The 72,089-nt window shown below is 31.8% G+C and overlaps 1 protein-coding gene and 10 non-coding genes across 11 annotated transcripts; 5 read left to right on the forward strand and 6 right to left on the reverse strand.

Moving 5' to 3' along the window:
* Positions 1 to 17,027: 17,027 nt before the first annotated feature.
* On the reverse strand, positions 17,028 to 18,353 carry LOC149899786 (uncharacterized). The gene is made up of 3 exons (XM_090114051.1): positions 18,094 to 18,353; positions 17,910 to 17,971; positions 17,028 to 17,835 (listed from the first exon to the last, which is right to left on the reverse strand). The coding sequence occupies exons 1-3, from the start codon at positions 18,351 to 18,353 to the stop codon at positions 17,795 to 17,797; spliced, it is 363 nt and encodes a 120-aa protein (XP_089970177.1). The 3' UTR covers positions 17,028 to 17,794.
* A 2,422-nt stretch (positions 18,354 to 20,775) lies between these two features.
* LOC149899787 (5S ribosomal RNA) lies at positions 20,776 to 20,894 on the reverse strand. The gene has a single exon (XR_016457940.1). It is a non-coding gene; the product is annotated as a 5S ribosomal RNA (ribosomal RNA).
* A 350-nt stretch (positions 20,895 to 21,244) lies between these two features.
* On the reverse strand, positions 21,245 to 21,316 carry TRNAH-GUG (transfer RNA histidin (anticodon GUG)). The gene has a single exon. It is a non-coding gene; the product is annotated as a tRNA-His (tRNA).
* Positions 21,317 to 22,826: 1,510 nt separating this feature from the next.
* Positions 22,827 to 22,945, reverse strand: LOC149899789 (5S ribosomal RNA). Its single transcript, XR_016457931.1, has one exon. It is a non-coding gene; the product is annotated as a 5S ribosomal RNA (ribosomal RNA).
* A 4,976-nt stretch (positions 22,946 to 27,921) lies between these two features.
* LOC149899790 (5S ribosomal RNA) lies at positions 27,922 to 28,040 on the forward strand. Its single transcript, XR_016457941.1, has one exon. It is a non-coding gene; the product is annotated as a 5S ribosomal RNA (ribosomal RNA).
* A 2,352-nt stretch (positions 28,041 to 30,392) lies between these two features.
* On the forward strand, positions 30,393 to 30,511 carry LOC149899791 (5S ribosomal RNA). Its single transcript, XR_016457926.1, has one exon. It is a non-coding gene; the product is annotated as a 5S ribosomal RNA (ribosomal RNA).
* A 1,108-nt stretch (positions 30,512 to 31,619) lies between these two features.
* TRNAY-GUA (transfer RNA tyrosine (anticodon GUA)) lies at positions 31,620 to 31,707 on the reverse strand. The gene is given in 2 exon segments: positions 31,620 to 31,655; positions 31,671 to 31,707. It is a non-coding gene; the product is annotated as a tRNA-Tyr (tRNA).
* Positions 31,708 to 34,912: 3,205 nt separating this feature from the next.
* LOC149899793 (5S ribosomal RNA) lies at positions 34,913 to 35,031 on the forward strand. Its single transcript, XR_016457927.1, has one exon. It is a non-coding gene; the product is annotated as a 5S ribosomal RNA (ribosomal RNA).
* A 2,285-nt stretch (positions 35,032 to 37,316) lies between these two features.
* LOC149899794 (5S ribosomal RNA) lies at positions 37,317 to 37,435 on the forward strand. The gene has a single exon (XR_016457932.1). It is a non-coding gene; the product is annotated as a 5S ribosomal RNA (ribosomal RNA).
* A 521-nt stretch (positions 37,436 to 37,956) lies between these two features.
* On the forward strand, positions 37,957 to 38,075 carry LOC149899795 (5S ribosomal RNA). The gene has a single exon (XR_016457928.1). It is a non-coding gene; the product is annotated as a 5S ribosomal RNA (ribosomal RNA).
* Positions 38,076 to 54,524: 16,449 nt separating this feature from the next.
* Positions 54,525 to 54,643, reverse strand: LOC149899796 (5S ribosomal RNA). Its single transcript, XR_016457929.1, has one exon. It is a non-coding gene; the product is annotated as a 5S ribosomal RNA (ribosomal RNA).
* Positions 54,644 to 72,089: the final 17,446 nt, after the last annotated feature.

Here is a 72,089-nt window from a genome sequence, read left to right on the forward strand (position 1 = left end):
ACTTTCTAATGCTTTAGGAGGAAAGATGAGTAAAGGCCATCGTGGAATTTTAGCGATTGCAGTTGAAAATGTAACCTAAATACTTGCGCTTATATATACTATGCAGTACTAATATTGTAAAGTTTTAAGAACTATCAAAGGAATAGCCGCATAAAAAAATCGTTAAATGTTATAACATTTCAATAAAAAAGGAGTCTAGGTCTTAATAAGCAACAATAGAAGTCTCCGCATTATTGAATCATCTCATTCATACGATTGAAAATGCAAGAACACGTAAAGAAATCTCTGAATGGCCATTACTCTCGTAAATCGTCATGATATAAAACGCTTCGTCCGTTCCCTATTCCACAAAACGCTTGTCCATCCTGATGGATGCCCGCACGTTCAAAAACGCTCAAAAGATTCCACATTCCACATTCCACAGCGTAAATTTAAACCTTAGCACTACAATCTTAAGGTTTAAACTCGTGTGCATCATATGAACAGTGAAACAGCAATCTTCGTGGTGAAAAATCAGATAAAGTTGTTAAAAAACGACAGCAATTACTTCAGAGCTATCTATTGGATTTTCGAGATAAAACAAGGATTTTATTTGTAATTCGAAAGCGTCAGATGTCAGGGTAATCCGCCAATTAAAATGGAATTCTATACGTCATTAAAATGCGGAAAAATTTAACAAAATTTGAGCCTAATTATGGGGTGTTTACCACAAATGATGTATGGATTACAGAGTTGTTTTGTTAGAATTTGAAATGTACTTTAATGTATTAAATTCAGATTTATGTGAATATCCTTATGGTATTCCTTCGGGACAAACTATCTGAGCAAGTTACGTTTTATGAGCGTAGAGATGTGACTAGCAATAACAATTTTTAAATATATTATACCCATATTGGTATAATATCAATAACAACTGTAGAGTGCGAATAAGTAAATGCAAATATGTACATAATATTTAATATTGAAAATATCAGTCTTTTTATTATACGAGTAAGCTGTTATTTTTATTTAACGTTCTATTTTGACACTATACTCTAACCTTTAAACAAATAATAATTATAAAAGATTTAATAGAGATTTTTAATGCTCTATCGAGTAACTTAGGTGATGGTTAATATTGAATTATGTATTTATCGAATCAAAAGTGATTCTAAACGAAGTCTTATTGAACGTTGAAATATATTTTGAATATAAGTTTGAATTTCTACAACTTTCGCACCAAGATAGGTCCCTATATACGTGTACATATACGTACACGCATATCAAATAATGTCAAATATCTCACGCTACATATATTCGTATGAATTATGTACGTTAGCACTTTGAGAGCAATTACCAGGTTTCCATTACATAACTCAACGATCATTTCACTGAAGGTATGGTTACTAAACATGGATTGAGTTAGGTATAATTTAATTTATTTAAAATTCAATTGTCAAATAAAGAGCAACTTGCTCTATGATATTTAGCAGACCAGAAATATTATGTAAAAGCATGTTTACATGTTCAATATGCTTTTGATATTCATTACATTCAAATGTTTGTTCAATGATGTGATTTACGAATCCACTTTTAGTGTATTTAATTGTCTGCTATCGGTATCGATATAATTAATAAATTTTATTAATCTCTGGTTTGTATGAAAGAAACAAGTACATTTAGCTCAATGTTTCAACTTTCACCCTAAACATAAATTATACAACAAAATTAAATTGTAATTCGATATAATAAACTTCAATGTATTTAATGAATGTCTCTATATGAATGAAAAATGAACACCTATAGGCTATAATTATATCCCTAGATCATGGCGTCACGTATGAATGGCTGGACCGATTTCGATAATTCTTATTTTATAACATTCCTTGAAGTAAGAGGATGGTTTTTATGAGAGAGATCGTAAACGTGTACCACGGGCGAAGCCGGGATGGACCGCTAGTGATAAAAGATATTATACAAAAGATAAATTGATAAAGCCCCTTCCACACAAACTTACCCGAATCTCTGTCCACTAACAACGGTCTACTGAATAATAATCAAAATCACATAAAATTTCAATAATGGCCGCGTTAACTGCGCTTACATGCAAATGAAACACGGTTACTTAGTGAAGTAAGTTTTAATTGTACTTGGGGTAAGAATGTATTAGGTTTTCATTGTGAGTTTAATGGGCTTTTGAGTGAGGAAAATTCGTGTTATTTTAAAGTTGTTCGTGAATTTTTTCCTTTCAAACTTCAGTACGTTTCGTTAGATTTTAATTAAAAAGAAAAATCAGTTGTAGTTAAATGTTGTTTTTAGTGGTATTTATTGTAAATTCATTATAATTATCGTAAAATGTTTTTTTTTTTTAATATTACATGTTTTCTTCGAACAGGCTTTAAAATTCTAAGTAGTGACAGAAGATACCACTAGTAAACTTTAGAATAGTTATATTATATTGTAGGATTTATCCATGTAAATTGTAAACGCTTTATGGTAAAATAATATAATACAATGTAGTCAGATTTTACGGTTCACGATAGTGAACTTAATCTAAGACAAACCACACAATCATAAAACTGAAATTATGTTCAGTTGCTGGAAACCAACTGAAATTAACTTACGTATTTTATAAAAATATTTTAAAAATGTTATTAGTTTCTAGCAATTTCGTATACGACTATTTAATCATGTCAATAATAAGCTTGAAATTTTCTCAAAATTACAATTCTTCCTTTTGTTAATTGTCTACGAGACAAGTAAAACCACAGACAAGACCGCTATACAAGAATATTAATTCCACAACCGACGGTCCAATCTCAAAAACAGCATGTCCTATAATTATGGCCGTATTTAATCAAAGCTCTCAGCATACAAAGAGACATTCCTTAAGCTCATTCCAACTGTCATAGCGAAGTAATCCATTCATATATCCATAGCAAATCTGCTTTGCCGTCTGAAACAAAGCGAGCCTTCAGAATTCAGCCTAACTATTGTCCACTTAGCCGGAGGCAACAATAACTTGACCACCTATATCTGACCCCTGTCATTCAATTTATTACCTTCAGTAGTGTTACGTTCGCTCCGTAAAGTCCGGACCGGCTCATACCAGATTAGACTGGTTATATCCGCTCCGTACCAGATGTAAGGGGAATGTACCTACCGGTTATATTATAGGGAATAGGAACAGAATGTGGTTTCCGTGGATGAGACATTTGATACGTTTCTGTATGGATGCTTGCTAATTGAAGTTATAATGCGGGTAACGCAGGGATTTTATTTGCCTATATTTAACATAGATATGTGTAATTGTGTAGGTATATGATAGTTCAATACATTTGATGATTACTTAGTCGATATAAGCAAATATATTATTTTGTTATTGATACATTTAGTAGCTTAATATTATACCTTCTTGATTTCGTTTTCAATTAAACCTTGTTTACTTTGTATTAAGTTAAATTATATATTTATCTGCTTTTGTATTTAATGATTTACATTACCTTATTAATTTCCATAAAATGTAATTAATTAACTAGAATACTGTACCTTAATATTTGTAACAGTTTAATCACGTATATTTACTACAATACTGTACCTAAATATTTGTAATAGTTTAATCACGTATTTTGTACCAAATCCCGTTTCTACGCATCGCGTTGTCACCGTAGAGCCTTCAGGCATAGGCTTAGCTCTCATTAGATATTAGTTAGGTGGAACAAATCTAGACAGGACAATACTGCAATAGGTAGAGACATTTAATTAACGTCACGCCCGGGGTTACATTCAGTGTATCGATTTGTGGTAATGTGGGTGAAATAGGGATGGTAAATATTGGAGATTTTGTATTGTGATAGGTTTTATTGTAATTTATGAGAAAAGTGCCATAAACTGGCCAACTTACTATTTATGCTTCATATTATTTGAACTATAAATTCGACTATATTAATCATGAAACGGTAGTTGTGACTAGAAGTGAAATTACCGGATGATATAAAAACACGGTCTAAGTTCAATTGTTTTAATAAAAGAAAGGGGTAAGAATATCCCTATGTATATTATTCTATTTCGAACTTGTTAACAGTAAAACTATGTACCATAATTAAAAGAAATCACATATATGAGGCATAGATATACAAATTATACTTTTCAAGTACATGTAAAATAAACACAAATACGAATACTATTCCATACATCAAGTAGTGTCAATACTACTTACTTACTTCAGCGGCGCAACGACCCAAAGTGGATCTTGGCCTCCGACACCAAAAGTCTCCAGGTTTCGCGCCTTAGCGCCCTGGTGTTGAGGTCTTCTACTTGAAGGATGTCCAGATCTTTTTGGACTTCGTCTCTCCAACGGTGACGAGGTCGGCCGACGGGGCGTCTACCGATCGGCTTGCTCATGTACACCCTCTTCGCAGCGCGATCGTTTGGCATCCTTTCTAGGTGACCGATCCATCGAAGGCGGGCAGCTTTTGTCTCACCAATAATGTTGGGTTCACGGATGAGATCTTCGATGTCTTGATTTTTCCTCATTCTCCAAGTTCCCTCATCAGTTTTTGTAGGTCCTAAGATACAGAATCGGCATAGCAGCACTTCAAGTAGTGTCAATAAGTGTATAAAACTACCGTTCTTGCCCACAAACCGTACAATCCCGTAATCCTACCTAAATCACTATAGCCCATGTATCTTGCGATGACACTTTTATGACCGTTCCCCGATGCTTGACGGTGTGAACACATAAAATATTAATACACAATTTGTCCGAGTGGCCGTCTGTTAATCTACTTTTATTGTGGGATTAATTATGAGGAATTTGGCGCTTGGGGATTTCTTCTTATGTTTAAGAAGATGTTTGAATTGTACTAGAAACATTTATTCTAGAAATCGCGAGTAAGCAGCAGCAGAAGAAGCCTTTACGTAATTTAATATGCACATTACATTACATTATGTAATTTATGCTAATGTAGGTATGTATTCGTTTTAAATTATTATTTTATTGTGGGCGCGTTTATGACGTGTGGCTTCGCAAGACTCGCTCTGTATGGATCCGCCTAATGAAAATTTCATTTTTTATGGTCATTTTTAGTATAATACTTTCATTTTTTATTTCAAAATTTATATACAATCGTAGCTCAAGAGTCTAGTAGTCAATTTTATGTAGAACTAGCTTACCGCCCACGGCTTTGCCCGCCTTATCTGAAACCTAATAAATTATATACTAAAACCTTCCTCTTGAATCACTCTATCTATTAAAAAAAACCGCATCAAAATCCGTTGCGTAGTTTTAAAGATTTAAGCATACAAAGGGACATATAGGGACAGAGAAAGCGACTTTGTTTTATACTATGTAGTGATATAGAGCTAATGCAAGGATTTCGTTACAACTTAGGTTATGGCGACTGAAAATAATTTACAGGTTATTTTTAACCTGTAATGTATATTAACCCGTATAAATAAGAAGGAAATAGATCATCAATACCTCCAAAGGTATTTGCACACTTGTATCATTAAACCCCTACTTTATTCTAACACCATTACGCACAATAATATACATCTATCATACGCTCATTAATAACAAAATCCTAAACACAAGTAAAACATACATATCTCTATTGATCTCATTAGTGATAACGTGACTCATTACCGCGGCAAGTATGTACTAATTCATGCTATGTGCAGTGTGATTGCATTTGATACATTATTGAATAGATGGGTAATGTAGGCTTGTAAGCTTGTAGTTAGGTTAAGTGAAATCACATTAGGATTTTCAGTGGAATTTTACATGTAATCGATGCTATAAAAATATTAATGCAAACATTCTTCTCATACGTGATGCTTCTTCACATATTATCACGATCATAATGCATATTTTATTTTACCCACGGAAGAAACCGCGAGAAAATTATGTATATGTGTTACTCTATTAATAGGATTATAACACTATTTACGTATTAAATCTTTTATCAGATGTGTTGAATGATAGTCATAGCGATAAGTGCACTTCTTAATTTTGCAGTGGACCGCCCGCGCCGGTAAGAGTTATTAATGTTAAAAATAAAATTTCTGTTATAAATTCAATAAACAGAATGCATTGTATTATGAAATAACAAATAAATAAATCCTAAGTATCTCTTCTGTTGTTCTTAACAGTTCGTAATTCGTATCTTCAGACAAAACAATATTTCATGAAAGGATGTAGGTATATATGAAAAGGTATTGATTATTTTATCAGACCATAAAAAATGCTATATCCATTGATAGCCTCAACAATCCTGAGCTTTTGTGTTAAAATGAGATTCAATCAAACACACGTGTAAACAGCAAACACCACTAATGAAATAGATTAGTTTCACCGATCGCATAGCAATTTGACGCGAATGCCGGCGGTGCAATTAGCATCGACATCTGCACGCATCGGTGACACAAGTAAAATTGTAACGCGGCTTTTGTTCTCATCTATACAATATTATAAAGGTGAAGAGTTTGTTTGTTTGAACGCGCTAATCTCGGGAACTACTGGTCCGATTTGAAAAATTATTTCGGTGTTGGATAGCCCATTTATCGAGGAATGCTATATATCATCACGCTAATACTAACAGGAGCGAAGCACTGCGGGTAAAACCAATGAGCACAGCTAGTCCAAAATAAAGTAAAAAATACAAGAGCCGTTCCTAACACAAATATGATAATATCTACGTTTATTCCATCAAGATCTTTCCAAAGGATTCATCTGCCAGATAAAATTTTGCTACAAAACATTTACTTGGACTATAAATTCAAAAATTTTGTAGATGCATTAATAGCATGCTAATCGTTTTATCAAGTTTTACATCTGCCATCAAAACACTGAGCGTACAATTTCCATAATTATTTGGAATGACACTGGATTTGATGCGATGATTTAGATGTTAATCATTCGTTTTGTAATTCCATACAATTATAAAAGATAGGTCATATTATGTATTTTGAATTACCTAGTAATGATAAAAATTTTACTATCTCTCACATGCTTTGCATAATTTGCACAGTTGTAGTAAAAAAAGTCTTAAATTCATGAAAATCTGGTCAATCCAAACAGTAATTATGCTAATTAATATAATTTTCAAACACAAACTTTTGATTTGTATGAGGAAAAATATTATTTTAGAGCAAAGAGTATGAATTAATTATATTATGTAATTAATTGTATCTATTTTCATATTCTCGGATAGGAAAACTCTTATTTCACCGCCCAATAATTTCAACATTCTAAAGTGTATTAAAACGATTTAACCCTTAAATTGATTTCGTCCGTTTTAAAGGACATAGTATTTACACACATGCTGGCGCTGTTATAGCAGACCTAAGCTTCGTTAATCGGTATATTGGGAAGGTACTAGCTATGTCCTTCGCGTACATGCAGGTTTTTTTACCAAAGCGAAGTACAGTCGCGAATGGTGACCATTTGAAAATTGCAAAAAACAGATCTCTTGACTCTCCTGATAAAATTGATAATAACTGTAAGTATTTTGGCTATTTTGCTTATAATGTTATATCATTAGTTAGAATACGATTGTAAGTATAGTATTTTGACATAATTTTTACATATTTTACAATATTTGGAATACAAATCTTAGTTTATATACGATGTACCATAAAACGGACGTTGACAACTTGGAGTATATACTAGGGTATTCTTCACATGTCCTATGTAACGGACGTTGCCAATAAGGCCATCCATTTTCAACGTCATCATTTTGATATATTTTTCTCTATTTTTAATATGTTTTAGAGGAGCATGACTTGGCAATCAATAAAAAATTCCCTACCGCTCTCTGGCGGAAGCTGAAGAGTCTGGCGTTGAGTTAAGATGACGATTTTGAAGGAAATGTAGACCTACGGGAGTGATTTCACTATGATAACAGTGTCAATCATTTACCCCCAGCACCATACCTTCGGAATTATACGACATATTGATTTGAGACACAATGAAGACCCAAAAAGTCAGAATTTTTACCATCAACAAAATATTATTGCTGCAGAATTACAGCCATTACATGCGGTGCGAGATGAATCTTCCCTACTTCTCAGTAGTTCTTCAGCCACAGCATGATGTTACTTACCAGAAATACCACCCAATGTTGAAAAATTAAAATAATAATACCTTACAAATTAAAAAACTGGCAGAAAATGGATATATATGCCAAAGAATCCAAAAAAAAAGCGATTTAAATTTCCTGTTTGTTTTGGTACTTCAGGCATGGTATACGACTTCTTTGCATACGATGAAGCAAACACATTTCAATCTGTACAATATAAGGAATGGGAAAAGGACTTTCTTGGTGTATTAGATAAGTTCTCAGGCTATGTAATACTATTTATATTCCAATTCTTAGCATATTCTTAGGCTGTGATTTTTGGTAGTGTCGTTTTTTAAAATCCATTATTTTTAACGATATCGTTAAAGTTTTAACCAACATTTTAAGACAGATGTTTGAAAAGCTTATTCTAGATCGTCCATAATTATAATTTGATAATAATTTTGAATTACAGAGTTGAAAATGTGCATTGTATTCATGTACCACGGTTGCAGGAATAATGTGCAATGTCCGTTATTTGTGACGGTTCAAACATGTACATATAATTGGCAGTGTCCTTTTTATGTGACATAGTGAAAACAATAGAAAAAATTAAAATTTTTAATTTTTTTTTTCATTTTCCTCTTTTCTATCCCAATTCCAACACATCCTCCAAATTTGGACATTATAAACACAAGTTATCTAGGGGTGACAATTTAAGGGTTAAAGATTCAAAAATGCCACATCAGGGAGTCGTAGATCTCCAGCGGAACGAGTGGTGTGCGATGTTTGCAGCAAATTTACAATGCTTTTAGTCACGGTACACTTGTTTAAGTCACACATTTGTAGATAATATTATGTAGATATGGTGTATTACATTTTGTAGATATGTATTAATAAATAAGTATGGTTAACTTATATGAGTATGGTTATATGAGGCAACTGCAGCCTTTTGCACGCCTCATAAGCGAAGCGTTGAGGTGGGTACTACTGTCACTTCGCGCAAAACATCTGATTTTTCAAACTTAAAATGTCTTTATGTATCATACATTGCACTTGTAAGATAATACATACACACACATATAAAGAAAAAACACTATTTTTAACGTTCATGATATTTTTGATGTCATTTTTGTTATTTAAACTAGTTAAAAAACAGTTTAAAAAAGTTCTGTCTTGGACGTCCGTGTGTCTGTATGTGCGGATCCTTTTTCTTGTTAACACGATAGTGACCGAAATACTTTACTAATCGAGTCTTTTTTTTTCTCTTACGCTTGAGTATGCTCAGGAATAGAACCCTTTCATTTTTCAGGGTCTGATTCGATGTGGTTTAATTGTTATTAAATAAACAAAAATAATAATTAATAAATATTTATTAAAAAAAAATTATGAGGCGTGCACTTTTGGATTTTCCAAATTATTTTTATTTTTTCCAGGCGTTATATTGACGGAAATCAGATGAAAAGTTGTATATAGTAGATATTATTATACGTATAAGAAGAAAAAGTTTTGTATTTTATCAGAAATTGTTATAAATTTGAAACCAATTGTAGAGCTAGATTTAGACATACGATTATGAATTAACTAGCATTCCGTCCTCGACTTCGCCCGCATTTTTAAAGAAAAACCCACATAGTTCCCGTTCCCGTCAGATTTACGGGAAAAAACCTATCCTATGTGTTAATCCAAGTTTCTCTCTATATGTGTGCTAAATTTCATTGTAATCGGTTCAGTAGTATTTGCGTAAAAGAGTTACAAACATACACATACACATCCATCCTCACAAACTTTCGTATTTATAATATTAGTAGGATAGGATAGGATAGGATGCTCAGATTTTTTAACAAAGGCAACACAATTTTTATTTTTACAATTCAAACATACTTCTTAAAGATGTTTAACTTTACTCAGAGATGTTAAAGCATTGAGAATTCAAATAAAATGCCGTTTATTCGTAACACATTAACTGCCGTATCCAAAAAGCGTATTTCTCTTCAATTGAACGTAAGGAAAGGGGAAGTCTTAGATTTTCTTCTGCCATTAACATGTATATTGTCCTTAATTTATGGGACAAACCTATTTGATAACTTGGAGAGCGTTTATTTGACATTTGTTTAGAAATATCTCGTAACACTTTCAATAAAGTGCGTTAAATTGTTTGCTAAATTTAAGTCAGGCGTTCGCACTTTCAATGTAACTTTAGAGGGTCTTATCAACATAATTTAAATAAAAATAGTCAATACTACAGTGTGACAATGTTTTTGTTTCGATTAACTACACCAGTAAAAAACTGGACTGAGTGGTAATAGCGCAGATTGCCGAAAATATTTAAGGTTTGTAATTGCGATTCATTAATAATTATTAATACATAATATAATTGGGAAAATATACTGATTTCAATTCTAATACTGTGCATGACTTAAAAAATCGTTTTATTATATTCAGGAGCATGATTATCGCATGACTAACCACGAATAATAGACCGGGAGATACTGACACAAAATTTCGAGTCATTTGTAACAGGATGGCGGTTCTACAGGGTTCTTAGTACGCAATGACAAAAAGAAAAATGATGGTGTGAACGCTGGTACCGGCGGCTTAGTCACGTGGGCGTTAGTGGAACTCATCTGAAAATAGCGAAAGTCAAACGATTTGTAACAGTATGGCACTTATTTTTCCTGTAAGTTTGAGGATCAACGAATATAAATACAAAATTTCAAAGATCTAGGTGTTGGAAATCTTCACTTATATAAATTAATAATAAATTTATTTTTCAAGTATGACAGCACTTTTTCCCCCTACTAGAAGTATGGCAAATATAATAATGGTCACATTTTATCAAATACTCTCCAAAAAGCCAAATGCAATACTGGTACAAAAAGATAGGCGAAATAAAAAAATTTTGCAGATTTTCGGCGGTATGGCGACCATTTGGAATCGTCCGAAAAGTATGGCATGGCGATTTTCGTAAATGGCTGCACGACGATGGTTACCTGTGCAAAAGTTAGCTTGGTACAAATGGTTGAATAATTGTTTTTTTTTTAATCAACACATTCGCGTCGGTATGGCGGGCTGTAAGTCATACCGGAAAAGTATGGCATGACACTACCGCCTACTTCTTTTTTATGGGCTATCGGTAAATTCTAAAATTTTTGTGTTACAAATCGTTTGACTTTCGCTATTTTTCCGACGAGTTCGACTAACGCCCACGCGACTAACCCACCGGTACCAGCGTTCACACCATCATTTTTCTTTTTGTCATTGCGTACTAAGACCCCTGTAGAACCGCCATCCTGTTACAAATGACTCGAAATTTTGTGTCAGTATCTCCCGGTCTATAAGTAATTTGGCGTATTGAAAAAAATCACAAGAATTTTCCAAATATTTTGACATAGCATAAGGGACAAACAGGAAAAAGCTCGCGGCATCGCATTACCATCGCCAGCGAACCGTGCCGCACCCCCAAGCGCCCGCATGTAAATGGTATCGCGAATTTATTGTTATAACTCCAAGCTAAGTGATATCCAAGATTTCCTACCGAATATGCTTCAAGCGTTTTCCTTATAAAACTTCACCAGTGACAAAGGCCCGTGATAAACGGTAAATTTATACGATTCACGTAAGAAAGCAAGTGTCGAGAGCTCAAGTCAAACTGGTCGTTATTATTACTTCTCAGACGTATTTTCCTCTGATTGCTTTTCATTTGGAAATTGAAGGTAATGTATTACTAAATGAAAACTGATTGCAAATGAAAGGAAATGAGCTGTGCTGAAGTTGATTTGGACTCTAGCTTTGTTAGTTTTAAGTAGCGAATTCAACATTTGAACTTGGTGAGAAAGAATATATTTATAGTAAGAGAGATGGAGAAAAATTTATTTATACATCGGTTATCCCTAACAGTTTGAAGTTTATAAATTAATAAGACATTTAAGTGGATGAAAATTGTATTTTAAATAGCTTTAAAATCAAGAAAATTTTTCTTCTTAAAATATTACTCCACTCATAAAAGAGCTTGTACAGATCGTACTGAGTTTGATACAATTAAAACAGTTATTAATTTGTAGCATTGATACATTATTTGTTGTTTAATAATTAAAATTCGAGCCAGAAAAAAAACGGTAAACGCTACGATCATAATACTCTATGGAAAAATAAAACAACTTACTTTTAGTTACTATTTCAGTAGTTACCTCTCGGACTATAAAGTAAATTGACAAAATGCAACGCAAGACTGGCGCATAAGAAACAAAGGCTAATGATGATTTATGAAAGGGTCTGGCTGTTTCATATTGTTTTCTTATGATGAAGTGGCTTGAAATGCATTATTCTTTAAACAATGAAGACAAATAATAAAATATCATATTTCCTTGGAGACTTGCGTATTCACTTAGAATGGAAAGTTAGTTTATTTTTCATAAGTTGTTGTAAATAATTAAACAATGTTAGTTTAATGTTTAAAAGACAAAGTGTTGTCTCAAAAGCTTCTTATCACCGTAATTTAGACGTTTTTTGCTTATGAAGAGGAAATTTACCGTAAATACTCAGACTCGATTAGCTAAGAAATAATTATGTTCTGGTTGTAGGAATCACTGAAGGCAGATCAACAAAATAAAATAATGTGATAACAACGCGAGCGTAAGCTAGAGCAAAACACAATAGAACACAATCAGTCCACAGTCGAAGTAATTTAATTTACACCCCTAATATAAAACATCTTCTCGATGACTTATCACTCGCACAAAACTCGAACGCGAATGAATATAAATGATATGAACATCCGAACCGCAGCCGGAAATGACCAAGGATTTGTCACTGTCAAATTTGAATACAGCGGATGGGAGAAAAACGAACGTCATCTGTTCTTGTGTGCAGATTTGTTGTGAATTGTGTTGAATTCGAGAAATGAGGGTAGATGCAATTGGAACTAGATGTAAGGCGTGATTAACTTTACAGTATTCAATGGAGTTGACAGCATTTACTTGATGAGCAAAGTTCAACTGGAAAAATCCAGTAAGGTCTAAATCTAACTTTAAGAATGTATGAGGGACTTGTTTTCTGTAGATAAGAAAATAATTCAAAAGTGCTTCTGATATATAAATAATAAAAATTAATAAAAATCAAATTAAAAATAATCTAGTTTTACTAAACTAGTTTTACTAATCTTACTAGATTAAAGATAGAGTTTCAGTGTAATTTAATCTATAATACAGGATGGCATTATGTAGAAAAATCTTCGTGTGTTTGCTGGTTTTTGTCTCCAACACAGCTTATAAATCCCAAATTTACATAAACAAATATATCTTATCACGGCAAACAATACATTACCCGATTTTCCTTCATTTCAATACATTACCAAAAACACTATTTCATATCGATTTGAATTATTGCGCGTCTGAATAATTCGTACGATGTTAAAACGCATCTATTATTTAGCGAGCGAAGGCTTAGCGATAGATTTATGGTTTCCGTTCGTAGACATGTCGAATTCGAGTTTTTGAGTCTTTTTCGCATTCACGTGGTTAAGGCACCTGTGTTACTTTTTCGTGTTTATTTTATGATTCATTTTTCTATGATGTAACAATCGTCAAAAATGTAGGCACAATAATTCATTAATGTAAGTGTGCAATAAGCGTGTGAGCTTTATGTAGAGTAAGCTTCAAGTAAGTAATACATAATAGTTTTAGCTTAAGATTCAGAAAACCGATTCGGAAACCCATTATAATTCTAAGCCTTGTGTTTAACTTAATGTTTTCTAGTCGTTGTCATAATTTTTATAGTACAAAAAGGATTGTTTGTAACTTTGTTAAATTGGGCGACAATAATTCAATAATAACATTGAGTGTTGGAAATTCATTTAATAATACAATGTTATATTATTCCTAATGGACATAATATAATATTAATTCTTATATCAGTCAACCCGGTTAACGGTTCTACAAAATATAATGAACACGCTCAGCTTGATCACCTATCAGGGCGCTATCTCTGTCCTATTTCGCGGTATAATTAATCAACTATACATTAAATAAACAGAATAATCCACGGACACTACCGTATCACGTACACGCATTAATCATGCGTCGGATTTTATGTAAATTCGCTTAAGTGCTGCTGATAAATGGATGGTCAAGTTACTATGCGGGTTGGATACGAAAAGTTTGAACTTGACTGATTTTTTGGTAAAAGAATCATTTCATATTATGAATAATTTAATAAAGCAAATCTAAAAAAGCCAAATATGAGTCATGTCTGTATGCGTAGATAAAAGGCTTATAAAATATTATGAGGATGCATGTTTTTGTCGATTTGCTCGTGGACGTATATTATCAAACAATTAATTGAGTTTTCCACAACTAAACTTATAATAATTACTTATTACCTTGAATTCTTTTGTCGCAAGCAAGTTAATGGAGTGGTTTTAAAACCGCCACATAAGTTTACGACAATATTTAAGTGTGCTTATCATTAAATATCATAATATCCAAACAAACACCAACCTACATCTGAATATAATAACGCACCTAACAAAAATTGTCCAAGTCCATACTTTACCCAGCACCATACGCAATGTCCACTTGATTTCATTTTTCACTCTTAAAGTGTTTTGTTTCGCTGACAGGGGTCCGTGGTATTGAAAGAGAGTTTGTTTTTGTGCTGGACCCTCTTCAATGGATGCTGGATCCCGTTTGTTACATCATTAACTTGAATTATAAGGATTTACATGGGCATTAGTGTATTACGCAGGATAACAGAATGCAAAACGAATGCTGTGTATTCGACGTTTTCACAGGAAAAGTAATACACATATTATATACAGTATGTACAGACGTACTGTATAAATTATATGTGTATAATTTTTTGAATAAATTGTCTAGCATGGAATAAGTTTTTTATTAACTAGATTCATTATAATTTTCTAGTTATTAAAAAGTAAGTTCACAGTTTTTGCTTATAAATTATATACACATAAAACAATGCCTTTTTACTTTCTTCCAGGCGATCTCCAATAAAAAAATCATCCGTTCTTTCCTTCCAGATAAAGTTAATATTAAACTCCTAGATAAACTCAAGCTACAGATAATAATCAAAACAGCGTAACACAGAATATATCTGTACAATTAGTGCAAGTAATTCCAAAGCGTCATAACTCCCTTGAATTAATGAAGGCACAACTTGGTAAATGTTCGTCTATTTTGCTGACCAGTACTAATGTGGCTAGTGCAGAATCTAATGGCTGTATTTGTCTTGTCTCAATCGTGATTTTGTGGGAATTATTTAGGAATGAGATGGAAGTGTTAAAGAGACTATCAAGTTTCTTCAAAATATTATGTTAAGTGACTATTAAAAGCTTTATGTAAACTTTATGTAAAATACCTAAGTATAAAATAACGTTTATTATTTATTTTCATATTTTTATGAATCTGAAATGTATCGAGCAATCTCTATCTTTATTATTTCTGTATCATAAGAGATAGCTGTATTATTTAATTACTTTATCAGACAGAATAAATACTAGATCGCTTTGTTTTAAATTAAAGAGTAAGTTTTACCTGCATCTTCCACCTAAACCTATTGCGAAAAGAGATATGATACAACATTCACAAATATTTTTACATAAAAAGTAACAAACTAATTAATCATATCCATTGATTAAAGTAATAAACTACGAAACCTTTCTAATTTACTATTCCACCCCTCCCCTAAATATTATGACATATTTTAATTACGTACCGCGAACGCCATTTTAATTTTAAAAGTAATCCGCTTTTAACGCCGCGAATAGCGCAGTCGAATTATAGAATAGTGATGTGCTGAAATTTTATTTCCATCGACGTTATAAGTGAGATATGAGTACTTTGATAGAACTAGGCTTTAATATATTTTGCTAATAAGTAGAGTAGGCGCATCAAATTTGTTCCACATTGATTTAAAAATTTGATCAGACATAAATATCAAGTCTAGTATATCTATGCTTTGTCTTTTCGTAATCAAAATCATCCACTTATTTTATCGATATTCCTAGTATTAATAACACGTACTAAATCGCTTTAGAAGTAAATTGAGAAGCGAGAAAGCGAATAAGTAGAGCTCAAATTTTATAATAAACAAAAAACGCACCTCAACTCTATCGATATCGATAATTCGAGCACATCACTAGCAACCGCGTTGACAACCACAATTAAAGCTGACTAATCTCGCGACAGGTTTCTTATTAAGACGATACACAAAAAAAAATCCACTGCTTGGCGGGCGGAGTCTAATAGCTCGCTATCGCGAACGCGGGTGTGCGCGAAGTCATTCTTGCATACTCGCCGCGCTGCCGCTGGCCGACTCGGGACAAACATGTATGGAGTCGTCATACAGTTATAATATTGTTATACATATATTTAATTGTTGATTTATTGGTTTTATTTTCTTGCTTATAAACACAAAATTATCTTCTTTTTAACAAATACTTAGACATTATTAATTATTATTATTTCGTAATGTTTACTTTATTACAAAATAATACAGGTTATAAATAATCTTTAAAATAACAAAAAATATTGTTACTCTGAAAAAATGAAATGGTACCTAATTACGCGGACTACTGAATTGATTTAGATAGAATTTGATGCTGACGTAGATATTACATCATGCCCAGAAATGAAAGGTACTATTTCTGAAAGAAGTTATAATCCCCAATTCTTCTCAGTCAAAGTCAAGAGTGGAAGATATCGCTAATACAGTAAAACTGATGCGAAACTTTGGATGTTAATTTGTATATTTTTTTGTTAGTTGTTACTTAATCACGTCAAGACTACATTACCAATTTTGATAAAATATAGCTAATTGCCTGGATTTACACATAGGATACTTTTTATCCGAACTGAACACTTCTGTGGGATAAAACAGGATTCACGATATAACCTAATTCCACGCGGGCAAAGCCGCGGTCAGAATGATATTTTTTTAAATAAAAAAATTGTTTAAAAAAAACACAAAATATATTGACGCATGTATTTATTTTTTGCACTCTATTATAATTGTAATTATTCATTACAAATAATCAAAATAAAATAGCCAGAACAAAGTTAGGCCCTGGTAGGATAGGTAGGCAGGTACAGCAATGTGAGACGAACACTGGCTTATTTATACCAATAATAATGTATTATAAACATTAAATTAAGTTTACTTTCTAACAACAAAAATACATAATATTAGCTAATGTGAAAACGAATCAACCAATCATCCCACAACAATGAAATGTGCACACAAATATTCATCCAAATCGGTTCATGTGATTAGGAGGAGTGACTGCAGCGCCATCCTCCGGGCCCAATTGTGTTTCCAGATCACCCAGGAACTCAATTTAATATACTTACACAAAATTTTTCGAAATGAAAACTCACATTACTATGTAAATATGAATATAAACCGGTTTTAGTACTAAGCAATTTCCCGCACAGGTGTAGTAAGTATAAATGAAATAAATATCAACATCAAATTCTTTATACAACATACTTATCTACCACCTACTAAGAAATTCTTCAAATTTTTTCGTATTTTAAAGTGAAACTTTTATTACATCGTCTCGGCAGCCGACCGTCACGCGACATGCGCTACACAAAGCAGTGTTCGGAACCATTCGAACAGTTTCACTTTTACCGTGGTTTCATAAAACCACACAATATTTTTTTTTTTTAAATATAATACTACTCCAACGAGCTCCTGTTCCATAATTCCATATTACGTCCACCATACTTCCACTAAGTTCACCATGATTTTTTATTTCTTTGCACTTTGTTGCTTTTTGCTAAAAATGGAATCATGCGATAAAACCAGTAGAGCGTTGATAACATACATTTTTGACTGAATAAAGGTACTTACGAAGGAGTGGGTTCACATTGTGAACAATCAGTGGGTTTATTTTCCTTCTGGATTCCGGATTTCTGAAAAGATTATTTATGCTATAAATTAAAAAATCTTACACATTCGTTATGTACTTAAAACAGGGGTACATAACATCGTCTATAATACAATTATCATCAAATTTAAAATAAAACGAACTTACTTCATTAATTTGTTCCAATTGTAAGCATTCTTTTTCCTCCAACCTTTATGTTTCTTCTTCTTATTTTCTTTATTGTCCCCATTTGTCTCATTTTGTCTTATCGTGTTGTCACCCTTTTTTACGATTGCGCAAGCGACACAAGTTCCCCGTGTGACGGCCGTAGCGGGAATGACTCGTGCAGCGATCGGGGTAGGAAGGTACAGGGCGGCTCTCACTATATTGGCTGGTCGCGCGCTAATTTCAAGTATTTCTTGTTTCATTCAAAACCATCGCATATTTCAAAATTCTAACACGGTAGACGTATAGGTTGTATATTTTATAGTTAATGTCCAAAAAGTCGTAACTTTACGTTTGTTATTTTGAAGATGCCAGAGATTAAAAAAAAATAACAATGAGAACTTTGTATTTTTTTTCTATCGAGAAAATATCATGGAATCATGTTTCTAAAACGGTAGACGTATTGTGTTACTATTGAACTTTCTTGTCAAGAATTTTCATCACGACAACTTTAATAATATAAAAATTACGAAGGTTTAAAAAGGGCCGTAAATGTTAGAAAAATTAATTCATCCCCTTAACACCATTTGTTATATGGATTACGTAAGTTATCAGCGCATCTCAATTTGTGCCCTCGCCTTTATAATCTCTGCTAAGCCTAGTAAGGATTAAAATGTAAAAGAAAATGTATTTTGGGCTGTTAAATAAAATAATGAAATAGGTCTTGTTAAATATGTTCAAAGACAAATTATTATGCCATAGACATGATAATTATGTCTGATGTAACGAAATCAACGAAGTTATTAAACAGTCAACATAATATTGTTTTAATTTGACATATTTTTATATTTTAAGGAAAAAATATCCAAGAATAATTTAATCTTTGGCCAAAAGCATAGGTTCTACCAAAAATTGTACCCCATTTAGATTCTATTTCCACATTATTGGACACACAAAAAGTAAAAACGCACAATATCGATCCACTCAACAGATAACATGAAATAAGCAAAAGCGACCTCATAATACCAATAAAATATGTACTCGATTTATCAATTGTAAAGAAACTAGTTACCTTGATTATTAACTTCTGCACAGTATCTCATAACACAAAGGATTAATATTTTCAACCCTAAGTACTTAGATATACCATTGAATATGCAATTAACATACTGATGACAGGAACGTCCTAACAATGGTTTATAAATTGACATCATTTATATCTGCTTTACAGGCTTTTGTTGGTCTCCAATGTTTGCATGTTAATGGGGAATGAGATATTCATATAAGTACTTGGTATCATCTATCTTTGATAAACAAGAATTTGGTATGGTTTACAACTGTATATTTAAAGTTTTAGATGTAGGTACATTCATTATGTTTAAAGGTCATTTTATTATTTATTAAAAAAATGTGTATCAAGGACAGGATTAGGTATAGAATCAACACAATATGTTGATCTCATTAAAAGAATCGTTTCATTTAAAATAATTAAACGTATTATAACGTAAACATTGCCTATCAAAATAAAATAATGTTAAAACAACGTATAAGCGACGCGACGTTTAGGAATACCAAAGTGTAATTTCGAAATATTAAATGCTTATTTTACTTTTAAATATATTTATTTACCAAAACATAAGCGTATCTAATCTAATAGCGTACATACATATAATAATTTATATTCAAACGTTACTCGAAACAAAGGAAGCGAAATAAATAAAAGCAAAATTTAATCTCATGCATTAAACAGAGCCGGAGGCAATACATTTACATATATTGCAAGATGGTTTCATTAACTCAATCACACCCGTATCTCTAAGTTGACCCCTGTTAATGGAGCTGATATTAAGATAGAGCTAATCCTAACATAACTTAGGATCAAGGCAGTTACAACCCACTGACCATTGTCCTGTTTAAATTAAGGGAACGCTTCGAACGAATTGAATCTCGCACCCTGCCGTGTAAATCCGACGCGATAAATTTGCTCGTTGCGTAAGTATTGCTCGTTGTTTATTGTGAGGCGCAAAATTTTACGAAGCAAAGCCGCAATGTAAAAGCAAATTCAAGTATTGCTTTGTACCAAAATGTTGTTTCGTATATTCGTAGAGATGCTATAATAATTGTGCATAAATTTCGCAAATTTCATAATGCGCTCGTAATAAGATTTTAACAACCTTAAATCCACGGGATAGAGTTTAAAATTCTGCAAATTCGATGTGATTGTTACCCTATTTAATTGTTTTATGTCATCGTAAGATTTTATGTTCGTCTCTCTTTATGCAAACCGCTCCTTGGGGTGATGTTTTTGGTTTTTGGGCACTATTGAAACTTGGACAGTAATTTCGTTATTTCCCTAATAATACATTAAGGATATTATGCGTTAGGATTTACGTCCGTTTTAATGATCTAGCTGTTAAATTGTTGTTACAGTTGGTGTACCTATTTAAATTGTATCGTAATTCGTATACGGGTAACAATGACCAGGATAATAATAATTAATAAATAAAACAACAGTGTTTACAAAAATATTTATTGTGTAATAGCACGTACATAATAGTAATTATTAACACTATTCTGTGGTAATAGTAAACATTAAATTATTAAAAGTTAAAACAAATAAAAATAATTCAGTTAATTTTATTCAGCGTTAAAATAAAATCAGAACAAATGGTAAAAAATGCAAAAAGCCAACATCACGCGGTGTTCCCAGGCGGTCACCCATCCAAGTACTGACCGCGCCCGACGTTGCTTAACTTCGGTGATCGGACGAGAACCGGTGTATTCAACGTGGTATGGACGTTGGCGATGTTATAACTGAAATAACATTAGATAATGTTGACAACGTATTAAACTTACGACGTTAAAATAATTTAATAATTATAATCTAAAATAAAAACTTACGTTAAATAAAAAAATGAATGTATATATTCCAATGAATAGAAAATAAATGAAAGGCAAAAGATAAAATATTTTAAACCATAATTATTATTCTTTAGTAACATGACATAAAAATTTCATGTATATTTGTATAAGCTTCTCAGTTTTATAACGGAATCATGAAAGTATAATAAAAAAGGACATAAAAAATAATATTACCTATACAATAAACAAATAAACCACAAAAACATATCTCCGCCGTAACAGTGTATAACACTGCCGTGACCAGGATTCGAACCTGGGTTACTACGGCCACAACGTAGGGTCCTAACCACTAGACGATCACGGCTATCGGAGCGTTGGGTACAGAGTTGAAATTATAGTACAAATTCTCATGACAACATATTATTTATAATTATATCTTTATAGAGTTGTAATGATACATAGAGAGTATGTATACTAGCTGCTCGCCCCGGATCCACGCGGATAGTTATTTTTTTAAGTTTTTTTTTAATTATTCAAACGGGGACAAATCAACAAATCCGTTCAACCGTTTTAATGATTTATTTGTTCGTAGTTTTTATTCTTATTATTGAGTGACTCAAATACTATCAATAGAATAAAAATAACGACAGAAATTTTTAAATATTAGGTAATTACTTAATTTACTTCCCTATTTACTTGAAAGAAATATATTTACTTTAAATGCAGTCATTGCTAACAATAACGAAATAGGTAATTGTAAAATAAAAAAGACGTGTGGCACTCGGGGACTGCCGCGGTAAAGCTATTGCATGCTATGCCTTCAAGCCACACCTCCGTGCCCGTCGGAGTGGGGAGCGTGAGGTTTTTCGTTACGGAATTTCTGGATTCGGTCCCCGCGCTCAAGGCCCGCGATTGAAGCTATGCAATGGCTTAAAAAAACAAATTGACAATACATTTTCCGTTTATTTCCATTCAATCTTAAATACAAACAGAATTTTGGCGGCAAATTATTTGACACGCGACAGCACGTGCGTGCCACGAAGTGAAATTATCTTTTGGGTAATTCTATTTTCTCTACGAAATAGAATAAATAGTTTGTAATGCTGTGGCTTAATTTGGGGATTAAATTATTAACACAATGTTATTTATTTTGTTGTGTGTTGTTTAATGTTTTTACTTTCATAGTCTCGCGCACTTTTAATGGTTTATTTTTTCAACGTATGAAAAATGATAGCGCAATAAAGTTTGGATAAACTTAAAAAAATATCCGCTACTATTCCGTATACTTTCTAAAACATGTTTAGGTACCTAAATTGAAAAATGAAAAGTATCAAAGAAATGTATCAAATTACAATCGATTCTTCTCACATAACATTAAAAAACACAAAAGTACCTAATTGAAATTGTTTTCCCTATAAATATTGTCTTGAAAACCGATGTGATAAAAACGCAGGATAAATTATTAATATATTTTGTTTATTTACCTTTTAAGCCTAACCGATCGCGTGCGTACGGGGTAAATTGTACCCCAATTTATTTAAAGTTCGTTCATTAACAAAGAGTGTTCCCTTGTTAGGGACAATTTTATTTAGTGGGTAATTGATGATTTGATTATTACCAGTGAAATAAACATGAGGTTTGGTTGACATCAGTTGTCTGTAATTATGTAATTTTGATTATTATGATGCTTTCAAATAATTCTTGTTTTTGTTACGGGTTAAAGGTATCGTCCAATAATTACGGGACCGATCTACGCAACCAAATAAATTATCATTTCATTTTATTTCGACCATTTTAATGGATAAAACGCTGTTTTGATGAACTTAATACGTCAATCAAAATAACATGAAATTGTTAAAACAAAATATGCAAAAGGCCAACATCACGCGGTGTTCCCAGGCGGTCACCCATCCAAGTACTGACCGCGCCCGACGTTGCTTAACTTCGGTGATCGGACGAGAACCGGTGTGTTCAACGTGGTATGGACGTTGGCGAATGCAGACCATAATGTTGGGAGATAATGAGTAAAAAATAAAAATAGATTTCATAAGGAAAAAATAAGTACAGTATTGACAATACTTTATGGAAACCCGTGTTGGCCCTTGGTAAATTTACATAATGTTATAATAATATAGAAAACAGAATAAAAAATATACAGTAATTACATTATAAGCTTTATATTTATCCTTCTTATTGCTTTCATTATTATTTTCGTGTTTAAAATTTATAATATTTAAATATTCAATACTATACAATAATAAAAATAATATAATAATGAAGCCAACAATTTGCTTTTCAGATAACATATTCTTTTATCCTATATCACCACTATCTAAGTAATGGACTGAAATGACGCCACACCAAACTACCGCTATAAATAATACAAGAAAATTTATCGAAACCTATTGCTGTTTTATACCTATCACAGCGGGATGGTTATGGGCCAAAGTTGGGAAGTCAAAGCATAATTTACAAAAATAAACACCTTCCACTGTCACATTCTGAACCATATCTTATACGGTAAAGATGCCAAAATTGAATAAAATATCGTCTAACTAGCGCAAGTTACGCTGGCTCCAATATAATGTGAGCCATTTATAACGTATTGTGTTTTGATTGCGCACGTCAGTTCGCAGACTAGTTGTATTCGATGGATGATACTCATACGAGAATAGGAAATGGTTATGTCTTGAGATCCGAGCTAAGTTTGAAATGTCCAAATGGCTGGCTGTTATCGTTCGCTACGTTTGCTCAGTTTATTGTCTTCAAGATGCCTTGAAGCGTAAAATCTATGGCTCATGGAGACACGAAATATTTTCAGCTGAATTTATTTGGTGGAAATCGAGGGAGTTTAGCTAGCGACGCTTTTGAGATGCTTTTATGACAGCGCAATGGAAAACTATAAACAATTTATAGATATCTATAGAAGATAAAACCTCCTTTTTACCTCATTTTAAATCTTAATTAGGTATTTTAGAGAACATCTCTATACTTTATTTCTCCCGCTTCATTTCAAAAATACTTTCTGTTTTTGACAGTTTAATTTACAGTATACACGAAATCATCTTACAAACACAATATTAAAGATTGAGTGATAGTCCAGCTTAGCGGTCCCCTTATATTTTTTAGAACCGTATCAAATACATCATTCTGACGTCAACGGCATTATAAAACCACGGACAAAGGAGACAATTCAGTCTTGGATCTACCATATTTATTTGAGCGATTCTATTTTTGATATCGGTTGAATTTTGGCACCATGCTCTATACAAAACACCCCTCGAAGTGAGCGAGGCAAGTATCATTTTAGATCAAACACGCGATAACGGCTATAAGAACACCCCTATTATTTGATACAATAAAAGTGAAGTGTCGACATATTCCGCATTCTGCTGCGAAATTACTGCAAGAATGATTGACCAAACTGATGATTATCTTTCATTCGAAATCGACCCTTAAATGTTTGTATGTAAGGTGTACATTACGTAAATAGTTGGCGAGATTGATGAGAGATTTTTGGGTGACAAGCTGTGAGCATGTGGCTATCGTACGCTGTGTAAAGGTCGGTAGGCAAGTAGATACGTACTAATGGTGATTGGGAAAAATATTACACCCGTACCAGTTCCAATGATTCGTGGTTATAACCTCATGAATATTGAAGATCTGTCTGCGATATTTTTATTTGATTACACTTTTACAGATCCACAATGCTTTGTGTTAATGGATCCCATAAAATATATATGGATTTCTCGGATGTTTATAGTAAATAAAAGATATGATACCATTATCTTACTCGTGCCCGTGCCGTGCGTGAAGACAGATTCATAACAGTAATAATAAGTATAATAGAGTAAACATAAAATTTTCGAAACATATCTATATTTTACCCGTGTTAAAGCCACATTTTATCCAACGGTTAATTTAGTCACAATTCTAATATGCGCAATCCTCTTATGTGACTCGAAATATTAATCGCTAAAGATTACCCCTGTAGTGAAAATTATTAATATTCAGTCGAGTAGCAGATAAGGGGTGAATACATTGAAAGAGTGTCGCGTCTCAGTCAGCAACGCGTGAACGATTCGGTAATTAATACCCCGAAATGGCTTTAGAGACCCCGCGATGCGTGGAAGGGTTAAGTTTGATTTTACAATTTATAAGCGGGCACATTTTTTATAATCTATATTTTCGTGCTATATTTTATGTTCTTTTGAATTGTTTGTGGTATATTTTTCCGTTGCCTCGTTTTTGCTTCTTGCTGAATTTAAATTTTCACACAATATTTTGATAGTTTGATGATTACGTTTGTTATTATTGTTTTAAAATATATTGTCATCCATGAACTATACTGAACTAAAAGGTACCTATTATATGTACTTTATAATTTATTTTTATTTTAGTTCACACATTTCAACATTTCATTAGCCATCATACCAACTAATAACTGCAAGATTATCTTTATTAAGAATTTAAACCATAGATTCATTAAAAGTTAGAGCGTCCTTATAACATATTAATTTTCCAAACCTTCAAAAAGTTTTAACAATTCAATATTTTCAACATAATATTAGTTAAAACTGAAACGTAATAAATAATCTTCCACACTTTCACATTGGAATTTGACACTACAGCACGGGGGTGAATAAATTATGGATTCCAATTCGAGTATTGTCAGAACCAATATCGTGAGCGAATGGTTTTGTAATGCTGCTGGTGATATTCTATTAAATATTGGGATAAACTTCGATTATTTATAAAAATAAGCTGTAAGTACCTATATTAAATTAACCTACATTTATTTAAAAAAATCTATTCAATAACTATCAGTCACTATCTGAGTCGTTTTCAAAATAATTGTACATTACTACAAAATGTTTGTCCCCCTAAAAAACCTTCGAAAAAAATATGGTTACGACTGAAATAAATCATTGTTAACTTTTTACAGACTAAACTTAAGCATACTGCATATCATTTCTGATAAAAAGCAATGAATTGCGATTCAAATTCTTACATAAATTTAATGTGAAAATAAAGTAACAAAAAAAGCTCCATACATTTTTTTATTGTCCCCTATGTGGACGACAATGAAAACCAATATTTTTATCAGAATTTTTGTATGAAACTTCCTATTTTTTTGTATCATAATTAAAAAGCAATGTTTGAAGTGTTATATCTGATAGATTAAACTATTTAAATTACCTTAAATAAACGAAGAATTACATATTATAAAAATGTCCCTATCAATCGTTACAATTTCGTGACACTGATTTATTGACATATTTAACCAACTTCTTGTATCACAAAGAAGAGGAATCTAACTCTTATCATTGGCAACAATGGTCATGTCACGAAAAGTAAGGTCACATTAACGCGCCGCCATTTTGTTCGTCGTCCAGACATGGAAGAAGTCCAGTAGTGTGCTGTGCAAAAAATTTAGTTACAATTTCCTAACGACGTATTCTCAACAAAAGTAAGTACATTTTGAAGAATTCACCTACCGCAATTGTAATATACTTAAATTATGACTAGAGTAATAGATTACACTTTCAATCTAATGGTAAATGTGATTATGTTTTGTGTAAAAGTATTTCTTAGGTTATTTTTTACATGTTACTGACGAACAATTTCTTGACATTTACTGACGTCAGTAAATTGTAGACGGTAAAGCTGTGGTCTCATGTGTAAAGTATGAAAATAAGATATTAAAATGTGTGTTAAATTAATGTAACGAATAATAATAAAGGAGAAAAACAATAAATCTCTCAAGATTATTTTTTTGTAACTACAGGCCATACTTTTTTAAACCATGATGTAGGGTTAGTAAAGTCGGGCTTAGGGACTTGACTTTTCCTGGGATCTGATAACTTTTTTATAGTGAAAGCGGATCAGTGAGTCTTGGCCTCCAATTTTACAAGTGGTTTCTGATGGGATAACGCTTACCTTATTGCATTTAGTGTTGATCGCTTTTCCACCCACACGAGTGATGCTTACTTTTGTTTTTATTTTTATTCAAAATACATATATCCAACAGCTTTTTTTAGTTTCAGAATGCCGCCAACCGGTGCCGAACGGCAAAAAAATACATTGAAAAACTAAAAAAGCAAAACCCTGAAAAATATGAAAAGAAAAGGAAAAAACAGCTCGAGAAAGTGAAACAAAGACAAAGAAAAATATCAGATCTTAATGACAGTGAAAAAGAAGCTCGAAGACAAAAATGGAAAGAAGCTAATGATAGAAGAAAAGAAAAGGAAAAGCAAACAGAGAATTATAAAAATTGATTGTTTGTTGATTATTTTGTAACTAAAAATATATTTTTTTTTTAACTAGTGACTTCTTACTTTTTTATATGTAATATTACCTTATTCTGAATACAGCCTTACTTTTACAACTTCCTGACATTTCCTAACGAAACAGTTTACTGACAATTTCGTGACGTACAAATATTTTGAAAATGACCCATCTATTTTTTGCTTTTATTTTGGTAGTTTTTAATACGTGAAGCCTGAAGGAAGTAGGTACCTAGGTAGGTAAATCTGTTTATATCACCTATGTTAACTAAAATACAATTATATTATGAATATAATAGACGAAACTCTAATCATAATGGGTGTTTATAGGTAAGCACTTTATTTAATAATTATTGAATGATTATTACAAATTGACACCATAATGTCCAATATGAGGCACACCCATATTACCTACAATCGCTATTCACATTAATAATTTACTGTCAGTGACGAACCGTTCATATTATTATCTGTAATTACATTATTGTTAATCAACATTGTTATCTTCCGCTAATTAGTTCCACGATATCGCTTAATTGCTTCTAATTAAGCAATCTTATCATGTTGCATTCTCTATTGTTGCATCTCTTTCGCACAAACTATAGAACGGTGTATCTATACTTTTCTTAGATCTTCACTAGTATAATATATGAAAATGTAGTATAATTTCACACGAGTATTCGCCAACGTCCATACCACGTTGAATACACCGGTTCTCGTCCGATCACCGAAGTTAAGCAACGTCGGGCGCGGTCAGTACTTGGATGGGTGACCGCCTGGGAACACCGCGTGATGTTGGCTTTTTGTATATTTTTTAATTTCTCATTGACATATTTTTTTTGTTTTTTTATTTAAACTAAATATGTTACTTAGGTCTATAACATGTTTTAAGTAAGTAAGTAATTAAATTTTCGTCAATTTTATCATTTTAAAATTTAAAATTTAAATAATCTACAGATTTATAACATGCGGAGAAAATATTAAAATAAACAGAAAATTTTAAGCATTCTAGTTTCTACCGATTAAAATACTTAGTTAAAATACCTATAAAAAATCATAACTTTCGCAAATTTAACTAGAAAATGACTTTCTATAAAAAATAGAAGCTCCTGTCACTAAAAGTACGTCACTATTACATATATTTGTCTATGCTATTACCCAACGTAAAAATATAAAGCTAGGTGCGCACAAGCATCAAGTGGACCAAGCCTGCGATGCGGGCACATTGTCACTCCCGTCTCATCGATCAACTTCACATAATTCAACTCATCTGCATACTAATTCTGGTGCGCATGGCTTTAATGAGCAAGGGTTTAACATTTTGGGTACAGTCGAGAGCATTTTTTTTAGATTTTTTAGGAAACGTTTAAATGCTTAAAAAAATTCTTGAAAAAATGAATTGGTGAATTTAACAAAAATGAAGTATTGATTAAGTTTTTAATTAGGTATGCACCATGCACATAATATTATACTGTATAGGTACATCATCCTGGTCAAGACTGAATATTGTTGTTTACTAAACATATATCGCTAGTTTAAAAACTAGCATTTAATAAAGTAAGTGAATTTTCAGATAAATTTGCAGTGCCTATTATTGAAACTTTTTATACGATTTTTGTATTTAACTGTACCTGCAAGATTAAAATAGCAAGAAGTAATTGATCTCGAAATTATTAGTTATGCGGGCAATTATGATTCATAATGTAGAGATGGTCACTATCGCGTGCGAATATTTGAACACAAATTTAAATTTATATGTAAAGGAGGGGTCATTTTGATTCATAAAACGTGTTTATGATTAATTATATAAAATACACAACTCAAAGAGTAGAGATAAATAATTGTATTGAAGTCGTTATACTTAATGTGGAGTCATTGAAATTGAAGTTATAAAAATCATATTAAGAATATTATTTAAAATATTATGGGTCATATCAGTAATCAGTCTTACATTAAGTATCAGTAAATAAAAGTTTTAAATTGATCGTTAAAAATGTATAAAGGCTAAATTTTATGTCTGCTATATTGCTGTACACATTTCGACAGGCGCTTTGATTTTAAAATTACTATTATAATTTGCTTTCTTTTTGGCTTTAGTAACAGTTATTCATAACTCATTCATCTCTCTCGATCAATTTTATGGTAATTTTGTATTTCAAACTTGATTAGAAAACAAACAGAATTATGAACAATAAAATTTTTTCAAACTAACTAAATTCCTTCACGCCCATAACGATCTTGCGTATCAAATGGATGAGATTTCAAAAGCTATTAATTACGTTTTAAAGAAAATCAAAAAGGCTGAATGGCAGAATAATTAAATATGCATAGAAAGGGTTAGTGGGCAGATTCGGCACGCTCACAGTATTAATAACTTGATCCATCACCAGTTGACGGGTTAGGATGAATCAATGTCAGGGGTGTGAGCTTAGTCGAATGTTAAATTGTGGTATTACGAGTAATATAATATGAAAACATTAATGTGTTCTTTTTTTTAATCGAACTGGAGTTATTATGTACAAAAAGAGGAGATATATTTTCTTTCACGTATCCGCACACCAGTCAGTCTAAGCTTTATTTTTTTAACTAGGTATAGTTACTTAGGTACTTATAAGTAAAATTTCAAAATAAAATATAACAACAAAGCAAGGTAGACGTTTTGTTCTGGGAGAACTTATGAAATAAATAGTACTACATTAATGTAAGTAATGGCTTGTGAAGTATTTAGATTTTACGTTATTGGCCCTTCGAATGTTAATAAACAAAATTCACTTTAATATTCAAGGTGTATTTAAAAATAGAGAACATTAATTATAAATAAAATTGGCAAAATGTTTAAAGAAAAAATAAAAAGTTTGAGAAGCGTATGTAATACAGATTTATTCCGAGCACCAGACAAAGGGTTAAGTTGGTAATTAACGACTTTCGCATCAATTGGTCAAAAGAAGGATTATGTTTTGTAATTTGATACATTGTTACTGATTTAAAATGATAGGATTTGTGTTTATCCTTAACAACGTGTGATTTTAAGAAAAGTATATATGTAACTACTTTTTATTTTACAAGTGTGTATAAAATTATAAAAAAAATAATGATATGTACTTATGTATGTATATTAACTACATTATGTATTCTTATTTCAGTGCAATAATCGCCAACGTCCATACCACGTTGAATACACCGGTTCTCGTCCGATCACCGAAGTTAAGCAACGTCGGGCGCGGTCAGTACTTGGATGGGTGACCGCCTGGGAACACCGCGTGATGTTGGCTTTTTTGCTTTATTTTCTTATTTTGAACAGGACATAAAAATTAAAAAGATGTACAATAATCAATTTCTTATTTATTTTCGTTTTACATAGTTTTATTGGCATCCAAAGTGCCACCCACATAGATTAATGATATTTCCGGTAACAATGGGCTGAGTCGTTTTTGTGATCCCTTTTCGATTTAGCGTCAATTAAAAAGTTCCACAGTACTGAAGGGTTAACTTTATTTGCGTATAATTGGTCTTGTTCACTGAGTGTGAAACTATTTTGGGTTGACGATACGATTTTTGGTCGTCAGGCGATATAATGTCGTGTCACAGTATTACAGTATTAAGATATTGTAATACTGTGGTCGTGTCATGAAATTGGAAGAAATTTATTTAGGTATGATTACGCACTACGTCCGCGTCGACCAGAGAATGTGTGTGTAATGTGTATCATTTAATTTGTGTATATCGTACAATAGATAATATAAGATACACAGTGTACGAGTGTCGTAATTTAATTATTATTTTATTTCAGCAAGTAATAATTTATCAGTGATAAATGCAAGGCGAGTTAAAAGGATAAGTTCTATCATATTCGAAATAATAGTTACTTTTTTATGTACCTAAGTAAGTAAAACACAAAAAATAAAGACAAAGAACAATCGTACACTTATCGTTTGGTCTAAACAAGAGCATTGATTAAAAAGATCTCAAATTTTTTACCTGATGTTTACCACAAAGGAAATCTTGTCGTAATTGATTCAGCACGCTCAAGGGTTTCGAATTGTAACCGAGCACAAATTGAATTTTGTATTATTTGATTGCAGTTTTCTCAGCGAAAAGAAATTTGGTTCAGGCTAATGTCAATTTATTTGCGGTCTTGTTAGCGTGAATGATTTAAATTTAATTCTTTTCGTCTAGGGTACCTACGTATAAATTATATCTGTTAAATGTAAAATAAAGTGTTAATGAATAAATATTGTAATTTGTAATGCAGTCAGAAATCAATTGTTTTATTTTTCCCAAAAAAAAAACGAATATTTTTTTTTGAATTAAATCAAATGTTATGTGTTTTCTAAGGTAAATTCCAATAAATTAAAAATATAAAAAAAAATTAAAAAAGATTCCTTCGAGCAGGATTTGAACCAGCGACCTATGGATATCAATCGTTTTCATCTACAGTCCACCGCTCTACCAACTGAGCTATCGAAGGGTTATTGACCGTGTTGAAATTATCAAATACTTGCTATTTTATGTGTCGAATGATTTATATCTCTTGTGTAACGTGTTATGTGAATTATTATAGAGGTAATTATAGTTTATCGTATCTAAAATATTCTGCTTTTATTTTATATCATAACTAGCGGTCTGCCCCGGCTTCGCCCGTGGTACATGTTTACGTTTTCTCTACATAAGAACCATCCTCGTACTTCAAGGAATATAATAAAAAAAGAATTATCGAAATCGGTTCAGCCGTTCTCGAGTTATGCGCTTACCAACACATTTTGCGATTCATTTTTATATATAAGATATCAAGTGGAATTTATTACAACCTAGTACTATAGTATCAAGTTCTCTAAATATCTAAGTGTACCTACATAAAACAGTGTTGTAAAATTTAGAACTAAATCTCAACCTCAAACTCAAGACATAAAATCCGAAAGGAAGATAATGCTAAGCGATTAAGGGTATCAGGTAAACAAAATGGCGTCTCCGAGATAACAAGATCAAGCTGTAGGCGAAATATTTCATCTCCACAGAACCACTAAATTATCTAAATAGAGATCGCTCCCCAATCAGGGATCATTGTGACGTGGGATTATGGTACTAGAAGGAATAATCTGTATTTTTGTATTAATAATACACAACTAATGACTGTAATAGTTATCAGTTATTTTGCTATGAATAATTTACCTACTTTCCAACGAAAAGCTGTAGGTACATAAAATACTACTTATAAAATTAAAATAAGACTATTTTTTTATTTTTTTTACGTCGAGAAGCTAACATAATATTATGAATGAATAAATAAATTTTCAAACAAACATTTCATTTTTCATAAACCTCCTAGGGTCATTGCGCCTGTTCGCGTCCACATGCCTATTCGCGTCCATTTTGCGGATATCTTTTAGAAAATTCACGAAAATAAGTATACTTTAAGTAAAATTGTAATAAGAAAAATTTCCGATAATAGCTCAATGTATAAGAGACATGCACACATATTCAAAATATGCCTGCGCACCGCCTATCCTATTTAAAAAAAATATTTAATTTTGGCTATTAAACGAGAGAGCTAAAACGCGCGGGATTTTGAGAAAAAAATAGTGCGCAGCATCGCGTTTGACGGTAAGTATCTTATTGTTAAATGGGAATTTTTGAATATGTAACTGTTTCTATACTTTGCTAACAAAACATGGAATAGTATGGATTATAAATCAGCTAATTTATTTTACAATTAATAGCTAAAATAAGGTGGACGCGAATTACTACACCGAATTTGTACAACTTCCATTTTGCGTCCACGGTGGGCGCAAACTATACCTATAGTGCATAACAATAGAACATATTGCGTCCACATTGTTTTTCATTACGTAGCAATGAATTGCTTGTTAAAATATGTAATTTAAAATAGATTGTACATTTTTGACTAAGACTACAAGTTGATAATTAAAATTTTCATTCAAATTAGTAAATTTTTATGCTATTTTTTCATTTTAAAATGGGTATTCTAAGAATGAGACTATAGTATCTTTGAGAATGAGATTCAATAAGTCTGTGGTTAAGAAAATAATATAAACTAAAAAGAAATTTAATTCATTAGAAACTAAAAAATAAGGTAGGTAGGTAATCTTAATAGATTATTATTTATTTACACAACATAACTTTGTTTTTTGTTAATTTTTAGTTGTATTATTGATGAGAAGATAAATATAAATAAGTTTTTCCAGTTTCCTTACAGTGAATTATATTAATAATAATGTTGATTTTAGGGTTCCGAACCTCAAAAGGAAAAACCGGAATCCTTGTAGGATCACTTTGATATCAGTCCGTCTGCATGTCCGTCTGCCGGTCTGTCTTTCTGTCAAGACCCTTTTTCTTAGTAACGCGTGGAGGTATAAAGCTGAAATTTATATTGAATACTCAAGTCTACGGTCCCTTGAAGCAGTGAAAAAATCAAACTTATAAGCCAAAGCAATCAAAAGATACAGCCGTTTATGCTGCAAATTTTCGCAAATTTCTACATTCGCAAGGGAATCAAAACCTACAGGGTACTTTACGTGAACACAGACACTTGAAGTTTGGTACGAAGCAACGTCTTATAGCACAAATAAGGGAAATATTGAAAAAATAATCATTTACAGTTAAAACATATGAAAAAAAAACAGGTTAATACGGAACCCTCGGTGTGCGAGTCCCACTCGCATTTGGCCAGTTTTTATTAAATAACTATATTCGTAAATAAATAATTTATTAAAATCTAATTTTTATTTGCATTTGTCTGATAAAATATCACCCAATACACTCTTAATTCCTTTTCTAAGCTGGTGGACGCGAACTGGTCCACGGGTGGACGCAAACTGGAATTTTTGGACGCGAACTGGGTAAAACGCCTAATTCTGCTATTTGTCCAGATAAATAAAAACCACATGATATTTCCAACACAATTCAAATTAAATCTTAAAATAGACTATGTAATGAACACGTTACATAAATGTTGAGTTGAAATTTGTTCTGGAACATTTTTATTTTCTCCTTCAAACTTTCCAACTGCACTAAGTGGACGCGAACAGGCGCAATTACCCTATGTCACAAACATTCCTAATAATTTCTGGCTATTTTGCTCTTTCAGTTTTCCAAGTAGAGCAAATTGCCAAACAAAGCGTAAAAATATATTATTTAAGTAGAAGAACTTACCTATGCTTTATGAAAATTATAATTTATTCGTTTCCTACATTTTGATGAACTAAACTTCATTAAACGTAATTAAATTAACCATTTGTTACCATTTGTCACATCTAGTAAACTCAAGTACACAAAAGCGGATGCTCGTCGCGCCTACTGTCATGGCGTCCGGAAGTCCTCTCGCCATTTGATAAATAGTTGTTCTTCAGTTTTTCTCATGCAAATGAGGGGCTGGATGACGGATGGCATTTGTCACAATTGCTGGATTTAATTTGCGATTGCAGCGACGCGGATAATCTCGGTTGATTGTGAGCACAATCAAGTTTTGTGCAGTATTAGGGAAATGTTTTTAAACAACGCAACGTTGTTTTGGTGTTAGAAATGTGTTATTTGATGGTACGGTATGGCAGCAATTCCCGAGTTATTACGTGGGCTATGTGAATGTCTTATTATAAGTATTATGTATTTGAGATATAGTATTCTAATTTCTATATGTGTTTTATATTACGATCACCGCCAACGTCCATACCACGTTGAATACACCGGTTCTCGTCCGATCACCGAAGTTAAGCAACGTCGGGCGCGGTCAGTACTTGGATGGGTGACCGCCTGGGAACACCGCGTGATGTTGGCTTTTTGCTAATATTCGCTTTTTATAGAATTTGTACAATGTTAATTTTGCAACAATACAAAATTCTACAAAACTTGTACATTCATTTTCATAATGTTCACTATTTATAGTACGGGAGTGAAATTGAACAAATTAATTTAATCTTAAGTGCGAGCATATTTCAGAACGGCGAGTACACTCAATTAAAATTAATGATATTACCGGCACTAGCTTTAAATACTGTTAGATAATTGGCGATGTTTCATGCAAGTATTGCATAGGAATATAAATCGCTAGTCATAGGACTAACGATGTACATCTGCCGTTTTGCATGCAAGTACCTAACTGTTAATTAGTATATGGAAGAACAACAGATTCAATGATGTGTAAAAATATGAGTAAGACGCCTACGCCTATTTATTTTTTTTTGATAAATTAAATAGGCGTGAATTCTATGAATTCTATGAATTCAAACTGCTTGATTTGACAGTAGCTGGATTTTTAATTCCACGTGAAATTCAATAAATTTAGAAGACTTTATAGAGTTAGGGCGCTATAAATAACAGTTTTATGAAATAATGTAGGTTGGTACTAGGTACCTATTCTTTAGGTATTCAATTTTTAAAATAAAATTTTCTGAAGGCAAAAGCTAATTAAAAATGGATTCCAGAAGGTAATTCTTAACACATTTTCTATCTTTGATAGCTCTTTTAAGATTTGTCCATCGCCAACGTCCATACCACGTTGAATACACCGGTTCTCATCCGATCACTGAAGAAAATCCACGCTAATATATAATATATAATAAAATTATAAAGAGGAAAGGTTTGATTTTTTGTTTGTTTGTTTGTATGAATTGAATAGGCTCCGAAACTACTTGGCAGATTTGAAAAATTCTTTCACTGTTGGAAAGCTACATCATTTCTGAGTGACATAGGCTAGGTTTTATCCCGGAAATCCCACGGGAACGGGAACTATGCGGGTTTTATTTTGAAAACGCGGGCGAAGCCGCAGGCGGAATGCTAGTATATAATAAAACATAACAAACATGTTATTATAACGTTCTATTTATAAGCTTTGCTCATACTAGGTTTAGTATACTTATTTGAACTTACATTAACTTATAAATACAGTTAGTACAGTGATTATTTTTTGCCCGCACGTACGGGACAGTCAAGGTGTGGCTATTAAAGTTCAAACGACAGATGTTTGTAGACCAGTATAGTTGCAAAGACACGCTTCACTTAACTATTAATTATTATTTTCTTTAAGCTTCTATGGAATTAATTAATAGTAAAATAACGGTTAAGTGTGTTTTCAAAGTGTTTTGCTTGTAGCAATGATTTTTGTTTGATAAATAAAAAATAAAGCTTATAAGCTCACTTTTAATAAGTCTTATTATTCCGTTGACTTCGTATGATTGGTTATTATTTTTTGAATGTTTTTTGTGTGAAATCTTTGCTCAAGTTTGCTAGGAGGAACGGAAAAAAAAGAAAGTTTATTAAACAAATTACATTTAGGGCCGATTTTTCAATCGCGAGATAAACAGTCTAATAACTACCCCTCGAATAGATTTATTCAGTTATTTATCTAACTCATAACGGCTCGCCTATTTTTCAATCGTGATTTATTTGATGAATAACTATCTGACCAAATATTTCCATATTGGCAGCTCTGCTCTCGGAGTGGCGAAACAAAAATATTAAATTAGTCAGGTTAGAGCGGGATAGAGTCAACTCTTGCAATTTGTCAACAACCGTCATTATGACTCACGTCAGGGTTTGTCTTGTATTGCTCTTGTCTTCTATGATTGTTGATTGTTGTTTTGATTCGAGTAAAGAGTTTGGTTAAATTTGTGTTTCAATTTATATATTTTACGATAGAAACGACATACTTAAAGGCAGCGTTCGGCAAATTTTCAATGGCATGGTCATCAGTACTATCAAAAACATCAATTTCAATATGATTTTAATTGATAATAATTATATAAAAAGAGGTTTAATTGTTAATAAGTCTACGCTCTATGTTATGACATACGAAAATATCCCAAATTTGACGCGTCAGTTGTCAACTCAAACGCCTAACCGTCGAATAGCGCGCTATCTGGCCGTTGGAGCGGCAAATAGATTTATTTCTCAAATAACGTAGTTATTGGATAGATAAGGCCTAATAATTCGTCTATTGAAAAATTGAATATTTTGTTAACTGAAGAATAAAGTCTATCTAGCTGTTTATCTGGGCATTGAAAAATCGGCCCTTAATATAACAGGATTTTTGTTGATTCTTTTTAATTTTAGCAAAAGACAATCGCCAACGTCCATACCACGTTGAATACACCGGTTCTCGTCCGATCACCGAAGTTAAGCAACGACGGGCGCGGTCAGTACTTGGATGGGTGACCGCCTGGGAACACCGCGTGATGTTGGCCTTTTGCTTTTTTGCGCTCAAGGTGTGCGATCTAAAGGTCAAATGCGGCAGATGTCTAGTGTCCAATAGTACTAGGTTTTACGCTTGACCTATCTTAGTATTTCTTATACGGGTTACGCACGGGTACTTCTGATTTTTTAAAGCTGCACCTGGAATTATGAGTGTTGTGTTTTACTAGCAATTAGACATGCTTGACACATTTTATTGACAATTATCACGATTATAAATAACGAATAAAATGATGTAAGCACTAGATATTTCACCACGTCCACTCTCCACGTCTTCTCCACGTCATGATTAATAATTATAAGTAAGTAGTATTAGAATAAAATGTATTACGTAGTCTTCATGTTAGATCAAAAATCGAATGAAAAAATCGATAGAAACACAATTTTAAAATTGTTTTGAATATATATGATACAATGGCATTGACTATAGATTGTTTTTGGCTTCCATAACTCTTCGTTTATAGGGAGGTATTTGAATTCGTTTAATTTGTTTCTAAATTTCGATAACTCCATCGCCAACGTCCATACCACGTTGAATACACCGGTTCTCGTCCGATCACCGAAGTTAAGCAACGTCGGGCGCGGTCAGTACTTGGATGGGTGACCGCCTGGGAACACCGCGTGATGTTGGCTTTTTGCATTTTTTTTAATGCGCAATATGCAAGGCACGAGTCTAGTAAAAAAATAGTCTGTGGTGACCAGGTGTGTTTATGGTTGAAGAAATGCGTTAATATTAATAACATGATGAGTCATTGTTTTGTAATAAGTAAAAACGGTATGGTTGACTTATTAGAATCATGTTAATGTGGTGCGACGGAATTTCATACTTTTCAGTAGTTGGTATAAGTTTAGCGCTAATTAGAAAAACACATTTGTTATTCCTTCTTTCGATAATTCTTAGTCTATGATTAAAACGTTAAAAAGTTAACTATGTCATTCATGCTGTTCAATTCATGCTTATATTATTATGATTATTATATTTTACCAGCGGCCCGCCCCGGCTTCGCCCGTGGTACATATGAAAAATAGATGTTGGCCGATTCTCAGACTTACCCGATATGCACAGAAAATTTCTTGAGAATCGGTCCACCCGTTTCGGAGGAGTATGCAGACTAACATTGTGACACGAGAATTTTATTTATAAGATTTATTATTATGATAGTAAGTTTGGAGAGTTTAATACAATCCACATCTTTTTCTACAGTATAATAAATATTCATAGGCTCTTAATTACTGGCTATCAATTGCAAGATGGAAAAAAATTCACTCCATTTAGCCGGACGAATGGGTTTTAGGAATTTTTATTCGACAAAACTGTGGAGTCGCCTTGAAATGTGAAATTAAAATAATTTCCAATGATATTCTTATGAATTTTATTTAAATTTGAACTTATTAGAATTAAAATACGATGCTATTGATGTTTTAGTTTGAATACTAATTATCTTGTAAGAAAGTGCCTATTGATCTTACAAATCAGAATCGGTTTAATTTTTCTCCATATTTTATCGTTTCAATAAATGAGCAGGGAAACTTAAATCCATTTGAACACAATTTTATAAACATACGAGACTTATACGAGAAGGCTAAATATTCTAGTGTTCTATTTCAAAAAAGAAATCTAATATATAAAATTCTCGTGTCACAGTTTTCGTTGCCATACTCCTCGGAAACGGCTGGATCGATTCTCATGAAATTTTCTGTGCATATCGGGTAAGTCTGAGAATCGGCCAACATCTATTTTTCATATGTACCACGGGCGAAGTTATGCTGGCCGCTAGTTATAATATAAACCAGACATATCATTTAAAAACAACAATAAGTAGATAAATTTATTTTATAAATGCGTAGGTAAAGTGTAGTGCGTAAAGTATCTGTAACAATTCGTATCTTAAACTAATTTTTCCAAGCAAGATTTTTTCAATATTTTATCGTTACCTATATAAAAAAAATAATTTAAAAATCGACTCCATACCACTCCAATAAAAGGGTGCAGGTCCGCATTGTCCTACGCAAATGACCCCAAATAATAATCATCTATTCACTGGACGATCTACTTTCCCATAGAAGATACGGGCATTATGATTTGCGACCGGATTTCAATGAAACGTGCTGAATTACACTTAATTAAGCAAGGAATGACCGGACAATATTTGGTATTTACATATAATTTTGGGTCGCAAATTAGACTGGTGCTGATGATGGCTTGTTTTCATTTAATGATGGGTAATAGAGATTGTATTTTCTTGTTGTGGAGTTTCTATGTGTATGTAGAAATAATTAAAGTTTGGAAAATCCAAAAGTGCACGACTCATAATGCTCATTTAATTATGAAATATACAGGGTGTCCCACTGTTGGTATACTAAGCTCAAAGGAGGTTATAGTTTTGCATACGCTGAGTACGTAAAAAATACTTAAAAAAATCCAGACGCATTTTTTTTTCAAATAGATGAATTCTTAAAACTCTATGTGTACACCCATAACAAGCAACCCGCCTTTTTTTGCCACTAGCACGTGAGCTATCTTTTAAGATTATGTTTTCATAGACAAAATGCTCACATTAGAGAAGCGGTATATGACGGCTGCGCGAAGCTAGAGAAGAAAACATGGATTTTCAGGAAAAAATTATCAAAAAAATTTTAACGTAATTTTGTTGTTTATGTATTTTTTACGTGATCAGTGTATGCAAAACTACAAGTTACTTCGCGCTTAGTATACCAATAGCGGGACACCCTGTATAAAAAAAAAAAAAACTTAAGTCGTTCAAAATTAATTGCCGATAAAACAGCAATTAAACGACACTGAATTAATTAATCATTCGCATTCAGTGACCTACAATCGTCGATTAGAATATTTAAAAAACAATTTAACTCAAATGATGGATTTTTTCACAAGTTATAGTGTTTTCAGGTTTCACACATGACGGACAGGAAAATTTTTTGACCTATTTCGGTGTTTTTTTCCAATTCTATTGAAGTAAATCAATTTTTAAAAAGTATCTATGGGATTAATCTCCATTAAATTATCTCGACAATAGTATGAAAAATATCTTGATTCCGTGAACTAACAAGGCTATAATAATAAGAATAGCTGCAAAAATGAGGCGAAAAAAATTTTTCGATCGTAAAGCACTCTCTGAGTCTCTGATGCTTCGCATCATGAGTCGTGCAAAAGACTGTACAGTGTACAGTGTACACTGAACATACCAAGAATTTAATCAAAAGCTCTTTTGTATAGATTAATCTACGTACTAAACGTTTGGAAACTAAAATATTACGTCAGAATAAACATTAAAATGAATATAAGGTACCTAATATAAATTCTGTTACACTAAAGCTCCGCTTTCTATCGAGATTTTATAGAAGTGTTATCATCAACTCAGATTTAATTTACCTATTTTATTCAATCTTTCTGGACATTGAAAAACATAGCACAGTCACAATATACTACTAAATACTAGAATAGACAGTTATTATAATTATTACGGATAATAATTAGCTAAAGCGTCACACAATTTTTATGGACGCAATATAAAACAAAACAAGGGTAACCATTTGTAATAAATAGTGTGGATTAATAAACCTAGCTCGTAAACCTTTTACGATCCGGGCGGTACGTAAAAATATTTCGGAAGCGTCACAAGCGTGACGTCATTATCCTGCCTGACGTTTATTGGACGTCCGTTTCCTGTTTCATTTTACGTTTATCTATACTCATAATATTCGCGAGCGCTCTATTGTGATGATTTTTTGATATGTTTGATTATATTTTATCTTTAACTTATTGATATAATTTTTTCTGTCTTCTAAATGGACATTCAGCGTGTATTGAATGTTTTGTATACTGTTGCTGTCAAATTCTTATACTATTCTTTAAATAATTAAACACTAAGATAAGTATCGTTTCGAAGGTAATCGGAATAATTCAGTATTTAATTAAAATAACGTATAACACCGTTTTAAATAATAAAGCAAAATTTCAACAAGAAAGAATACGATACGAGTATGCGATAAGATTAATTCATGGCTCATAAAATTAAAAATAAACATTTGAAATGGATACATACATAAACAACCTCCACAACCAAATACATAAGAAGATATATGTAAAAATGGATTCTGCATCAATTACAACCACCCCAAGCGATTTGTGTCACGCGTTCATATCATAAATGTCGGGACTGACGATCGCCGACGACTATTTATTGTCCACTTTATGACTATGTTCCAGTGTTGATTGAATGGTCGGAATCATGGTCACCCTAGCATTAATTGCGTCTACGTAATGATGATTGTTAATATGTAGATACTATAGAGGTTTGGATGTGGATTTTGAAGTGTTATTGACTAAGATATTATATTGGTGGGCATTTCTTTCATATACATTGATATTCATGTTGATCCATAATCTTTATCTTCTTATACAGGGTGTAATCGTTAAGTGTGCACAGGCGATTTTTCCGTAAGTATTACAGATAACAAAAAACTTTAAACTGATATCGAAAGTACTTAACCTAATGAGTAAAATGGCCGGAATAAATTTTTAAAAATAAATCGAGAAATATCAAAAAAAATATCTTTAAACCCTCCCATACATTAAGTATGAAATATGAATATCCCATGTGTAACATTTAATATGAAAATTTTAGCTTTCTTTTCTTTTTTGGTTTTCTGCTTTAATTACTTCGCAAATTTGAAGTGGCATTTTCCACGCTTTTTCCGGACATTTTCACGCATTTGCCGGATATTTTCCGGACATTTCCACGCATTTTCCGGATATTTTCCAGACATTTCCCAGGCATTTTCCGGTTATTTTCCGGGAATTTCCACGCATTTTCCGGATATTTTCCAGACATTTCCCAGGCATTTTCCGGTTATTTCCCGGGGATTTTCCAGACATTTTCCAGACATTTACAGGCTATGTCAGGGAAATGTCCGGAAAATGCCTGGTAAATATCTGGAAAATACCCGGAAAATGCGTGAAAATGTACGGAAAATGCGTGGAAATGCCTGGAAAATCCCCGGAAAATGCCTGGGAAATGACGGGAAATATCCGGAAAATTTCCGCAAAATTCCCGGGAAATATCCGGAAAATGCGTGAAAATGTCCGGAAAAACGTGGAAAATGTCACTTTAAATTTGCGAAGTAATTAAAGCAGAAAACCAAAAAAAGAAAAAGAAAGCTAAAATCTTTCATATTAAATGTATATGGGATATTCATATTTCATACTTAATGTATGGGAGGGTTTAAAGATAATTTTTATGATATTTCTCGATTTATTTTTAAAAATTTATTACCGCCATTTTACTCATTAGGCTAAGTACTTTCGATATCAGTTTAAAGTTTTTTGTTATCTGTAATACTTGCGGAAAAATCGCCTGTGCACACTTAACGATTACACCCTGTATATAAAAATGAATCGCAAAATGTGTTGGTAAGCGCATAACTCGAGAACAGCTTAACCGATTTCGATAATTCTTTTTTATTATATTCCTTGAAGTACGAGGATGGTTCTTATGTAGAGAAAACGTAAATATGTACCACGGGCGAAGCCGGGGCGGACCGCTAGTTTTAAATATTTTTTTGTAACATAATTTAACGAAAATTTCTTTGTGACATTTCATTGCTTTCTTGAAAGCTTACTGATATTATAAATGCAGAAACGGTAACGGGTTTTTCTTTGACTACGCGTGCGAAAACGCGGGCGGAAAGCTAGATCCATTTTGAAGTGGAAATTAAACAGTTTCACAATTAACCATGTAAAAATAAAAATAAGATCACTATAATATTATAAGCTCCATAATTTTTCTCACAAAATTACAAACAAACACCGCAGAACTGAAATACGACTGCAATATCTTGATACTTTAAGAAAACGCGGGCTAAGAAATACAACTATCGCTTAAACAAATGTGCTAAAAAGACAAACGTTTCCTACCCTCAGGACACATGGTAATGGCGCCCGTACTACGTCAATTAGAGTGAAACTCGAACGAAGATTGGCATGAACATTTTGCTGTGTAACTGTTTTGTTTCAGCGTATTGAAGGCGTATTCGTCTTGGGTTTTATATTTCTATCGACATAAGTGAGACGGTATACAGTCTTTTTGATAATTTTTTTATATATGTACCTACTTAATAGTTTCATTTTCCTCTTATTTGAACTAGTTGTTCATAATGTTTAAAATAAAGGAAATCAAATGCATTATTTATGAATTTTTAAGCCTGAATTATGTAACAGGTAATTGTAGGAAGGTATAGTACGCTGCATGATATTTACTGATTTAATATCTACAAGATGAACCTCATTCATTCATATTGACTAAAAGCACCTTTTGAATAATAATCAATTGCAGATTAATTAACACAGTTCTTCACTGTTTTCTCGAATTTTATAGAATTGGAGCTAATAGTAGCGGAAATATACCAAGACTAGACTTGTCTCCTAGGTATATTTACAGAAGAAACTTCATACATCTAGCGAGTTTATGCGACACGGAATCTGTTTTCCTTCAGCTTCGCATTTGGATAAATATGAACTGGAGTGACATTTAGCAGAAACTTTAAAATTACAGCACACTCCGGTTAAGTGAGAAGTAACACTATTGTTCTTGGTGCCTAAGTTTTGTAGGAATTAAAGTGCTTTTTTGCATTGGTTGTTAGGAAGCGAATAAACAGTAGTTTAACTAATTAGTTGAAATTAACTTTAATCAATTTTAAATTTACCTACTTTTTCCTGTTCAGGTATGTAACTATATTTTCAATGTAACAAAACAAGTATGTAAATGTATAAAATTCTATTGCATCGCTATTTTTACACGCTTTATATTAGCTTCACCTGTATGTTTGTTTGTTTGTAACCGACTTCTTTGGGCGCGATTTTGACCCACTTTAAACGGCCAGATTTCGTTCAAACTTTGTAGATTTATTGAGGACCGATGACAATACACTAATTTGATAAAAATTTTTATTTTTTAGTTCGGTTTTCTATAAAAAGCGTGTGTTTTAATATTTTTAAACTATTATTATTATTTGAAATTAATTATCTAACATATCGTATACATAGGGTATACATAGGTAATTAATTTCAAATAATTATGTGAACATTTGTGTTAAGACGACTTTAGGGACATTAACTTTGTTGGTAATTAAACATAATCTTTTAAAATCCCTCTTAATTGAACCTCTAGATATTATATTTTCCATTGGAATTCCAATTTTTTTAATAATGAAACAATTTTATGCTAATTACTTCACATGGAAATAAAAAATACGTATAGTAATTACATAGGTATTCATAATAAAATATATTTATACTGTGATAATAGGTAGCAGAGAGGTTAAACTAATATATTTTTAACTGTAAAACACGGTAAAAATAACCTAGGATCGTTCATGAAAAAAAATGTAAGACAGAGATACAAGAACATTAAAATTCAAACCAGTAATTAATTTACAACAAGTTCATTATCACACATTCAAAATTTCCATTAAAATATTCCAGTTTATCTATTATCTAAGATAAGAGAAAGCAGTTTATTACTGCATTGTCTTACGGTCAAACAGCAGAATCAAAATACAAGCCAAAAGCCCATAATCCCGGCCCAGGTGACGTCAATTAATCACAATAGTTAATCCGAAACTAATTAAAGCATGCGTGCTCCAGTCCTACATAATGCCCTCCCGCGGGAGGGTTATCAAAATAATTACTAAGAAGCTTGCTTTAAACCCTTTACTGAGCTATTAATTGGTTTGATTTTGTGAAAATTGCGGAGGTCAATTTTGGATAGAAATAATTAGTTTCCGCTGTATTGCAAAAAGGTCTTGAATAAAATTTTGATAAAAATTTGTGTGGTGACAACAAAAGATTCGAGACGTCACCTACCATCATAAAAGTTGTAACCTTTTGCAGAACTAAACTAAATTTAGATAACATTATAAAATCTACTATTTTAACATTCAAAATCAGATGTTGTATGTCTGTATAACGTGTTTTTTTTAAATTCACTTATGTCCTCTTACAATAGACCTCTTTAGATTCATACAAAATTTGTTACAAATTAAAAAAAATGAATCCTTCTAACAAGTTGTCAAATCTCCTATCCATATATTTACTTTGACCCCATTCATAATAATGTCAAAACAATAAGACTTCCACATCCAACGCTAACCACACTGGAAAGTTCAGTGGATAAAGAAGAAGGGCACAAAGGAGACCCTACGTTACTCCACTGTACCCTAAATGTACCCTTAGCACTGACTAACACCCTTTTGACACTTGACATCGGTGTCACATACATTGATTAAATGGCTGTGAATGCATCTTAGATTTGTGAAGTTATTATTTGGGTGAATATTTTCTTATCAATAACATATTTTATCGAGAACTTGCTAAACACAAAAACCTTCTTCTTGAAACGCTCTATCTATTAAAAAAAAATATCAAATCTGTTGCGTAATTTTAAAGATCTAAGCATACAGATACAGACGGCGGGATCCGACTTTGTTTTATCCTATGTTTAGTGATTGCTAACAGAAATGTTTGAAAGTTTGTAACACCGTTCTAGTGGCGTAAGTTTGAGTTTAATCTGGGCGGGCGGTTGCGGTGATGGTATTATAACATAATTCTCATTAATGGATATCAAATTATTGTGATCAAAATACAAAAATGAATGAAACATAAAAATAACATGAAACTTAATGTACCTACATTGAACGTTTATAAAAAAAACTCTATTGCGTTGGGACAAATATATTGTATTTATTTACAACCAGTATTACCTACCTATGTATAGGATATCTTAACCAGAATAATAATGAAATTACCAAATAACATTGTTGTTGTTTTCATCTCTTAATTCATCCGAAATGACGGTTACATTTATTTTTAATCCTTTCTTAAACATATTACAAAAAAAATGTCTTTAAATCTTGACTAGGAAGGAACATTAGAAACACAATAGAACATTATTATTACAACACTACCTGAATACAAAACTTCCTTCACCCAAGTACCATCCACTTGACCTGGCCCATATCACCAAGATGCTGGGTGTATGCAAATTCTCTTGAGATGATTCGAATGTGGGATCCTTTTGTGAGTACCGTTTTGTGATGTCATCGTTTTGATTGAGTGGAGTGGAATATTGAATTGAGATGTAAGAAAATTTGGGGAATATTTTGTGCTCCATTTCTTCTGTGTTTCAAGTAGTTTGAATATAATAGTTATCTTCACACGAACTATCAAACTTGAGTATCTTCGTAAATTTCACATTTTCTGCGAAATAGTCATAGGTTTTCTGTAAAAAATGCTACACGTTGTCTACAAGAAAACTAATATGAAATCATTAAAGTTGCTCTTAAATTATGGTTTTATCAAACGGAAAATGATTCAAAGTTTGAAATAACGTAGTTTGAAAAACATATTTTCATACCTATACTATTTAATTTTAAACAGTATCAAAATTTACTTCATTATTTTATATATCGCCCCATCAGTTTAAAGCTCTTGATTTTATAAATCGCCCGCATACTCAAATCCTTTTGATTTCTTCGCGAGATTAAGACGTCGAGTGCATACTTTGCATTATTGATAGTCTTTTGTTAAACGAACTTGAAGATCAAAGAGTTTTTATTAAAATAATCTTATATATAAAATTCTCGTGTCACAATGTTAGTCTGCATACTCCTCCGAAACGGGTGGACCGATTCTCATGAAATTTTCTGTGCATATCGGGTAAGTCTGAGAATCGGCCAACATCTATTTTTCATATGTCTATTGTTCATATTCACCACGGGCGAAGCCGGGGCGGACCGCTAGTATTAAAAAAAAAAAATCACTAGGTAAATTAGAGATAGCCCGATAAGTTGTAGTAACTCTTATTCTATCTACAAAACAGCTTTACCTTTTATAATGAAAATTAAAATTGGTTTTATTTTATTTATTATTATACTAATAGAACTATCAAAGTAATATTAAACATATCAACAATAGTTTTGATATGAGTAAAGACTTATAATTTGGATAATATATTTTTGGCTCTACGATTAAACATAGAAATGGACACAAACATTCCAAATTAATTAAAATAACTTTAGAACAATCACAATTACAGAAAATATCACTTATCCTTGCAAGGAAGTGTATAAATGTAATATTTCCGAGTATTATCATTTCATCTCCAATGTTTCTTCCCGAGCGACTGTTTCGTATTTTTGTAGCAAATTGTTCCTCTGATCTTTATTAATATCTCAAGGCTGTTTGTTTTAGCTATTGTGTTATTGTAAACATGGGTTAAATGTTTGTTCCGTAATGGGGAAATATCACACTGTTTTGTAATGTATTTTCTATAAGAATTGTCGTCGAATAAATCATTCGACAGTGTATGAATAAAGTAGGTAGTGTCTTTTTACTTAACAAACATTTCATAAAATTATGTTAAGATGAGAAAAATAGGAAATTAGTGAATTAATGATACACATTAAAAATAAATTATATTATTATAGCAATGCATCAAATTAATTATAATTATAATAGTAAAGAAGTCGAACGGTATTTTAAAACAAATACCGTTGCTTGTCGTTGTTACTAACATGATAACAATATACAAGTTGAATAAAAAAAATCCAACGCACTTAGAGCACAGCAAAATAAAATAAACGAATTTAAACTTCTATCAATGTATGTATTGATTCAATTTGTAATATAAAGACCTAGCATTAAATTTTTAAAGGGTTCGAGCACAACACCAAATGTATCTTAGGGTATAAACCCTATCGACATATTGTCAATACAAATTACACAAAGGAATCGACATTAATTTGACATACCATTAAAAATATTGCTTTTAAAATCACCAAGGAATGCATTCATGCGGCAGATATTACTTTTGCTGCCGGGTGTCGAAAATTTCACTGAACGCCGTCGTAAAATAACAATTTATGACAAGCCATATAACCCTATAATGAATTAATTTAAAAATACAAGAAAAGGAGAATGGGCAAATTGGGCCTGAAACTTGGGCTAAGACCAATACACACGAAATATTGTTTTTGTGATAGATCATTACACATAACTTACGAAAAAAATAAAATAAAAAAATAAATCAACCGGGTTCTTGTACAGTCAAGGCAAAAAGTTTTATTTATTTGGCTATTATTTTGCGCACAATAACGGTTTTTTTTAATTCGAGTGAAGTAAGTATAAATCTAAATGTCACTGGAGTGACTGAGTTTAACCACAAAAAACGTCTAACTACGTAAAATTATAATAAACACGGTATAGCTACCTGTTACAAAACATAATATTAGTGTATTTCGGTTATTAGAAGGCTTAAGATTAGTACGTATTTGTAAGTGAAAGTGAATTGGAGTAATATAAAGATATTGTCATTGTCTTATAACAGTTATTTATTGCAAAAAATATTATACACAAAGAAATAAAACTTGATGTGACTGTACAAAAACCCGGTTGATTATTTTTATATATATATTTTTCCCGTTATGTATGTGTTATGATCTATTATAAAAACAATATCTCATGTGTATTGGTCCAGCTCAAGGGTTCAGGCCCAACTTCCATAGTAAAATGCCCATTCTCCTTTGCATAAGAGTCGCTCGTTGATCGATCGGTGTCGTAAAATCGGTGATGTATCAAAAAAATTAATGACGCTCACATTAGTTGTGATTTTTGCGAGGTGACACGCGTTTTCATTGAAAAATATGTTAATGACAGTAAACATTAATTTGTAACGGTTGATTTGTTAATCGACGATTTGCATAATCATGACGCATAATAGAAAGATGACGATTTTACGACTAATGATGAAAGGGATGACGTTAACCAGTTTGATGTATCGGTAGTAAAAAGTAATGTTATTATAGCAGTATTTAAGCCTGCATCTGCTGAACTGTTAGATAAGCTAACAATTAGAGATGTAATTAAAAAATACTGTCTTCCCACGGTGTGAGAGTAAGGGGTAAATTATAAAGTTGAAAATTCGCCTGGATTAGATATGGTTGGTGCGACAAAAAGGTTACAGAGCTTGCGTCAAGTTTGAGTGACAGTTGAAGAGTGTGGATAATTGAAACTCGTGCGAATTCATATTGACATCGATGCAGAAGCAAGAATGGTGTATCGAATTATTTAAGCTAATTAGACGCTGGTACACACTTCAAAGAGTTAAAATCAATACACGTTTAAAGCTTTTGAATCATTGAATGGTTCAAAGAGCATCTTTGACAGATTGAATATTTTGTTGCGCTATTGTGAATCGTTGCAATTTTGTTTGTGAAATGCTTATTAAAAATATTCTGTTACTTGATATCGCTCATTTTAAATCTACTTTTTTTCTATTCAAAAACTAAATTTCAGACTTTGTCAAACATACAGTCAGATAAATCAATTTTTTTATACTTAAATCAAACACTATTAAAGACAACATTACATGATAAAATACAGGGACAAGATGATAATATTTCGTTAAACAGATAAATGTATGATAGGTAATGTATTATTCTCAAAAGCGAGTCAATTCATTTGCTTTCAATTCCATGATAATATATTTTAAGCTAATCAATTGACCTATCATTTGTCATTATAATAACACTTTAATTGCACGCCTCATAAGCGAAGCGTTGAGGTGGGTACTACTGTCACTTCGCGCAAAACATCTGATTTTTCAAACTTAAAATGTCTTTATGTATCATACATTGCACTTGTAAGATAATACATACACACACATATTAAGAAAAAACACTATTTTTAACGTTCATGATATTTTTGATGTCATTTTTGTTATTTAAACTAGTTAAAAAACAGTTTAAAAAAGTTCTGTCTTGGACGTCCGTGTGTCTGTATGTGCGGATCCTTTTTCTTGTTAACACGATAGCGACCGAAATACTTTACTAATCGAGTCTTTTTTTTTCTCTTACGCTTGAGTATGCTCAGGAATAGAACCCTTTCATTTTTCAGGGTCTGATTCGATGTGGTTTAATTGTTATTAAATAAACAAAAATAATAATTAATAAATAATCTTCTTACATATAAAAATGAATCGCAAAATGTGTTGGTAAGCGCATAACTCGAGAACGGCTGAACCGATTTCAATAATTCTTTTTTTATTATATTCCTTGAAGTACGAGGATGGTTGATGGTGATTGGTAGAGAAAACGTAAATATTATGTACCACGGGCGAAGCCGGGGCGGACCGCTAGTTATTTAAAAAAATTATGAGGCGTGCACTTTTGGATTTTCCAAACTATTTACATTTATTTCTTTAATTTTTTAATTATTTTTTTCTTTAAAAACACTTTAATTTTTACGCGAAATAAAGTGCTCTTAAAATGAACATTATCAAATTAAAATTACGACCAAGCCATTTACACCTTTTACAGTTCCTACAATGCCACTAAACAAAATTATATGTTTAATCACAATAATGAACAAAACAAACCATTATAATATTATAGAAAACGTAATTGTCCCATTGCAAATACGCTAGATGCAGTAAAACAATGTCATTGTTTCAACCCCAAGAGACATTTTAACACCAAGAAATGATGGTCGAGTTAAATTTTCATAAATTATAGGATTAGAGGGCAGTGACTGCTAATTACTTAATTATTAATTAGTCATCAATAATGTTTATTATAGCTAAGGTGTTTTATAGACTTTATATCCTTCGGGAATGGTGAATAATTTCGTTGTAGCATTTTTCGTCGCTTAGTCACTTAGTTCATTACTTGAGTCATGAACGAGTTGATATTATTATGTGTAACAAACAGTTTTGATTTTGGTTTCTGGATAATATAAAATATCATTCTTAAAGGTTAATATGATATATTATCATTCTTAAAGCAGAATTTAATTCTGCTAGATGACCCATGTTCTTTTTATTGCCCATCATTCAAAGTGCCAACTGTAATATAGGAATTAAGACTGCTATTATTTGATGAAAAATAGATAATGATATTTTTAACCTCAACGTTCAAATACATGTGGAGTTTACTTAGTAATCATTCTGTGAAAAACGAAAATAATAGTAAAGTAAAACAAAGATGAAAACTCTCATAGATCGAGGCTCATAAATAAAATCAAATACTGATGATGATTTTCTCAAATCAATCTATCCCCTGTACAATACCATAACCAAACAATAAGAAATTAATATAATTAAGCATAAACCACATACAATAAACATTGTTCGAACCACAACCCAAACGACAGAGGTTGTAAACCACTGACGATTTCATTACCCAGCAAAACATTACGTAAATACGAATTAAGTCCACCAGATGTCATTATGTCTGGTGTCGTTACTCCTTTTTATATCACTACCAAAGGTTGTTTATCCAGCCTTTAATATTGTCAGGTCTTTTATTGGTCGCGATTCTTGTTTTACTTTACGAGTTTTGTAATTTTGCGTTTTATATCACGTAAATAGGATTAAATTACTGAAAGGGTTCTTATTAATGATTGCGATATGCTATATTTGTAAAAGTAACAATTACCTTTTTTGAAAATAGGAACAAATATCTGAGATATCTAATTTGTGTTAAAAAAAGATCCCACTTAATTGAATAGATCAAAAAGCATCGAATTAACACAATTTCCACTCTCCAAAAACGCGATACAGATAAAAAATAACACAATTAATTACGTATTTGTTCTAACGCTATACAGGCGTTTTGGCTCCCCTATAATTGGTTATCTCGCAACCAATCTTCAAGGGAAATGGTAATTATAGTAATTTGCCGCCCTTCTGGCAGGTTTTTTCCTTATTTATATTATGGCATTTTTACAATCATTGCCGTGGTTGAAATATTTGCATGGTCCTTGTGAATATCGTCACGTTGGTTGTATTTTATAAATTGTTTACTGTAATAAGACTTGTATTAATTATATATATTAGTTTCCGCTAAGCCAGAGTAGTTTGTTTCTTGCAATAAAGTAACATTTCCCTTCTTTTATATAGATTGAAGAAGATGGAAGTAATCTTCGGTTAGTCTGGAGCACGGAAACAAACATAAAAAGTTCCACATTAGAGAAAAACATTTCCTTAATCATTCTTTATTTTAAATCTTTTACCTAATGCAGTTAGTTGCGCTTTGCGTTATGTCCAGGGCAAATATTCAATTTAAAAGTAGGTAGAATACACGCCAAATTCCTCGTGAACTTTATCCTCCCGTTTCTCTATAGCAATAGTCAATACCTACTCATACACATATAATTTAACTAAACAACATAAGTTAATTGCACCAATTTCTTTACGCATATCCAAATATGACTATCCTAATGCGTCTCTAACATTTGCACAATACATTTGTCGAGACGTCGAGTTTATGGGAAACCATTCAACCCAAGAAATAGCCAATAATCTAATTTCCTTGCGTTACGAATCATCCCATCACACCGTAATGGGTTAAGCTTGTAACATTATGTCGTCCCAATGGTGTGGTAATTTGATTACTGAGTATACGGTGTGAAGTGTGCCTATTGGTCTGGGAAGTTTGTTTTGGTTATAGAATTACTTATGTGCACTATCGTACTAGCAATAGTGATCTAGAATATAATATAATTAAAGTAGTTATTAGACTATGTAGTCAAAGTACAAAGTGTAATTTTAACAGATTCTAGCCGGTTCGATTCTCAGGCGAGACAAGCAAATTTTCGGAAATCTTTGAATGCAATTACCAAATTCCACCTGTATTATCATCCAAATTCACATACTTTACACGTTCATACACATATAGGAGAAATAGTGGATAATGTAGTTTCCGAATAAATTTAAGAATCACCAGTAAACTTTAGCACAAATACAATACATTGGCTATTGCTATTCTAAAACAGTATACCTAATTAAAAAACAATAAATTATAACGAATAACTGATAATGTCGTGACAAAGCAATCGTAATGCCCTATTACCATGGCTATCGAAATTAGGCGCATATGTTCCGTTTTGTTCCACTAATCGTACCTGCAGTAATCACGACATTTGTCACTATACTGTGCTAATGTTCTAGCTTTGGGATAACATTTTGTCGGGAATAGATTATATCTAAATTAATGGGGTAAGTGTGAAAAGATTGTGTCGAAAACTTTTCTTTGAATAAGACCGTTTGGAGCTCAGATGGAAAGAATATATAATATTATTTAGGTACTATTAAAAGTTATTTTGTATGCTATAAAACCACACTTGCAGTATTTATTCATTTAGCTTAGGATTAGAGATTAGACATAGAGCTTAAGGATTACTTAAGATTTCTAGCCAAACAATATTTGATTGAACACTATTATAGAGACTGAAGTATATCTCTATCAAAAGAATCGCTCCTATAAAATAAATAACCATACAGTAAGTGCTGCAATCAAATGCATGACGTAAATTATGCTATATATTATAAAAGCGATCCCGAAATCTATTCAACAATAAACATGATGATATAACGAATGAAGGCCATCCATCGTTGGACATTACACGTGCGGGCAACGTTATCGTAAAATTTTACGAGATGATACTGTTTCCGATGTTGTGGTCGCGGTGTAGGGAGATGCACTTTGAGAATCTATGATTATGTGTGATTTTTGAGTTCAAGACTGAAAGGTTATGAAAATTCTGTCTCTTTCTTTTCCTTTATAAGTTTTTGTGTAGAGTGGAATATTAGAAGTAAAGGCTATAAAGTAATAATAAGTGCTGCATTGTTTATACTTTTATGTGGTGTCGCTTAGCACTGGCTGAAATGGTCATTCTTATATCGAGTACGATAAACGTAAAATGAAGTAAGTAGATTAATATTGTAATCATATAATTTACTAGCTTTCCGCCCGCGGCTTCGCCCGCGTTTACTAAGAAAAACCCGTTCCCGTAGGATTTCCGGGTTAAAACCTATCCTATGCCCTTTCTCGGGTATCAAAATATCTCTATACCAAATTTCATGCAAATTGGTTCAGTAGTTAAGGCGTGATTGAGTAACAGACAGACAGACAGAGTTACTTTCGCATTTATAATATTAGTATGGATTATGCTATTCCTAGGAAAAAAATGTGCAAAATTTTAAGATGTATCAAAATTGTTGAACAAAAAGCCAACATCACGCGGTGTTCCCAGGCGGTCACCCATCCAAGTACTGACCGCGCCCGACGTTGCTTAACTTCGGTGATCGGACGAGAACCGGTGTATTCAACGTGGTATGGACGTTGGCGATTATAATAGTCAAATAGTTGATTACAATGTACTTTACCTTTTTTAATTTTCCTCCGTTCTTTAAAAGTATAGGTTGAATAATTTATATAATACAAGAAATCTAAGAACAAAACAAAACAAACAATAAAAAGCTCCTCTGCAATCTATCGGAAACGTGAAAAAATCCCGCAAAAATGTGTGTTAACAAATAAGAGAGATTTACTTCAAGTGGCCGATAAGTTCTTTTACAGTTCCGACGTTAAATAAATATGGTAGAAACTCAATAAAAGTATATTGCCTAATCTCTATCCAATATTTTCTTACAATTTCGTTGAAGGTTTTCCGCAACTATGTGTGGAGCTTAATGTGGATATGACATTTATTTTTTAAGAAATTGAAATTTTGTCAATGGTTTTTCGAAAGCGCGTAAGTTTCGTAAGTATCTACATAAACGATTAATATACTACTACATACTAGGTAATCAAAATTAAGGTAAGGTCAAAAAATTTGGAAATAGTTGTCCAAGATAAGTAGCCGAAATTTATTTCATACTGGTACATTCCATAGTCTCTTTAACAACGATATTATACTATCTAATACTTAATATTATATTTATTATTTTGTAATAAGATTTCTTAATAGTTTCTACGTAAATATTACTTAAAGTTAAAATTCGATTACCATTCCAGATTTCAACCTTAATAATCACAGAAATAGCGTCTATTCCTTTATATTCTTTCGTTCACAAAAGCACCTCCGTAGATATCTGGATGGCACTAGCGTTATTGTTGGCGATGCTCCCTTATCTACGAATTATTTAGAACCTTTCGGCGAAATAAACACTTACGTTTTGTGGTGTGTGACGTGCTTGTATTTATAGATATGATATATTTATATTGGGAAACTGAGACACAATCAAGTGTAGATAATAATTTTATGTTACTTTTTAATAAACATTCATATGTTGTACTGATTTAGCATGTGTTATATTATTATGATTTTCAGTATATTGCCTGATTGTAGTAGAGGTCATACAAATATCGAATCTTATTTTTTGAAGTGAAAACTTCTTTAGCGGCGTTGAGCACTTTTTCTGTAATGGGTATAAAATCTTAAACTCGCGTCAGGACACGTGACCCAATCGAAAAAGCGTAAGACGGATGGAGAGAACTCAACGAGTTTTCACTTCTGCCGGCACTCCCGGAGTGCAACCCGTCTTTTTTTTATGTTCTAGTAATGTATTTGGTTTCAATAATTCTTCCTTCATGTAGGTATATCATAATTGAACTTTTAATACGAAAGCATAACATTACATCTTTACTTGTTCAGATAGGTCAGCTCTGCTGTATTGCATATATATTGCATTTTCAGGAAATAGCAATAAAATTACTACTCAATAACTAAGCTATTAAAAATATTAAAATGTATAATTTCAGAGGCTTTGCTCTTGTACCTAATACTAATTTTCAGGCCTATCATTTCTACTCAAATGAATAATTATATTACAACACTCCCATACTAGATAATAGGAGTAATGTTAACATAATAGGAACGTGCTAAAAGCTGTCACTGAGCAGCGGTCAGTAATTGGATTTGAGAGTGGTCAGTGTGAAGCTGAACCGTGGCATTGGTACATTGTAATGTATTTAGCGATGTGAACAAGGTATACATGTAATTCCCATCAAGATTATTATAGAGATCTAGAAGTAAAACTTCATACTATAAAACTCATTGGCCGCGCATTTCTATAAGATTTTCCGAGTTTAGTGCGCAGTTTTTTGTTTTCAGATAAATTACACAGTATAGTAGGTATGTAGATATTTAATTCCTTATGTTTTGTGAAAGAGATTCGTATTAATAACTTAATTTTATATTATTAATAACTTAAATAAATAAATAAATAAAATAATAAATAAATTTAGTCTTTTGATCTTAAAGATATCGAATATTGTCTGTGTTACGTAAAGTTGTCCAATCGAAACTTCTATGGCATCGTTATATTAATATTGTGATATTTTTTTAATATTACAGAGTATCTTGCCGGTTTTACTCCGTAAATATGTGTTGTCTTGAACTAATTTCAAATTCAACACTAATTTCGTATGCAAGTCTTGAATTTTGTCTTTGCTTAAAACTGTGAAGGCATTTGACTTGCATATTAGAAATTTGGGGTATATTTATATATTCAGTACTCCGGTACGTACCTATAATAAGATGTTTCTCGAATATATTAAGCTATACTGTTAACTTAATTTGGTTCAATATTTTACATATATTTTACTAAACAATCAATCAGTCCACATATATCAGCAAATATCATACTTTATGGTTACAATAATAAGATCCACCAATAAACGTCCACATTACCATAACATGTGACGTATCTATTATCAGATCTTTATGACTTACATAGATGTTTTTTAATAAAAGAATATAGGTAGGAGCATTTAATCCCGCGGGAGTCGTAAATGTTTACGAGCTAGCCTCGTCGCGGTGTGAACCCGGCCTTATGACGCCTACGTCTGTCATCGACGGATTAGGCTGTGGACACACAAGTGTTTTAAGATATTATGGATACAATGATATTATGATATACAAGAGAACACATACCGGTAACAGCAATTGAAAAAGTCATAGGTCCTTCTGGCATAATCATTGAAATAATTATTAATTTACCTAAAGCTTTCAATACTTAAAGTACTACCTATACCTTATACAACATATTTGTTATAAGAAGTGCAGTTATAAAAGTTCAATGATCCTAGACACTAGAGTTGAAGTGAAAAGTATTATATCGTAATATTTAAAGTGCATTAAAAAATAGTATGCAACTACATTACACTGTATTAAATATCTATTTGATTTAGCTATATGTGCTTTTAGTTTAGTTGTAATTTGTGGCTTATTTAAAGCATGCAATTGTTTATTTGTAAAAATATTATACAATTTTCGTAACTTATTGTGCCTCAAACTTTAAGCAACAGGACAGGCCGTCTTCAATATTGCCACTTATTGTATTTTGTATTATTTACCCACATTTACGATCCGTATCGTTCATATTTTTGAGTGAGTCCAAACTACTTAAAATTTTATTACCCTATTTTCTACTTCCGCGGATTTTATCGTCGACTGTAAAACTGTTTGTTGTTTAATTAAATGAAATATTAATGGAGAAGCTTATTCTTTGATAATATTAACCTTTAAATATGAACGCCGTTTAAATATAATTTACGAGGATATTAAATAATTTGTTCAATTTATTAAGTGAGTAATATTATAAATTTTATGCCACTGTTGTTCGATACGTAAAACTACTGAACTGTTAAAAAGTTTATGCAGATGATTAAGTTGTGATATATTAATTGAAAGAATAGTCCTGGTAATTTGTAATTTGAAGCAGTAAAATAATCTTAATTAGGTACATAGAGTATTTTTCATATTCACGTTATTATGCAATACTTCTGTTTTACATGTTACATGTGTGTAATATTATAAGTGGAATTGTTAGAATGTTTGTTCCTAATATTCGCAAAATTGCCAAATTACTTCTATATTACCTAATAATGGATTTCATGAGAAATGCAGTACCTACAATGTTTATCATCAAACCATTTATAAACCAAACAATTGAACATCATTACCAAGTTATATGTTTTGACACTCCATTATGAGAAGCTGCTAGAAATTATCAATGGATTTTGACGTTTATCTATTGATTGCATTTTACAGTTGACATCATCTTTACAGTTTAATGGGCTTTAATGTTTCGATAATAGTCTTCTTTTGTTGATTTATTAACTTGATCGTTTTTGCGTTTTATCTAGATAAAAAAAAATCTGTACTACATTGAAATAGTAGTCAATGAATGCGATGGGCTGCGCATTCTGTATTTATTATTTATTCGTTTATTATATATAATGCTAGAAACAATCTAAAGATGTTTTTAATTATTGCATGATCGTGTACATATTATGGTATATATATAGTATTTAGTTAGTCTTTTAGTATTCAATAAAGTATCATCGTATTTATTATTTACACAAATCAATATTAATGTATCCTAATGAAGTTTTAGTAAGGTAACAAACTAATTAATTAAGCAAACATTTAACCCTTTAAAGTTATAATTATATTTGATGCAACTCCATGGCAACTCTATCCACGAGGCATGACATATGTCCGATCTGAAACCACATATTATCTCTACTTAATTAATAATTAAAATGATGTAAAAACCCACAGCATGTCAAAAGGACATGTAAATACCACTTAAGCAAGGTAGTTGATTAGAAGTAATCAAATTAATTATTTTAACCCTTCCGTGCCGTAATTAATTGTACGATATATATCGTGTATAAAGACTTCACGTTGAGATGGACAATTATGATCATATGTCAAGATAATTTAATTTTTATGGAATTCAATGTATTTGATTAATGAAAGTGTTAATGTGCGAATTTTAATTTGAATATAGTTGTGTTTTGATTGGCATAATCACGAATGAAAATGGAAGTATTTTTCAGTATTCCTTTTTACACTTATAGTGTTACAACGCGCCAGGCATTATAGCTAACATACAGAAGACACGTGGTGATGGTGTGTGAATAATATTAATATAATTATCAGCATAAGCTACGGATTTTCACGACATATTGAACACTTATCGCTTGGTTTCGAAATAGAAACAATGCTATCATATTATCGAGAACATAGCAGCCAAATTGAAATAAAATTCAGCATATAAATACAGTCTCTAATACATAACAACACGATGAAATCAAGTGGCCAATACAAAATAAATTACTCCAATAAATGTATTCTTAAAATGAGGTGTATCGCACTCAAAATCATCCGTGAATTCACGGATAATGTATTTGACAATATTAGTGTCCGGTTCAAGAGAAAGTGATAAAATTTGTTCCGGATCTAACGAGGGGTCAATTTTACAATACTATGTCGTTTTGTATCTGGCCAAGATTTGATATATTGTGTTGGGCGAACACTTGTGTGAATCTTTTGACAATATTTTATTCATTTGCGATGAAATTCTACGTTAAAATGTAACTACTTTAGGGGCAAATAAATAAATAAAATGCTTAAAATGATTTTTAGTAAGTACATGAGTACATGATAAATTCAAATAGATGAGGTGGAGATAAGATTTCAACGATAAGACCCTAATTATCATAATAATGTTCTAAAATTAATAATTTTTGCATATTAATGTAAAACTATCTCCTTTACAATATAAATAAATTATACTCAACGATTTATTTAAAGAGACTTAATAAATATTGTGACAATTGCCTCAATAATATAAAAAGCATTGTACAAACCGAATAAAAGCAAACAAAAGTAAATAATTAGATATTTATTTAAATTATAATATAACAATAAAAACAATCATTAATATCTTTAATCGATGGGGTGTTACTCAAAATTACAAAACCATAATGATACCACAGTATAAGGAAGATAACGATTCCAAACAATCAATCAAAACGGTTCTTTTTGAACAATCGGTAAAATAAATGGGATTTTTACATCGGCATTGTACGGGTTAAGTTAGTGGGAATGACACTAATACCTCACGCTTGGTTGATATTGGGGAGAAAATAGTTTTTTACGTAAATCTAATTTTTGCGTAATGCTCTTAGAAATTGTCATCTAAAGGAGTGTGAGTGTGTTTATCAGATTATTTTCTATGGATATTCGTAAATGTATTAGTTTGGGTGATTTGGGTAAGTTTTTGTTCAATGTGTATAACAGTGCATCATATTTTATCGTTTAGGGTCACGGGTTGATTATAATTCGGAAAATAGTGATATTTTTTGTACATTTAGAAGACATGCTTATTCAGAACATTTGCCATAATATTAGGTATTACTGACTTTATTGAAGAGAATTCACTATCTGCAAGTATTTGATGCTCTCCGAAAAGATTGGAAATTCTTGTCATCATTTTTATGTATACAATGTCAATATTAATATTAAACAATACAATAAAACACGTGATGTCAAATAAAAAAAATCAAAATGTACCACAACACTAACAGCCCTTGGCTCAAAGAATCGAATTAAAAAATAGGAAAAGGGGCGTCCATTTTGAAGTGGCAACAATTCACCGAATTTAAACCTCGTAATGTTAAATGGAGTGAAATCACGAGCCAGAACATGTGTACTTGCTTCTACGACTAATGGATTTAAAATTTATTGTTTCACCACCCACTTTAAACATATTATTGTATGTAATGTCACCCTTATTGGCATTAGGATGCGGTGTCAAGGAATCAATATTGCTTTAATACTTTCACTTTTGAAGAAGATAAATGTAAAAATATATTTTTTAATACAAATATTATAACAGTAGTAAATATTATAATAGTAACTTTCCACCCACAGCTTTGCTAGCGTTCTCGATTGCAAAATTAAATGGTAAACTAGTTATATTTATTTTCTGTTCTTACTTTCTCGACAGCAAGTTACAGTTGTACAAGCAGACAGTTGCAAATATCTAATCAATAATAAATAATGCTTTAGTAGAGATAAAATTTCGACGTATTTATAGTCTTTAAACATTCTAAATTTACAATTCTATACAACAGACCGACAGCGACAGCATACATACTTACATAATCAAGTAAGAAACACGTACAAGTACCTAAATACATCTGCATCATGATTTCATATATCACTTGCACATCCTGCAACATATAAACCCTTTTTCATCAACGTTCTTCGGAAGTCAATCGGTAATATCGTAAAAGTTTACGAGAGACTTCCTACAATTAACGTCAGTCTGTCTTGACGACATGTTGCCGAGAATTTGCTTTATTATTGATGTTATTTTTATGTGTGTTTACTTATGTTTGAGAGAAGTATGTGAAAGTTTGAAGAATGTTTTGTAAATTTTTGTAGCCAGTCAAAAGTTTCAAGACAATTCGATATACATACAATAACTACTCTATCATTGTCTTTCGTCTATAATTTTTATAATAGATACATCTGCAAAAGTTTAAAATACTGTATAAAATGATCAAATTATAAAATAAGAGAGCAATACTTGTTGATGTTACTTTAATTATTTCCACAAATCATAACTTATTTTCAGAAGCAACAGTTATATATTAATGTTAAGAATATTTTTCTAGTGCACCAATAGTTTTAGCAATAGTTTGTTTAAAAACTTAATTATAACTACAAATTTCGATATCTACATTTCACGTGAAAACAATTTAAACCTTTATTGCAGTAGTGGGTATTTGGTACCGCAGAAATTTAATCTTTAAACTGTTCTGTTGGTTCTGTCTTCGTTAAAAACTGCATTAGTCGCGTTTATCGGCGTCGTTAACTCGCGCTTAAACTGTTTACCTCAGTCTACGGTTGTAAAAGAGTTAAGTTTAACTATTTCTGCTGTTGTTGTGCCTTTGAGATTTGGGGAGCCGGTTGTAAGAGATATTTTATTTTAGTTCTACAAGAATTTATGGAAATGTAAAAAAGTTATAAAATAAATAATACAACCTGTACACTGTACAGCCTACCAACACTTTTACATTTACAATTTGGAGCAATAACATCTTCATCTCAATAAATGATATTTACACGTGTAGCACCTACTTATTTTTTTTAACAGAAATCTTAATTTTGTTTCTGGTATAGACAAAATACTTGTTATCAACTTAATCGACCAAAACCTATTCGTTTTAAATGTTCAATATCTACAATCACAGTAAAATGTGTACATTTTACACATTGAACATTAGTTACAAATGCATAATATATAAAACATTTGAGAAGCGCTGGCGAATTTGTCACAATTTAATAGAAGAATCAACATCACAATACTCGCAGACGTTGCATTGCGGAAGCGAAGTTGTAAATTTTTACAACCCCCGGCTTGTTGGACCGACAGCACGCAGACGAAGGGTTGGAAAGGTTATTGGAAAAAATTATTGACAAAATCTATTCAAAAAAAAGTACGTCGCATGGTATTATGTTTTCTTTTCACTTTGAATAGATTTTATTGATGCTGAAAACAAAATAGAATCTATGCTGTATTTCCTTTATTTTTAATTTTTATAAAAAAATATTTAGTAGGTACTTTGCCCTCATATTAATACCACTTATAGTATCAATATACAAGTATAACGTAGTACCTATAAGAAAATATACAATCCAAGTATTTAAAATAGCAATATGAATGTTCTTAAATTTTTAACTATTTAGATATATTTTTCTTTGTATCAAAATTATGTTAACCCTAACTTAGTGCTTAGGTCAGAACTGAACCTACATGTTAAATTACCATCTCAGTACTTGACTTCCAATTACCTTTGTTTATCCTATTAGTGTTTCAGCCTACGAAGATCTACAAACAAGCCTTATTAAACAGACAGACGGAAGGCCTGCGGATGTGACGACGTAATCTAGATCGGATGTGCTATGCAAATGTACATGTTTATAAAGTACTGGATATGATAGTGTTATTAAATAATAATATGCTCTGCTAAGGCTTGTGAGCTATTTAAAAATAAACATTTTTATTTTCAAGTTTGTTTTTCAATTTATAGAACGAAGCATTGAAATTTTTACATGTATTATCACATGGTTATTTATCCCTATTTTTGCATTTTCATTCTGTGAAACAATGCAGTAGTTTTTCATACAAGCAATCGCTAATCTTTCTACGTCTATTATTTTTTTCTAAGTGAAAGTTTCATTGTTAAAAGAGTAACTTATTATATATTTGTTCAGTTATATTTCAATTAGTTATAGTCCGTTAATTTAATTTTTAAAACGCATCAAAACCGAATACGTTACAGCGAGGAGTTAACTTTTATTATAATATTATCATGGCTTGCATCTCAATTCTAGACTATAGTATCTTTGTTATCCAGGATATACGCTTAGGTCAATTTCTCTCCAAAGTTATTTCTGATAACGTCAGCTTACGTTTCGACCAATACAGTGTTCTATTTGAGTGGTTTCTGTTTTGGGATTAAGTGCTAGGAGCAGGAATTATTTCCGACTATATAAATTATCCATACATACCTGTATGGTATGAAGTTAATCCTAAAAAATGTGTAAATGATTTCATGATCTTGCTGGATTTCTCGCTACTTTTATATCTCTGATATTGACCGGCCTAACTGTAAAAAAACTCAATATGTAGGTAAAATTAAAAGCTTTACATTTAAATTTCGTCACAACCTTCAAATATTTGTTTTGCTTTATATATGATTTTGTTTTTAATTATTCAAATATTAAGTAAGATTTTTGAATACATTTATTTTCAGATTTTCAAATAATGCTCTTGTTACATAGACCAATACTTCCACCAATATATTATCTTCCTAATAAGAATTCTCTCCGATTCAAATGATTTGCGATTCACACGGCACAATCGACAAATTATCGTGTTTCAATACCATTCCCACGTCATTAGACACGTGTTGAGGGTAGTTTGTCCTCAGCAAATATTGTCTTTGAGGACACTCCAGCGTTTAAGGGTTGAGTGTTTGGTGACAAGAGGTGACTTGGGATGCTTCGGAAATTACATCGGTGTGGTTTGAAGTGGGCCATATTTTGTGTGTCCGTTTGATAATGTATTGTATTTTGAGAAATTAAATTTTGGTTTATAGGTATTTGGAAAAGTATTTATGAAAGTTTGAAATTAAATTGTATTTATGAACGGTGTTGAACATTTTACAGCGAGCGTGATTCAAGGTAAACCGATACGGAGGTCATTTTCAGTATTGATTACATTTCTGCAATGTCTAAATGTGTATACACTAGTTATTAAAGAAAAGATGAAATTTATTTAATAACTATAATATACACATTTAGACATTGTAGTAAAATTATATATATTTCAAATACATAGAATTTATATTATACTTAAGCAGTGATAGTGCCTTTGTAATTTCGAACTTGGCACGAACGGTACTCACCCGAATCAACATTAAAAATATCCCACAAATCACCAATCAAATAACTAATTGCATTACAAACAACTTCGCCAAATCTCGATCGACAATACAAAAGTCGCTTGTTATCGTCCACTACAATACGTTACCTATAATCTCTCCCTATTAATTATAATTGACATATTTCGTACTTCATCAGCAATTTGTCGAATATATTCTGAATGGCCACGTGGCGTCGTGTTTGTTTTGATGTCCGGGGTACTTTCGACCGGCCGCTCTCATTAGAGGGTTAGGTAGACGGTCAGACGTGCTCTCGATTGGAATATAGAAGTGTTTTATGACCCCGATTATTAGAATATAAGTATAGTAGAGCAGGCATATAAGAGGTTTCATTGTAAAGATAGCATCAACATAGCGTATAAGAAAGACAAGAGAAAATAAACGAACCCAAACTCAAACATTTATTTATTCAATAAGACTTCTTCTAGAAGCAAATTTGAATCGTCATAACATATTTTTAACATTTACCACGTATTTGGAAAGCAACTAAATAAATAAAATGATTAAGATAGTACCACCTGTATTATGTACTGACTCACTGTTTGGAGGTAAAGTATAAAAGATTTAACACAATTTTATTACTATTATTTAAATGTTTATTTGTTTTCAAATCAAACTAAATTCTCACGTTTGTATGAGTGCCCTCTATTGTGCTAATTTACAAATATTAACTTTTATTCATAGCGCTTACGCCACGAGATCGCTGGAGGCTGTTTTAAACAATAAACATTAACAATAACAATTTAACTTGTATGGGTGATGAATAAAACATTGTGGGGTCACGTTCGTACCTTTAACGCGGTTATATTGTGCTATTAAATATATAAATAGTGACCCTAACCCGCTATTCGGAATCGGCGCTCTGACAAACTACAAATACATAATATTTTGTTTAGCTAAGATATCAACAACATCCAAATCGATTAAAATATTTTCGCCAAGTAGGTACCCATGCATCTGTCGTAATTTTTTAAATATTTTTCATTACATAATTTATTTATTTCTCTCCGGGCAGAAAGTAAAATATTTTCGCCTGCTTTATATTTCAGAAACATTATTTTTATAATTTTCAAATACATATCTACATTCACAATTCCCCTTTTACTAACTAAAATCCGTTTTTAAAAAGCCAAAACGTTTGAATAATGTATCGTTTATTGTTATTCGATTATGTATGGGAGAATTGGTCGTGTGGGACATCGCTTACGGCTATATGACTATATTTGCGGAAATCTATTTGTTGATTTTGTTTAAAAAATCTGGTTAGGAAACAGAGATTTTTTGAAATGTGTGTGTTTTATCGGGTTAACATACACACAATTAATCGTTATATTTAAATCCTATCGTAAGAATATAGAGTGTCTATTACAGGCAGTAGTTGAAGCAAGTAGTTTCAAAAACAAATTCTTTTAAAAGTTTGTAAAAATAAATTATTTTAAAACAATGTAACTTGTTTATTTCTTAAAAGTTATTATTTCTCGTTTAAATATATAAAAAAATGTTTATTTCCTTTAAAAAAGTGTAATTGTAGTAATTCGAGATAAACGACATTTTTTTATCAGAATGAAGGAAAATTTAATGAAATAAAACTTAACTATAGGTTTCAAATCAAAACATGTCACATCAAATAATCGAGACACAGAAAACAGGCGTGCATTTATTCAATTATAAAAAGAGAAAAACTCGAAAATTACATCGTTTAAACCCCACGGTCACCCCGAGAGAACAAAAGGGGGGAGGGGGGGAGACACGTGGCTTGCACGCGTCGCTTGATGGACTGATGTAGGAAGATGGGGACAGGAATGCGTGGAGCTGTGTTGGTTTACATTTTATCTGCACTAATATTTTTATAAATATTGTATATATGTATTATGTAAGGAATAAAGAATGAATGAAAATTATTTAACCGTTAGAAACTAATCGTAAGAGTAGCTACTGTTTCTATTAGTAAAAGCTGTTAAATAAAAATGTTTGTAAATCAAACATAGAAGTAATTACATAAATAAAGATACAAGATACATTTTTATTGTGGTTATTTTCATTTAAATGCAGCTATTTTTCTTCTAATAAAATAATTCTGTAAGCTAATTTAATAGCATAAGATTTTATTTCATTTACTAAAATACTTCGAGTAAACAATATTTGTGTTATATTTTATTACCTCTATATCTTCAAAAAATATTAAAAGTCAACTCCACTACTTTTAGTCCACACTTATACATCTTCCATTTGCGCATATTTGATTCGATACTGATTTTGTGAAAGACATTAAAACAGTGGACCTTCCACGATTGTTTTTATACAATTTTGACGCATGACGCGCACACGTGACTCAAATGTGTCGAACCAGTGTGCCCCAAGCTTTATTTGGTTTGATTTGAGGATGACATTTTGTTGTTATTTTTTATACATGTAATGTTATGTTGTTTTCTTGTTATCTGTTTTATGGAGAGGAGCGTGTCCTTTTGATTGACTGTCAAATTTACATTGTAACAATGACATAGTTTGTTTGCATCGTGTGAAAGTTATTTGAGAATCATTGCAGTTGTTTATAATAAAACACGGTGATAGTATTGTCACGTATTGTTCAATGAATTGTTGTCGTTTATTATGGTTACGCTTATCCAAAAACGAAAGGTCGTAACTTAATGTATATAAATTATAGTCACTTCTAATGTATCAACTGCATATTGTAATATTAAAAGTTTTATAAATTGAAAGTGTGTGTGTGTGTGTAACAAAATATATTGTTATAAGCCATAGGTAGTTTACCTACTGAATTTGATAATTTTATAGATTCTTTGATAATTTTTTTATATTAGAACATTCATGAATAGCAATCAAATGAATGGCCCCATTTCAAAGCCTCAATTTAAGCAATTATTTGCAAAAGCAATTGATAGAAAGAAATCATTTCGCGCGATTCCTTCACTGTCCCCTTTAAATTCATTAAACACAACACGCATCGCTTACTTTAAAACCCTACCAATAATTACATACGTTTTAACCTTCCCTACTAATATTTGAATATGGTTTTCAATTGACCTATTATACCAATTGTACACCACAATCGATTTTGAACTCTACCTCTCTAGTTATACGTTTGAGTTTTGTATGGCTAATTGCGTATATTTAGGGTGATAATTCGTTGTTACAGAAAAAGAGGAATTATAAAACGTATTCGCTTAAAAGCGTAACTTTATTTGTAGTGTGTCACCGCCACTTACTTGGCCACATGTCGCCTGAAGGGCCTTTCAACTATTGTTCTATGTTGAATGCATGTTGCGATTTACTTTGAGAATATTCAAGACCAATATTGACTTTTTTTGTTACGTAATTATTCTGCAATTCGCTGTGATGTTTAATAATGAACACGTGCTGGAAATTTTGTTTTTGATGATTTGAGATTTGGGTGTTATTTGTTACTTTAAAGTTTTTGAATTGTTGATTCGATTGAACTTTCTACGTGGGTATCTGGGGTTATTTACGAAGCTCAAATGAAAACTATGCTGTATATTTGTAATTTATTTGGTAGATTATTATAGAAAAAATAATTTAGTATTATTACACTAGTCAACTTACAAACATACTATGATATGTTTTTGTATGTATGGAATCTAGATGAATATCATGTTCATCTTCTTTATAATATCATACATAACGTAAACCCATATCGCAATGTATAATTTATATTATATCGCAGATATAATCATAACTTAGTACTTACTTTCAAATTTCAATATTTCTACTGTGAAAGAATCACATTACATAAAGCAAATTACACTCCACTATCAAAATCGCATAAACTTTACGACTCATCCAATCCAAGCGAATCAATAGCAATTGCTTTTAAAACTAAACCGTCGGAAATTCTCGGTTTGTTTTAATGGACAGAGGAAAATGGATAAACCGCGAAATATGTGGACACGAAACAAAACTTTAAATAATTGGTTCGTAGCACGCTTCGGCTACGGTGAGCGTAGCACCTTGATACTTGGCGTAGCTGTTTTATATTATTTTAAAATGCTAATAGGAAATGATAGTATTACTTATTCTATGATATTTAATCTCCCGGAAATAGGTAAACGCCATCTGCTTAAAATTTTTAACGATATATTCGATACTGGCTATATTCCTAAACAATGGAGGGATATTAAAATTGTACCTATACCTAAGTTAAATTCAAATTTAAATAGCGAAGTCAAATTGAGGCCTATTTCCTTAATATCGTGCATATGTAAGATATTTCATAATATGATTGGTAAAAGATTAGAATGGTATGTGGAAAGAAATAGTATTTTGTCTGTTCATACAACAGGGTTTAGAAAATCGCGTTCTTGTCTAGATTCAGTAGCTTGCCTTGTCTCGTCAATTCAGATTGGTCTTACTAAAAATATACCGACGTTAGCTTGTTTCATTGATGTAGAAGGGGCGTATAACAATGTTCTTACAGAAGCCGTAATTAAAAAATTAGACCTTTTAAATGTGGGTTATAAAATGTGCAATTATTTTTGGGAGTTTTTAAGTGAGAGACATCTACTAATTAATAATTCTGATTACTGAAATGATAATAGTAATAGTAGCTGTAGTAGTAGTAATCTTTTGGTTAGGTGGGCGTCTAACGGTTTGTGCCAAGGCGATCCAATATCTCCTCTTCTTTTTAATTTGGTTACTGCTGAGATTAGTAAAACCATTAGTGTAGGAATAGGTCAGTACGCTGATGATTTTGTGATATATTCGAGTAATCCCGTTATTAATAATAGCGTTCAGGACATTCAAAATGCATTAAATATTTTAGTATCCTTACTTCATGATATAGGTTTACAGGTATCGGTAGATAAAACAAATTTTTGCCTATTTAGCAGGGGACGAAAACAACATAATATTACTCTTAAAATCAATAATTTAGATTTAAAATATAATGAAAATATTAGATATTTGGGTGTTTGGCTGGATCGCTCTTTACGTTGGGGTAGGCACATAAATGAAATCTGCGGCAAAACTCAAAAATTCATCAATATATTGAAAGTCTTAGCTGGTAGCGGTTGGGGAGCTCATCCTAAGCACTTAAGAAGGCTATATATAAGTATCATTAGGAGTAGAATTGATTTCGGTAGCTTTTTATACGACAACAGTGCACAATGTCATGTTTCTAAACTTGATAAAATACAAAATCAAGCGTTAAGAATTATTGGTGGCTTTATTAAATCCACGCCAGTGCACGTAATGGAGAGTGAAATATGTATACCTCCGCTAGCTATACGTCGGAAATATTTGGCTTACAAATATTGTCTTAAAGCCAAATCTTTTTGTAATAATCCCGCTATTAGTCTTTTGGACAAGCTCGGTGCTCTTTGTACAAATAATTATTGGTCTAGAAAAAAGCAGCCACTGTTGGCGTTAACTTACATAGAAATTAAAGATGAGAGGCTTTTTACCTCTAACACTTTAGAATTGTTTCGGTTTAAAAATTGGGTCCCTGGGGCAAATATTAAAGAATATATATGTGATTACTTGGATTGTATACGGGATTCAAAAAAAAATTATAATTCATTGGTTTTAAAAAATGAAGTTGTTCGTGAAATTAATATTAAGTATAGTCATTGTTTTAAAATATTTACGGATGGATCAAAGGGCACCGGGCTGCCCTCCGGTTGTGCTTATATCGATGTTACTTCTAAAGTAGAAGATTGTTATAAAAATTCGTCGCCTGTTTGTATCATGACTTTGGAGTTGTTTGCTATATCAGCAGCTTTATCCCATATTCTAGATAATTATAAGGCACAGGATAGTGTAGTTATACTTAGTGATAGTAAAAGCGCTATACAACATTTATTGCACTGTTTAAATGGGACTTTTAGAGGCTATCCTATGGCATACGATATTATAAGTAAATTAATTAAGGCAATTGAAAATAATATAAATGTAAAACTGCAGTGGATACCTTCCCATATTGGCTAGCCTCATCGTTCTCCTTGGTTTGTTGGAAATATACCGCGCAATATTGTTGTGTTGGCACATAGATTGCGTTCCGGGCACATGCCATTAAGAGCTTTTGCACATATGATGGGTAAAATAGAGTCTCCTTTGTGTATAATTTGTGGAAAGACCGAGGACGTGCATCATGTGCTTGTGGAGTGTGTCCGGAATGAGACGAAACGTGTGGAATTATTTCAAAAGCTAGATGCTTCGCGGGCCAATATGGGAATTTTTTATAGCTCGTTATCCAACCCTTGCTCGGAGGAGGCAGGGTTGGTGTATGGCATGGTGGGAGATTTTCTTTCAACGTATAGCGCTGGCTCCTAGGCGTTCTCATTGTTATTTAGATATATTATATTATGTTTATTAATTTGTGTTTAGTTTGTAAGTTGATTGTTACAATGGGGCTGCCATGAACATTCGTTCAAAAGCCTTGAATAAATGATTAAAAAAAAAATGCTAGTAAAATTCGTAGCGGTGCGTATGTATTTGTAGAGCGCAGTAATTCTTTCACTTCGTTCCCTGATAAATGTATCAATCAATTTAAATAGTAAAGATATGCTTTATTATAACAATTATGTATTAAGTATATTTTACAAAATCATCTATGACAACGGCAGGTTTAAAATAATATAAAATACAAATATTTTACAATGTAGAGTAATATATTATAATTGTAAAATTTCATGTACATATATTAATACCTAAAACATTACTTTTATTGAACCATATAATTGCCAATGTTTATTTATTCTACTATGAACTTATATACATGATTTCTTCATTTTCTGGAAAACAAATAAAAAATGCATCGTCAGGTCCCAGAAGTGCAATTAATGCTAGGAAAATCAAGTGTCCTCCAATTAGTTTGTAAGAGGAAGGCAATAAAACCGATATTTGGTGTGAAAATAGCACACTTGAATTGTTAAGGGCGCGTTAAATATTCCGTTGAAAATCCTCGATAGTTTTTGTGAAGAAAAGGGAAAGGCAATTAGTGGAAATTGCGTTAGGTTCTTGTTATTTTTATGAATAATTGGAAAAAATTCAATAAGATTTGTTGTGTTTGTTATTATGCGGATGTGAATAGTATAAGTGATTAGTGACTTAGTTAGACTAAGTGGGTAGTTGTTAACATCTCTGTTTATAGTGTTTATTGGCAAATAAATGAATTTGAATTTTTAATTTAGTGGGCATGGGACAAAGGCCTTCCTCAAGAATTTCCAGTACGACCGGTCACCGGTTTAGTAAGTTAGTTTTACAAACAGTGATAACATTAAATTAATAAAGATACCAATTTTTAAATAATCAGGATAAATAACTAACAACTAACACAATAATTAACAATCATTCAGTCATAAAAAATATTCAAAAGATACATTATATAAAACGTACTTCTTCGAAAATAATCTATTAGTCTATTATTATTTTTCAAGTATCAAAAACATTATGTCTTCCTAAACGAAGCCGAAAGAGTTACAGGCGTTCAGTGGACGTGGATAA

This window comes from Colias eurytheme, chromosome 20 (genome assembly GCF_061535395.1).
Source record: "Colias eurytheme isolate Ceu_HAF_F1 chromosome 20, ilColEury1 Martin Lab GWU primary, whole genome shotgun sequence".
NCBI classification, from domain to species: domain Eukaryota; kingdom Metazoa; phylum Arthropoda; class Insecta; order Lepidoptera; family Pieridae; genus Colias; species Colias eurytheme.

Bases quoted from the DNA above. Each gene is read 5' to 3' on its own strand.
- LOC149899786 (XM_090114051.1), bottom strand. From the start codon at position 18,353: ATGAAACAAGAAATACTTGAAATTAGCGCGCGACCAGCCAATATAGTG. The intron at 17,972-18,093 runs GTAAGTTCGTTT...TAATCTTTTCAG, and splicing joins AATTGGAACAAATTAATGAA to AAATCCGGAATCCAGAAGGA. The intron at 17,836-17,909 runs GTAAGTACCTTT...TTCCATTTTTAG, and splicing joins CAATGTGAACCCACTCCTTC to CAAAAAGCAACAAAGTGCAA.